The sequence below is a fragment of the Triticum dicoccoides genome, chromosome 7B, assembly GCF_002162155.2.
Source record: "Triticum dicoccoides isolate Atlit2015 ecotype Zavitan chromosome 7B, WEW_v2.0, whole genome shotgun sequence".
NCBI classification, from domain to species: Eukaryota; Viridiplantae; Streptophyta; class Magnoliopsida; order Poales; family Poaceae; genus Triticum; species Triticum dicoccoides.
The window spans coordinates 366432310-366504398 of record NC_041393.1 but is presented as its reverse complement, the minus strand read 5'-3'; positions in this window follow the sequence as shown (position 1 = coordinate 366504398).

The window sequence follows — 72089 nt, the reverse complement described above, 5'->3', positions numbered from 1 at the left end:
ATCAACGAAGGATATACCTTCTCCCAGGAAGACCCGATCAAACTCGGAATCCCGGTTTACAAGACATTTCGACAATGGTAAAACAAGTCCAGCAAGACCGCCCGATGCGCCGACAATCTCGATAGGAGCTGCACATATCTCGTTCTCAGGGCAACACCGGATGAGACAGGCTACGAGTAAAACCAGACCTCGAGTTGCCCCGAGGGGGCCCCGCAGGCGGCTCGATTCGGACCAACACTTAGACAAGCACTGGCCCGGGGGGACTAAAATAAAGATGACCCTCGGGTTGGCCGACCCAAGGGAAGGGTATAGGTGGTGGTGAGGCAAATGGTAAAACCAAGGTTGGGCCTTGCTGGAGGAGTTTTATTCAAAGCGAACTGTCAAGGGGGTCCCATAAATCACCCGACCGCGTAAGAAACGCAAAATCCAGGAACATAACACCGGTATGACGGAAACTAGGGCGGCAAGAGTGGAACAAAACACCAGGCAAAAGGCCAAGTCTTCCACCCTTTACCAAGTATATAGATGCATTAATAATATAGGAGATATTGTGATATCCCAACAAAAATCCTGTCCACCATGGAGAAATCTTCAACTTCACCTGCAACTAGCAACGCTATAAGAGGGCTGAGCAAAGCGGTAACATAGCCAAGTAACGGTTTGCATAGGAAAGGTGTCAAAGGTTAGAGGTTCATGGCAATATGGGAGGCTTGATAAATAGGTGATAGGTAGCGCAGCATAGCGAAAGAGCAAAGCAACTAGCATAGCAATGATAGTAGTGAGATCCAGGGTAGCGGTCATCTTGCCTGAAATCCCGCAAGGAAGGAGAACGAGTCCATGAAGAAGACGAATAAATGAAGCCACGAAGATGAACCAAGCGTAGACTAATGAATCCTCACGATCGCAACGAAACAGGAACTAACAAGAGGAAGCACACAACATGGTAAACACACCACACATGAACAAGACATGATGCACAACAAGCATGATGCATGACAAAGCTACATGAAGCTACTCATGGCAAGAGATGATGCAAACAAGAGCAACACATCAAAGCAAGTTTAAATGAGGCCGGAAACAACATATAACAATTCCGGTAAGTCCTCATATGCAAGTTTCGAAATTGGTCCAGATCTGGATAAACCTTATGTTCAAGTTGTTAAACAGCAAGTTAAGATGCAACAAGATGATCTACACGAAATTCTGGTCAAGTTACATATAAAGTTCATTTAGTTCGGAGCTACGGCCTAGAAGATATGAGTAACACAAGTTAAACATGGCATTGATGCAAAATGCACCCAAACATCAAGCAAACACCTCAAAACATGGATGCAACTTGATAATATGAAACTACATGCAATTCAAAGCAAGTTTCATATAGAGCACACTCAAAACAGAGCAACGGTTCAACACACACACATGAAACAAGTTATAGCAACAATCTGTCCAAAACAGCAACTAGGCATATTGCAAGCATCAAAACAACATGCTATAGCATCTCAACATGAAAACAAAAGACATGGGCATGATGTACAGGTAAAGCATAACAAAATATGAACACTGAGCTATCTCCAGAAATCACTAGAACATGCTCAAACACACATGACAAGATTGCAAATAATAACAATTCAGACTTTGCAGAAAATAACATCAGGTTGCAATGTTTAGAGCTATCAAACAACATGTTACAGGAACTTATCATGGCAAAGAAGGGCATTCCATGATACTACTAAATGCATAGAACAAGAGTCCCTTACTGACCATGAGCCAAAAAGGATCAGAAGATATGATGGCACCCACGTTAACATGGCAAGTTATATTACAGATTCATACATGGCAGGAACAGAATTATGAAGGCATGTTGGTGAGCTTGTACCACTTACCACAGAGCAATAAATGGCATGGCAAGGCAACCAACAGTAACAAGGCATGTTTGTGAAGCTAAGCATGGCAAGAGCAAGTCCATACGGTGCATGGATCACTAGCAAAACACACGGCAACAACTGAACTTAATGTTAACAGGCTGACAACAACATTATGAAGCAACTTTGGAGCAAGATATGAACAAGCTACAGCAAGCTATAATTGCAACCAGGGGCATGAATGGATAGAGAATAACATGTAGAACAAAACACTCTTAGTGAACATCTCTAGATTATGCATAGAATGATTTGTAGAAGCAGGTTTACATAGCATCACGAAATAACAGATTCAGCCTAGCAAAACAGCAACAACAAGTACACTACTTAACAAGCTTGATTCACTCCCCACAAGTCATTGCATGACAAGATAAGCATAACATCAGCAAGAAGACATGTTTGTGAAACAAACCAAGGCAAGAACAAGTTCATAGCATGCAAGGATCAACTACAACAACCTTGGCAAAACTGAATAACATGTAAACAATCTGCCAGGAAACATTTTGAAGCAAAAGTAGAGGACGAAAATGACATGCTAGACTACTCCATAATTGCAACCAAGGGCAGGGATGGATATATCATAACCATATGTGCAAAACACCCTTACTGAAGTATCTCAAAATATGCATGGATCTCTCTGTAGCATCAAGTTTACATGGCACCAAAATAACAGCAGAACAGGGACTAAAATCAGCAACATCACGAAGCCTAGTTCACATGCTTGTGCTAGTCACCACATTGATCACAAAAATACATGGCAAACACCACTGTAAAGATGGCATGGCATAGTTCAAAACACATGTAGACATCAACCTCATAGGATGCACACATCAATCATGGCAAAAAAGACAAATGAGCATGTTCTGTTAACAGACAGCAGAAAACATTATGAAGCACTCTTGCAACGTTGATTCAGGCATCAAGATGACCTCAAATAAACATGATGCAATGGAATGAAATGATGTACTCGTTGAGACGAACAATTTGACATATTACACGCACGAAACAGAGCTACGGATGCAGATATACAATGCGATGAACATGCTAACATAATGCAAAATATTCAGGACTTGGGCGTTTTCGGGGAAGGGGAAAAAGTCAACCTCGTCGGAATATTCGCCGGAGAACGGCCGGAGAGGAGGGAGACGGCGGCCGGAGCTGCGGGAGAGGTCGGGGAGGACGGGCCCCCGCCGGATCTGGCTGGATCCGGCAAGGGACGGCGAGGGGCGCGGGGAGGAGGAACCGAGGCGCACGGTGGCGCTTGGCCACGGCGGCGCAAAGGCGAGGGACGGCGGCAACTCGGGGCGGCGCGCTCCCCGGCGAACGGTGGCGGAGGGCGCGGCTGGCGGCGGAGCGGATCAGGCCCGCGCGGGCCCCGGATGGGCTCCGCGGGCCGACGGCGGGGATCGCCACATGGCGATGCAGGATTCGCTGCGGCGGGCGGCACAGTGGAGTGGACATGTCCGGCCGTCGGCGGACATGTCCGGCGGCACGGAGGGGAATTTTTAGGGTTAGGGTGGAAATGATCCGCGAATTTCGGGGGAGGGGCATATATATAGATTCTGGGAGCTAGGAGAGTCCAAATGAGGAGCGGTTTTCGGCCACGCGATCGTGATCGAACGACCGAGAGCATGGAGGGGAGTTTGCTGGGTTTTGGGCCACTTTGGAAGGGGTGTTGGGCTGCAAAGAGGAAGGGGGGTTTCGGGCTACGCGGTAACCGTTGGAGTACCAAATGACCTCCAAATGGCACGAAACTTGACAGGCGGTCTACCGGTGCTATACCAAGGCCGCTTGGCAAGACTCGGTCCATTCCGAGAACATTTAACACCCGCTCACAATGAGAGACAAAAGGGGAACACCAGAGGGCATAGGAGTGCCGGATTGCAAAACGGACAACGGGGAAAATGCTCGGATGCATGAGACGAACACGTATGCAATGCAATGCAATGCACGTGATGACACAAAGCGAATGATGACATGGCAAAATGCAACACGCAAGAAAATGACATGGCAACGACGGCGAATAACCGGTAGACACCTGGCGCATCAAATCCGGGGCGTTATATCTATAGTCACCTATTATGTGTTATGATCCGACAACCCCGAAGTGACCATAATCGGGATACTTCTCGGTGATGACCGTAGTTTGAGGAGTTCATGTATTCACTATGTGTTAATGCTTTGGTCCGGTTCTCTATCAAAAGGAGGCCTTAATATCCCTTAGTTTCCGCTAGGATCCCGCTGCCACGGGAGGGTTGGAGAAAAGATGTCATGCAAGTTCTTTTCCATAAGCACGTATGACTATTTACGGGATACATGCCTACATTACATTGATGAATTGGAGCTAGTTCTGTGTCACCCTATGTTATAGCTATTACATGAGGAATCACATCCGACATAATTATCCATCACTGATCCATTGCCTACGAGCTTTTCATATATTGTTCTTTGCTTATTTACTTTTCCGTTGCTACTGTTACAACTGCTACAAAAACCCAAAAACATTTACCTTTACTTTTTCTACTGTTAACTTTATTATCATACCACCTTTGCTACTAAATACCTTGCTGCCTCTACCAAGTTATCCAGGTGTGGTTGAATTGACAACTCAACTGCTAATACTCAAGAATATTCTTTGGCTCCCCTTGTGTCGAATCAATAAATTTGGGTTGTACTTCACCCTCGAAAGCAGTTGCGGTCCCCTACACTTGTGGGTTATCAAGTACCGGCTAGTGAAGCGGTAGGACCATGCTATGCAGTAGTACCGCTCCTCAGGAGGGGTAGTACCATGGCCTCTAGCCCAGAACACTAATGTGCGCGGAAGTAGGCGCGGAAGTAATTTTTTACATCCGTGCCCTACGCGGTAGTACCGCTCCCAGCGTGCGGTAGTACCGTGCCAGATTTTTGCACATACCGAAACTCAACGGAAGTAGCCACGGTTGTAATTTTATTAGTCTGTGCCTTCCCAACCTAGTCAGACTTCGCCTTGCGGTAGTACCACAAGGATATGTGGTAGTACCGCTCTGGCGGTTCTACCGCTCGTTGCTTTAACACAACAAGGCCTCGTCTGGTCTCTGCCGCGGGAGCGGTAGTACCACACCGTCGAGTGGTAGTACCGCAAGACATTGCGGTAGTACCGCGAGTCTATGCGGTAGTACCGCAGGTCGCGGGCTGATGAAGTGGGAAACGGTTGGATCGTTTCCCCCCACTATATAAAGGTGGCCTTCTTCCCCAAGTTGACCACCTCTTCCCTCCCCAAGCTCCATTGTTGCTCAAAGCTCCATTTTCGCCCAATCTCTCTCCCGAGCCAATCAAACTTGTTGATTTTCTAGGGATTGGATGAGAAGGCCCCGATCTACACTTCCACCAAGAGAAATTTGATTCCCCACTAATCCCTTGCAGATCTTGTTACTCCTGGGTGTTTGAGCACCCTAGACGGTTGAGGTCACCTCAGAGCCATATTCCATCGCGGTGAAGCTTCGTGGTGTCGTTGGGAGCCTCTAATTAAGTTGTGGAGATAGCTCCAACCTTGTTTGTAAAGGTTCGACCGTCGCCTTCAAGGGCACCAATAGTGGAATCATGGCATCTCGCATTGTGTGAGGGCGTGAGGAGAATACGGTGGCCCTAGTGGCTTCTTGGGGAGCATTGTGCCTCCACACCGCTCGAACGGAGACGTACTTCCTCTCAAAGGGAAGGAACTTCGGTAACACATCCTCGTCTCCACCGACTCCACTCTTGGTTATCTCTCACCTTTACTTGTGCAAGATTATATTGTGTTGTATCCTTTGCTTGCTTGTGTGCTTGTTGTTGTTGCATCATATAGGTTGTTCACCTAGTTGCACATCTAGACAACCTACTTTGATGCTAAGTTTAATTTGGTCAAGAAAAGCTAAAAATTGTTAGTTGCCTATTCACCCCCCTCTAGTCAACCATATCAATCCTTTCAATCGGTATCAAAGCCTCGTCTCTTTATTAAGGACTTTTCCGTCTGAAGAGATGGTTGACACCACGGACGAAGTGGAGGGTCACCCCGGTGCGAATCCCACTTTGTCGGCGGCCGATGCGGGATCCTCGGTCTCTCGTGAGGAGTTCAATGCGGCTATGGACACATTGAAAACCTCCATGACGGCCGAGGTTAAAGGCATGTTTAAGGAGTTTCTTGATGGACTTCAGTTATCCACCGAACCTTTGGAAGTGGGTGATCCCGCTAACGGGGTGACGGATGTTAACTCCAAAACGGGGGAAGCTAGTAACGAGCATGCTCCTATGCCTAGTGGTAGAAGTGGGAGTGGCATCTTTGCCCATGTAGAACCTCCACTTGCTTATGGAGGACCGGTTCCCTCCACTCATATGAATCATGTTGGTCCTCCTCCTAAGCTTGTGAAAAATGAGGATTTTGCTTCTTGGGTGTATCGCTTTAAACATCATTTAAATCATAGCTCTACTAATCTTTGGAGAATTATTGAGCAAGGTTTCTACCCGCACGACCCAAGAAACTTCACTCCTAGAGAAGCCGCGGATCATCAGTTCAGCGAGTCCGCTCTTTTCATTCTCCAAGAAGCAATCCCTCCCGAAGATATTGCACACTTCCGACCTTTCACCGTGGCCAAGGAAGCATGTCAACATGCTGTTTCCATTTACAAGGGAAGTGCTAGCATTCAACGCTCCAACTTTGAAGTGGTACAAGATGAAGCTAATGAGTTTGCTATGAATGAAGATGAAGAACCTCGTGAGCTTTACCAGAGATTAACCACCCTCGTGATCTCACTCCGAGATCATGGGAGCAAGGATACAGATGACAATTGGATCAAGCACAAGTTTCTCAAGGCCATGATGTCTTACCACAAGGCCATGTCATCCGTCATCCGTCAAAGGCCAGACTTTCACGCCTTGTCCTCAAGTGAAGTGTTGGATGAGTTTGTTCCTATGAGGATATTGGACAAGATCGCCGACAATGCGGTGTTGTGTTCTCAACGATCAAAGAAGCCCAACCTTGCTTTGAAGTCCAAGGCTAGTATGGAAGAAGAGAGTGAAGAGGAAGAAGAGGAATGTTGCCCCGAAGATACCAAGTATGCTTATCATGAGCACATGGCTCTTGCGTCGCGACAATTTTGGAGCAAGAAGAACACAAGGCCCAACTTCAACAAGAACAACTCAAGTGGCACAAAGGGCAAAACAACATGTGAGGACATGCTATAATTGTGGCAATGTGAGCCACTTTGTTTTAGAGTGCCCGTACGAGAAGAGGGAAGACAATGGAGGCAAGCTTATCCGAAAAGACGAGGCCAAGTCCTTCCCCAACAAGAACAACTTCACCAAGAAGACTCCTCCCAAGGGGTTAGTGGCACAAGAAGAGTACGATGAGGATGATGAAGAAGGTGATAAAGTTGCCATGGCCTCCGTTTCCGTTGCAACAACTGCATGGGTGTCCCTCTTCAACTCACCCAATGAGAACATCACCGCCAAGTGCCTCATGGCTAAAGCCACCAACAAGGTAACCCCCAACATCAAAACCACCATCACTACTAATCCTTCCTTGACGGATTGCATTGATGAAAGTAAGGGGTCGAAGGAGGAAGAAAATGAATTTGAGTCTTTTACGAGTAAGCTCAAGAGTAAATCCAAGAAGGACTTCGTTGCTCTCTTGGAAAAACTTGGTGAAGCCAATGACATGATTGAGGCTCTCGAAGAAACCATCTCTAAGATGGAAGAGCATAGTCATGATTATGCTGATGAGATATCGGATCTCTCTAATGTGCTTGAGGAAGAGCATGGTCATCGTTTGGCTCTTGAGGATTCACACAACGATGTTCATGCTAAGTTAAAGAAAGATCTTGATCATGATCTTATTGTATCTCGTGTGCTCAATTTCAAGAAGGATAAACTTAGGGTTGACCATGCTAGACTCAAGGAGGAGTTTCACATACTTGACAAGGCTCACAAGGCCTTGAAGGGTGCTCATGCAAGCCTCAAAGAGTCTCATGATCAACTCCAAGTGAAGCTAACCAAGGAGAAAACCACGTTTCCTCATATGGTTTTAATTGAAAATGCAAATGCTACTAACCCGTGTTGTAAGCATGTGCATCTTGTGGAGGAGAATGCCATGTTGAAGGAGCAACTTGAGAAAGGCCTTGTGTCGTGTATACACGGAGAGAAGAACCACAACGACCTTTTGAGCAATCAAAAGGAAGTTGTGACCAAGGTGGGGATTGGGTTTGCATCCAAGTCCAAGAAGAAGAAGAAGAATGTCAAGACCATGCAACCTCCTCCTCTTAAGCAAACCTTTGTGAAGGAAGGAGAGGGTACTCCTAAGGAGAAGAATAACAACACGGAGGGTGGCAGTGTCAAAAAGGTAAACGCTACTCCTTCCAATAAAAGCGGTGATTTTAACCCTTCTTATGTGTTATGCCATGCTAGTGATGCGCATGTTTATGCCAAATTTTTTGGTTCTTCTTATGAGTACATTGAATGGTCTATTTGGGTTCCTAAGACCCTTGTTGCTAACTGATACGTCTCCAACGTATCTATATTTTTTCATTGTTCCATGCTATTATATTATCTGTTTTGGATGTTTAATGGGCATATTATACACTTTTATACTATTTTTGGGACTAACCTATTAACCGGAGGCCCAGTCCAAATTGCAGTTTTTTTTCCTATTTCAGTGTTTCACAAAAAAGGAATATCAAATGGAGACCAAATGGAATGAAACCGTCAGGAGAGCTATTTTTGGAACAAACGCAATCCAGCAGACTTGGAGTGGATGTCAAGAAAGAAACGAGGAGGCCACGAGGCAGGGAGGCGCACCCTCACCCTCGTGGTCCCCTCGTGGCTCCCCTGACCGACTTGTTTCGCCTCTATATACTCATATACCCTGAAAACATCTGGGAGCACCATGAAACCCTATTTCCACCACCGCAACCTTCTGTACATGTGAGATCCCGTCTTGGGGCCTTTTACAGTGCTCCGCCGGAGGGGGAATCGATCATGGAGAGCTTCTACATCAACACCATAGCCTCTCCGATGAAGTGTGAGTAGTTTACCACAGACCTTCGGGTCCATAGTTATTAGCTAGATGACTTCTTCTCTCTCTTTGGATCTCAATACAAAGTTCTCCTCGATCTTCTTGGAGATCTATTCGATGTAATTCTTTTTGCAGTGTGTTTGTCGAGATCCGATGAATTGTGGGTTTATGACAAAGATTATCTATGAACAATATTTGAATATACTATGAATTCTTTTATGTATGATTTGTTATCTTTGCAACTCTCTTCGAATTATCAGTTTGGTTTGGCCTACTAGATTGATCTTTCTTGCAATGGGAGAAGTGCTTAGCTTTGGGTTCAATCTTGCGGTGTCCTTTCCCAGTGACAGCAGGGGCAGCAAGGCACATATTGTATTGTTTCCATCAAGGATAAAAATATGGGGTTTATATCATATTGCTTGAGTTTATCCCTCTACATCATGTCATCCTACCTAATGTGTTACTCTATTCTTATGAACTTAATACTCTAGATGCATGCTAGATAGCGGTCGATGTGTTGAGTAATAGTAGTAGATGCAGAATCATTTCGATCTACTTGTCGCGGACGTGATGCCTATACACATGATCATGCCTAGATATTCTCATAACTATGCACTTTTCTATCAATTTCTCGACAGTAATCTGTTCACCCACTGTAATACTTATGCTATCTTGAGAGAAGCCACTAGTGAAAACTATGGCCCCCGGGTCTATTTTCGATCATAGAAGTTTCCAATCTATTATATTTTGCAATCTTTACTTTCCAATCTATATCATAAAAGTACCAAAAATATTTATCTTATTATCTCTATCAAATCTCACTTTTGCATGTGGCCATGAAGGGATTGACAACCCCTTTATCGTGTTGGTTGCAAGGTTCTTATTTGTTTATGCAGGTACGAGGGATTTGAGTGTAGCCTCCTACTGGATTGATACCTTCGTTCTCAAAAACTGAGGGAAATACTTACGCTACTTTGCTGCATCACCCTTTCCTCTTCAAGGGAAAACAAACGCATGCTTAAGAGGTAGCAAGATGGATTTCTGCCGCCGTTGCCGGGGAGTCTACGCACAAGTCAAGACATACCAAGTACCCATCACAAACTCTTATCCCTCGCATTACATTATTTGTCATTTGCCTCTCGTTTTCCTCTCCCCCATGTCACCTTTGCCGTTTTATTCGCCCTCTCTTTCCTGTTCGCCTCTTTTTTGCTTGCCTCTTGTGTGCTTGTGTGTTGTATTGTTTCTCAAGATGGCTCAAGATAATACTAAATTGTGTGATTTTTCCAATACCAACAACAATGATTTTCTTAGCACTCCAATTGCTCCTCTTACCGATGCTGAATCTTGTGAAATCAATTCTGCTTTGTTGAATCTTGTCATGAAAGATCAATTCTCTGGCCTTCCTAGTGAACATGCCGCTACTCATCTAAACAACTTTGTTGATTTGTGCGATATGCAAAAAAAGAAAGATGTGGATAATGATATTGTTAAATTGAAGCTATTTCCGTTTTCGCTTAGAGATCGTGCTAAAACTTGGTTTTCGTCTTTGCCTAAAATAGTATTTATTCATGGAATAAGTGCAAAGATGCTTTTTTCTCTAAGTATTTTCCTCCCACTAAGATCATCTCTCTTAGAAACGATATTATGAATTTTAAGCAACTTGATCATGAACATGTTGCACAATCTTGGGAGAGGATGAAACTAATGATACGTAATTGCCCTACACATGGATTAAATTTATGGATGATCATACATTTTTTTATGCCGAATTGAATTTTGCTTCTAGAAATCTTTTAGATTCGCCCGCGGGAGGCACTTTTATGGAAATCACTTTAGGAGAAGCTACTAAACTCCTAGATAATATTATGGTTAATTATTCTCAATGGCACACCGAAAGATCTACTAGTAAAAAGCTTCATGCGATAAAAGAGATTAATATTTTGAGTGGAAAGATGGATGAACTTATGAAATTGTTTGCTAATAAGAGTGCTCCAATTGATCCTAATGATATGCGTTTGTCTACTTTGATTGAGAATAATAATGAATCTATGGATGTGAATTTTGTTGGTAGGAATAATTTTGGTAACAACGCATATAGAGGAAACTTTAATCCTAGGCCGTTTCCTAGTAATTCCTCTAATAATTATGGTAATTCCTGCAACAATTCTTATGGAAATTTTAATAAGTTGCCCTCTGATTTTGAGATTAGTGTTAAAGAGTTTATGATCTCTCAAAATAATTTCAACGCTTTGCTTGAAGAAAAATTGCCTAAGATTGATTAGTTGGCTACGAACGTGGATAGAATTTCTCTTGATGTTGATTGTTTGAAACTTAGATCTATTCCACCTAAGCATGATATCAATGAGTCTCTCAAATCTATGAGAATTTCCATTGATGAGTGCAAGGAAAGAACCGCTAGGATGCGTGCTAAGAAAGATTGCTTTGTAAAATCGTGTTCTTCTAGTTTTCATGATAATAGGGATGAAGATCTAAAAGTGATTGTGTAACATCCCAAATTTTCAATTTGGAATGTTATACATAGGTCATCATTGTATATCATATTTTATTGCATTTTTGGTTGATCCTAGAAATTCTAAGCAACTCAAGGACCCACGGAGAGAGTTGGGGATTTCAATTATTTTTCATATTTGAATTTTCTCAAATATTGAAAAGAGGATCATTTTGGTTTTAATCATTTTTGTCTCTGAATATTTCCAATATTAAAATAAAAGAGAGGGGCTAAAATGACTTCTCCAAAATAAAATAAATATTGGAGGGAAAATGTTAAAATCAAATAAGAATTTTATTTGGACTTTTATTGCTATTTTATTTGAATTAGAAAAAAAATGCGTTTTTCAAAATTGCATTAGTAGCCCAAATAAATGTTCACTTTGTCTGCAACATTATTAGAGGACCGTGAAAATTTATTTAAGGATTTTTGGAATCTGTTTAGTATTTCTTTTATTTGTTTTTCTGCATCAGTTTTTTATTTAAAAAAATGCACCGACCTAACGGGCCGTGTCCGACCCGGACACCGCCCGGCCGACCTTTATAGGGCAAGGCCCGACCCCGTCGCCAGCCCAAGCCGCCACCCCGCCAAACACTAGTGCCATCGCCTCGAAAGTCGCGCCGCCACCGCCTCACGACGCCGCTGCCTTCCCATCGGGCCGCCACGCCGCCCGCCCCGCCCGCCGCCGCTGACCGCCCGCCCGCCGAAGTCACCGCCACCACCACCCGATCCCGCCGCCGCCGACCGCCGCCACTCGCCGGAGGTAGAAACCGCCGCCGCCGCCGTTTGAGTTTTTCTCAGAAAACCGATCGGTTTTTTAGAAACCTAGATCTAGTTTTTTTATTAGATCGGTTCGGTTTTTTTCGTTTAGTTATTTAGCGGACGTTCGTCCATACGTTTGTTTTAAGGAACGTTGTTCGTCAGTTAGCCGTAGACAGTGAACGTTCGTTCATTAGCCTGTTCGTCTCGTTTTATTTTCTAGGGTTTTTCTGCGATTATTTTCGATCGCGATTTCTGCCCTGATCTTCGATCTAGTTTATCTTTCGCTCGTTTATCCAAATCAGATGAAACAAACGCCTAGATCTTCGTCTCGAAGCCCTCTTTCTGTTTAACGAACTTGAACAAGATTTGGGTATTGTAAAATTTTACTTTTGTCCAGATTAGTAAACGAATCTTGTTTCTTTCGTAGTTTGAGTTTCGTTGCTCCATTTGATTTGATCCTTTTTGCAAACCAGAGTTCTTCAGTTGAACTTTCTGGTTAGATCTTCTTATTTGAGTTTTACCCGTGCTTCTAGTTGAGTGCTTATGTATGTTATTGTTTGTTTTTGATAGAATTCCAGGAGTGCGAAGCGTGCTACTATGAGTCTCTAGGTTTTGCGGATCATCAGCAAGGCAAGTAACACTTTGATCATATCGCTTATTTACCCAGTTTTATGCATTAGTCTCAATCCTCAAACATTGCATGGTTAGGATCTGAATAACATGTGGGTTTGGGAAGTAGATGAAGAGGTAGAACCTATTGCCCTTTTATTATCAAACCTTTGGGAGTTACTTCCACGTTATGCTCAGGATTGCTATGCTATGCTCGTAGACGTGGTTTGGTGAGTGTATCCATGACAGATGTGAGTATTGCTAATTAATGGTTAACTTAAGGTGGCTACTTAAATACACATCTGGGTGGATTGTTTGAGGCACTCTGGAGTACCAAGTGGCTGTCAGGGCACCTGGAGAATCCAGTGTTGTCCTAGGATATCCCGGAGTACCCGTGTGATTATCCTACGGTTCGCCACCCAGGCTCAAAGGGATCATAAGATTATTCATGCTAGAAACTTCCGTGTGCAACCACAAGCTATTATGGGCTCTAGCATAGTTGAGTAGGTTGCATGACCTCTTTCAGTGGTGGGCTAGCAGATGTAGGGGAAAGTAGGTGTAACTGTCCACCCAGAGTAAAGAGTTAATGTTTCTGGAAGACTGTGTCTCGGTCATCCGTTTCTCAAACACCATGTAGTGCGAGAAACCAATGGAGGAGATCAAGTCTTGTGGTGAAAAGTGTGCAAACCTCTGCAGTGTGTACAAACTAATCATGGTTAGCCGTGTCCCCGGTTATGGACATCTTGAGTATCTGGTTCTTGGATTATCATGTTGATCTCATCACTCTAAATTAATTTGTTGGGTTAATTGATATTGCTTAATTGGGATTGTGTTGGAGGAACCTTCTCAATGTTTAACAACCACCATGATAGTTAAATTAAAATTATTCCTTTGAAGTAGGGGAAAATTGGCTTTATGCAAAACTTTAACCATAGAGCTTTCCACCAGCCATATATTCATGTAGTGATAGAATTTATTCTGTTCATTACTCTATGTGTTACATTTCCAACATATTCCATGTGCTGACCCGTTTTGGGCTGCAACATATCATGTTGCAGACTTTTCAAACGACGAGTAAGGTGCCATAGGTCGTTGTCGTTCACTCATCTATGACGTTGGAGTTGATGGACTCACTTTATCTTCCAAGCCTTCCGATGTTATCTTATTTAGATGACCTTAAGCCATATTATTGTAATTAGTTCTCTTTTGAGACATTCGATGTAATAAGTGTGTGATTGAAACTCTATTATAAATCCTCAAGTATTGTCTGTGTCAGCATTACCGATCCAGGGATGACACTGATGCACAGAGACTAGACTGTTTGAGGTCTGGTCGCTACAAATTGATGTGTCCCCTATTAAATCTTTGTTTTGCAATATGAATCTTGATAATGATGGGACTAGAGATGAGTCAACTTTAGTTAAAAGGCGTCCCAATGATTCAGAGTTTTTAGATCTTGATGCAAAATTTGGTAAAAGTGGGATTGAAGAGGTCAAAACTTTACATAGCAATGAACCCACTATTTTGGATTTCAAGGAATTTAATTATGATAATTGTTCTTTAATAGATTGTATTTCCTTGTTGCAATCCGTGTTAAATTCTTCTCATGCTTATAGTCAAAATAAAGCTTTTACTAAACATATCATTGATGCTTTAATGCAATCTTCTGAAGAAAAACTTGAATTAGAAGTTTCTATCCCTAGAAAACTTTGTGATGAGTGGGAACCTACAATTAAAATTAAAATTAAAGATCATGAATGCTATGCTTTGTGTGATTTGGGTGCTAGTGTTTCCACGATTCCAAAAACTTTGTGTGATGTGTTAGGTTTCCGTGAACTTGATGATTGCTCTTTAAACTTGCACCTTGCGGACTCCACCATTAACAAACCCATGGGAAGGATTAATAATGTTCTTATTGTTGCAAATAGGAATTATGTGCCCGTAGATTTTATTGTTCTTGATATAGGTTGCAATCCTTCATGTCCTATTATTCTTGGTAGACCTTTCCTTAGACCGACTGGTGCAATTATTGATATGAAAGAAGGAAATATTAGATTTCAATTTCCATTAAGGAAAGGCATGGAACACTTTCCTAGGAAGAAAATAAAACTACCTTATGAATCTATTATGAGAGCCACATATGAATTAAATACCAAAGATGGCAATACTTAGATCCATTCTCGCTTTTATGCCTAGCTAGAGGCGTTAAACGATAGCGCTTGTTGGGAGGCAACCCAATTTTTTTGTTCCTTGCTTTTTGTTCCTATTTAGTAATAAATAATTCATCTAGCCACTGGTTAGATGTGGTTTTATGTTTTAGTTAGTGTTTATGCCAAGTAGAACCTTTGGGAATACTTGGGTGAAGTCTTTATGATCTTGCTGTAAAAAATAGAAACTTTAGCGCTCACGATATTAGCTTCCATTTTGTACTGGAGAGTGCTTTTAGGTTTATTCTTTTTGCAGATGATTAATAGACAAATTACTCACGTCCACCAATTTATTTCAGAATTTTTGGGGTTTCATAAGTATTCGTTTGATACAGATTACTACAGACTGTTCTGTTTTTGACAAATTCTGTTTTTCGTGTGTTGTTTGCTTATTTTGATGAATCTATGGCTAGTATCGGGGGGTATGAACCATATAGAAGTTGGAATACAGTAGGTTTAACACCAATATAAATGAATAATGAGTTAATTACAGTATCTTAAGGTGGTGGTTTGTTTTATTTTTCTACCGGAGCTCATGAGATTTTCTGTTGAGTTTTGTGTTGTGAAGTTTTCAAGTTTTTGGGCAAAGATTTGATGGATTATGGAATAAGGAGTGGAAAGAGCCTTAGCTTGGGTATGCCGAAAGCACCCCAAGGTAAAACTCAAGGAAAACCAAAAGCCTAAGCTTGGGGATGCCCCGGAAGGCATCCCCTCTTTCGTCTTCATCCATTGGTAACTTTACTTGATGCTATATTTTTATTCACCACATCATATGTGTTTTGCTTGGAGCGTCTTGTATGATACGAGTCTTCGATTTTTAGTTTACCACAATCATCCTTTCTATACACACCTTTTTGGAGAGACACACATGAATCGAAATTTATTAGAATACTCTACGTGCTTCACTTATATCTTTTGAGCTAGATAATTTTGCTCTAGTACTTCACTTATATCATTCTAGAGCACAGTGGTGGTTTTATTTTGTAGAAATTATTGATCTCTTATGCTTCACTTATATTATTTTGAGAGTCCTTTAGAACAGCATGGTAATTTGCTTTGGTTAAAATTTTAGTCCTCAAATGTTGAGCATCCAAGATAGGTATAATAAAAACTATCATATGATGTGCATTGAATACTATGAGAAGTTTGATACTTGATGATTGTTTTGAGATATGAGGATGGTAATATTAGGGTCATGCTAGTTGAGTAGTTGTGAATTTGAGGAATACTTGTGTTAAAAGTTTGTGATTCCTGTAGCATGCACGTATGGTGAATCGTTATGTGATGAAGTTGGAGCATGATTTATTTATTGACTATCTTCCTTATGTGTGGAGGTCGGGATCGCGCGATGGTTAACTCCTACCAACCCTTCCCCTAGGAGCATGCATGTTGCACTTTGTTTTGATAACTTGTAGATTTTTGCAATAAGTATGTGAGTTCTTCATGACTAATGTTGAGTCCATGGATTATACGCACTCTCACCCTTCCACCATATACCTTCCTCAAAATAGCCACCATACCTACCTATTATGGCATTTCCATAGCCATTCCAAGATATATTGCCATGCAACTTTCCACTGTTACATTTATTATGACACGCTCCACCATTGTCATATTGCTTTGCATGATCATGTAGTTGACATCGTATTTGTGGCAAAGCCACCATTCATAATTCTTCATACATGTCACTCTTGATTCATTATCCTGGTACACCACCGGAGGCATCCACATAGAGTCATATTTTGTTCTAAGATTCTTGAGTTGTAAGTAGATAAAAGTGTGATGATCTTCATTATTAGAGCGTTGTCCCATGTGAGGAAAGGATGATGGAAGCAATGATTCCCTCACGAGTTGGGATGAGTCTCCGGACTTAACGAAAAATAAAAGAGGCCAAAGAAGCCCAAAAAAGAGAGGCCAAAGAAGCCCACAAAAAAATGAGAGAAAAAGAGAGAAGGGACAATGTTACTATCCTTTTACCACACTTGTGCTTCAAAGTAGCACCATGATCTTCATGATAGAGAGTCTCCTATGATGTCACCTTCATATGCTAGTGGGAATTTTTCATTATAGAACTTGGCTTGTATATTTCAATGATGGGCTTCCTCAAATTGCCCTAGGTCTTCATGAACAAGCAAGTTGGATGCGCACCCACTTAGTTTCTTTTTGATGAGCTTTCATACACTTATAGCTCTAGTGCATCCGTTGCATGTCAATCCCTACTCACTCACATTGATATCTATTAGTGGGCATCTCCATAGCCCGTTGATATGCCTAGTTGATGTCAGACTATCTTGTCCTTTTTGTCTTCTCCACAACCACCATCCTATTCCACCTATAGTGCCATGTCCATGGCTCACGCTCATGCATTGCGTGAAGATTGAAAAAGTTTGAAAATACTAAAGTATGAAACATTTGCTTGGCTAAAACCGGGGTTGTCCATGATTTAAATATTTTGTGTGATGAAGATAGAGCATAGCCAAACTATATGATTTTGTAGGGATAACTTTCATTGGCATGTTATTTTGAGAAGACATGATTACTTTTATAGTATGCTTGAAGTATTATTACTCTTATGTCAATATTAAAATTTTGTCTCTTGAATCTTTTGGATCTGAACATTCATGCCACAATAAAGAAAATTACATTGAGAATTATGCTAGGTAGCATTCCACATCAAAAAAAAAATCTGTTTTTATCATTTACCTACTCGAGGACGAGCATGAATTAAGCTTGGGGATGCTTGATACGTCTCCAACGTATCTATAATTTTTGATTGTTCCATGCTATTGTATTATCTGTTTTGGATGTTTAATGGGCTTTATTATACACTTTTATACTATTTTTGGGACTAACCTATTAACTGGAGGCCCAGTCCAAATTGCTGTTTTTTTGCCTATTTCAGTGTCTCACAGAAAAGGAATATCAAATGGAGTCCAAACGGAATGAAACCTTCGGGAGAGTTATTTTTGGAACAAACGCAATCCAGGAGACTTGGAGTGGACGTCAAGAAAGAAACGAGGAGGCCACGAGGCAGGGAGGCGCGCACCCACACTCGTGGGCCCCTCGTGGCTCCCCTGACCGACTTCTTTCGCCTATATATACTCATATACCCTGAAACCATCCAGGAGCACCATGAAACCCTATTTTCACCGCCGCAACCTTCTGTACTCGTGAGATCCCATCTTGGGGCCTTTTCCGGCGCTCCGCCGGAGGGGGAATTGATCACGGAGGGCTTCTACATGAACACCATAGCCTCTCTGATGAAGTGTGAGTAGTTTAGCACAGACCTTCGGGTCCATAGTTATTAGCTAGATGGCTTCTTCTCTCTCTTAGGATCTCAATACAAAGTTATCCTCGATCTTCTTGCGGTGTATTTGTCGAGATCCGATGAATTGGAGGTTTATGATAAAGATTATCTATGACCAATATCTGAATCTCCTCTGAATTCTTTTATGTATGATTTGTTATCTTTGCAAGTCTCTTCAAATTATCAGTTTGGTTTGGCCTACTAGATTAATCTTTCTTGCAATGGGAGAAGTGCTTAGCTTTGGGTTCAATCTTGCGGTGCCCTTTCCCAGTGACAGCAGGGGCAGCAAGGCACGTATTGTATTGTTGCCATCGAGGATAAAAATATGGGGTTTATATCATATTGCTTGAGTTTATCCCTCTACATCATGTCATCTTCCCTAATGCGCTACTCTGTTCTGATGAACTTAATACTCTAGATGCATGCTGGACAGCAGTCGATGTGTGGAGTAATAGTTGTAGATGCAGAATCGTTTCGATCTACTTGTCGCGGACATGATGCCTATATACATGATCATGCCTAGATATTCTCATAACTATGCGCTTTTCTATCAATTGCTTGACAGTAATTTGTTCACCTGCCGTAATACTTATGCTATCTTGAGAGAAGCCACTAGTGAAACCTATGGCCCCCGGGTCTATTTTCCATCACATAAGTTTCCAATCTATTTTACTTTGCAATCTTTACTCTCCAATCTATATCATAAAAATACCAAAAATATTTATCTTATTATCTGTATCAGATCTCACGTTTGCAAGTGGCCGTGAAGGGATTGACAACCCCTTTATCGCGTTGTTTGCAAGGTTCTTATTTGTTTTTTCAGGTACGAGGGATTTGAGTGTAGCCTCCTACTCGATTGATACCTTGGTTCTCCAAAACTGAGGGAAATACTTAGCTACTTTGCTACATCACCCTTTCCTCTTCAAGGGAAAACCAACGCATGCTCAAGAGGTAGCACTAACATAAAAGGACCCATTACAAAATGGGTACCTAAAACCAAGCATTGCTCTCTTGTAGGTGTTTGCTTCCGTGGGGGATCATGGTTGCTCGATAGTGGAGCCACAAATCATATGACCGGAAGCAAGGACTTTGTGGTGGACGTGCATAAAGTTTCATCTATGCCCACCAATGTGATGCTTCATCCTCTAAGGTATTGGGGCTTGGCAAGGTTGTCATTTCTCATGACCTCACAATCGAGAAAGTCATGCTTGTTGAGTCCATTGCATACAACTTACTTTCCATTCGTCAACTTGCACTCATGGGCTTTGCCACTTTCTTTGATATTGATACCGTAGTTCTCTTGTGGAGCAAGAATCTTAAAGTAGCCTTTGTTGCGCATGTCGAGAACGGTCTTTATGTGATTAACTTTTCGAAGCAACCCACTAAGACCGCGACATGCATAATGGCTAAAGTTGACGTGGGACGGCTTTGGCATCGCCGTTTAGCCCACGTCAATATGAGATCTTTGCAAACTCTTCTCAAGGGGGGCCATGCCCGTGGACTAACAAATGTTAGTTTTGCCAAAGATCGTGCTTGCAGTGCTTGTATCGAAGGAAAGCTACATGAGAAGGCTCACCCTCCCACGACTATCATCTACTCGAAGAGGCCCTATGAGCTCCTTCACTTGGATCTCTTTGGGCCTCCATCCTTTGATAGTCTTGGGGGTAGAAAGTATTGCTTGGTGATTGTGGATGATTATTCAAGATACACTTGGGTATATTTCTTCAAGAGGAAGAGTGAGACTCAACAAACCATCATCGACTTTGCAACTGAAGCTTAACGTCAAAACAATGCAAAGATCTTGACAATAAGAAGTGACAATGGCACCGAGTTCAAGAACTACACCTTGGATGAGTTTCTTAGTGATGAGGGGATCAAGCATCAATATTCCTCACCTTACACCCCTCAACAAAATGGTGTAGCAGAGAGGAAGAACTAGACGTTGATGGACGCGGCAAGGACCATGATGGCAGAGTTCAAGTCTCCCTACAACGTTTGGGACGAAGCCGTCAACACTGCTTGTCATGCATCCAATCAGCTCTATCTCCGCAAAGGCTTGAACAAGACTCCATGTGAGATACTTACCGGTAACAAGCCCAACCTCAATTACTTCCGGTTGTTTGGTTGTAAGTGTTTCATTATCAAGAAAGCTATTTGTTTGTCTAAATTTGAGGCTAGAGCTCATGAGGGCATATTTGTTGGTTATGCTACAAACTCTCATGCTTACCGTGTCATCAACAAGTCCACGGGACTCATTGAGGAGATATGTAACGTGGAGTTTGACAAGAATAACGACTCCCAGGTGGAGAAAAGTGGTACTTGTGATGTAGGTGATGAAATTCCTCCCCAAGCCATAAGAAGAATGGGTGTTGGTCATATCCTACCCATTGAGGAACCCCTTGTGGCCGAAGGAGAAGGACAAATTTCCACTCAAGTGGAGCCATCACCAACCTAAGACCGACATGCTTCTGAAGAACAAAGTGAAGGCCATCAACCAAGTGAACAAGATGAAGGGCAATATCAATCTCAAGATGGTGGTGAACCACCAAGTGATGCCCAAGGTCAAGTTCTCCCTCCCGAGCAAGTTCAAGATAAAGAGCAAGCTATATATCAAGAACAAGCTCAAGACAACACTCAAGATGATCAAGTTACTACCCCTCAACTATCACTTGAGGAGGAATTGGAGAGTCGTGCCGCCAAGATTGCTTCCAAGCTCACTACTAAAGATCATCTTATGAAGAATGTGCTTGGAAGTTTGAGGAAGGGGGTAAGCACTCATAGACAATTAGCAAACTATTGTGAACATCACGCGTTTGTTTCTTGTGTTGAACCCCAAAAGGTCTATGAGGCACTCAAGGATCCAGATTGGCTCAATGCCATGCATAAAGAACTCAACAACTTCGAGCACAACAAGGTGTGGAGATTGGTGCCAAGGCCAACGGGGAACCATAATGTCATTGGAACCAAGTGGATATTCAAGAACAAGCAAGATGCTCATGGGATTATCATTCACAAGAAGGCTCGTTTGGTAGCACAAGGCTACTCCCAAGTCGAGCGTATCGATTACTGTGAACCTTTGCACCCGTTGCTCGCCTTGAATATATTTGTTTATTGATTGCTTATGCTTCTCATCATAACTTCAAGTTGCAACAAATGGATGTGAAGAGTGCTTTTTTAATGGTCCTATTAATGAGTTGGTGTATGTCAAACAACCCCCGGGGTTTGAGGATCCTAAGTTCCCCAGTGATGTGTACCCCATGGGCTCGATAAGGCACTCTATGGCCTTAAACAAGCGCCATGTGCTTGGTTTGAGCACCTTACCGAGTTGTTGCAAGATCGTGGGTTTGAAATTGGGAAAATCGACCCCACTCTTATTAGTAAGAAGGTCAAAGGGGAGTTGTTTGTATGCCAACTATATGTTGATGATATTATCTTTGGTTCTCCTAACAAAGATTTCAATGAGTTTGCCGCTCTCATGACCTCGAAGTTCAAGATGTCCATGATGGGAGAGATGAAGTTCTTTCTCAGGTTCAAAATCAAACAAAGAAGAGAAGGAACCTTCATCAACCAAGCCAAATACACTTAAGACATGCTCAAGAGATTCAAGCTAAGTGATGTCAAGCCGGCTTCCACTCCAATGCCCGTCAAATGCCCACTTGACATTGATCCCAATGGTAAAGCGATGGATCAAAAGGTATATCATTCTATGATTGGCTCCTTGCTTTACCTTTGTGCATATAGACCGGATATCATGTTGAGTATCGGAATTTGTGCACGGTTTCAAGCTACACGTAAAGAAAGCCACTATGTGGCGGTCAAGTGAATCTTTTGATATTTGGCTCATACACCAAACTTTGGCTTATGGTACCCAAGAGGAGCTAACTTCAACCTTTTGGGCTATTCGGACTCGGATTGGGTGGGAAACAAAGTGGATAGGAAGTCAACCTCCGGAGGGTGCCAATTTCTTGGTTGCTCTTTGGTGAGTTGGTCTTCTAAGAAGCAAAGTTGTGTGTCTCTCTCGTCCACCGAAGAGGCGTATGTGGCCACCGGTAGTTGTTGTGCTCAACTTCGATGGATGAGGCAAACTTTAAAGGATTACAGTGTCATTTGTGACAAAGTGCCTCTTTGGTGTGACAATGAAAGTGCCATCAAGATCTCTCTCAACCCGGTGAAACACTTCAAGACGAAGCATATTGAGATTTGGTATCACTTCATCCGGGCTCACATTGGGCGAGGGGAGATCGAGCTCAAATATGTCAACATTCATGATAACCTTGCAGATATTTTAATGAAGCCCTTGGATGAAGCAAGATTTCGCGAGTTAAGGCATGAGCTAAATATCATTGATTCGAGCAATGTGGCTTGAACCTTTGCACACCCCACCATACTCATATTTATATCTTGTTTAGGTGTAGGCATGGACAAAGGGGGAGTATTGTTCTCTCAATGAACTCTCCCTCCCCCCATTATGCATAAATTGATCAACTCTTTCACATTAGCCATTTTTATGGTACTTGTGCTTCAAAGACGAGTTTTGGTCATGGGCCCAAGGATAATTCTTCGTGGTGCCATACCAATTGACTCAAACATAGGTGGCTCCAGCCACCGCCCTCTCCTTTTGAGAGGTTTTGTTTCATGTTTGGTCCTTGTTGTCTTTTGCCTTCTTTTGAACTGTGTTTGTGTTTGAGTTGCCTCGTGTGTGTGTGCTCGTTTGCGTGTCTAGTTGCTTGTAGTTTGCATTGCAAAGGTCGTGTTTTTTGTTGTGTTGAAACATGCACTATCTTGGGATTACGGTACTACCGTGGCAAGCCATGGTACTACCGTTGGAGATGGGTTGCTCCTGTGCTTGCACAACTGCGTCCCAGGCACGACACTACCGCTTCCATTGCGGCAGTAATTTTTGTACTGCCGCTAGAAGAGCGGTACTACCGCCCTGTGTGCGGTACTTCTGCCCGGGCAGTACTACCGCAATGACCCGCGGTACTACCACGCCGTCGCGAGCGAGTGGGGTTAAGAGCGGGCAGGGGGAGTTCCAACTCCCCCATACCCATTCATCTCTTTCCCCACTTCATCTCTCTCTCTCCTGCCCAAGAACAGTGCTGGAGGACCTCGTCGGATCTCCTCTCTCCGGCCGCTCTCCTCACATTTCGACCGGTGGGATCGATCCCCACCTTGCCCTCTTGCCATGGAACCCGGTATCTCCCTTAGTCTTTCTCTCTTTGCCTTGTTGTTTTGCTTATAAGTTTTGGGAGATGCATGTGTAGTTCTTGAGATTTTTGGCTAAATCGTTGCAAGAGGAGAGTGTAGGAGAGTGCTCGTGTTGTAGAGATGTTATTTGGTATGTTGCAACTCTGTAATTTTGATCAACGGTAGTACCGATCTATATTTCCGGATGTTCCTAGATCCGCTCTTGCTAGATTCAAACCTGTGCATTACTACCGCTCCTCCCAAGCGGTACTACCACCCGCTCTGGCGAGATCCGCCCCGAGCGGTACTACGGCTCCATTGGAGCGGTACTACCGCCCGGCGCGCGGAAGTAAAAAATTACTTCCGCTCCAGGCGCGGTACTACCGTGCCATCCTGGCGCAGTACTACCGCGGCTAGAGCAGCTGCAACTTTTTACGTCCGCCTGATGGTGCGGTACTACCGTTGACATATGAACTACCTTGTTGTGACTACCCAATCACATTTCTATATGTTTCATTTGATTTGGCCTTGGTCTTTGCAATGACCCTTATCGTTCTTCTTGTGTGTTTGTGTTGTGTGTCATAGGTGGTGGCTCCAATGTCCGTCGCTCGAATCCCAGCCGCGACACGAGCTCCAAGCGGCTTCGCAATCAAGAAGCACCTGAGGGCTCCAATGCCCCACAACACAATGTCAAGACCACCGCTAGCAAGTTCAAGGATCCAAATATTGGCATGGACGAGATGCCTCTAGCCGAGTTAATCACTCGAAGGAGGATCAACTCCTATGTGAAGCCTCGTAAGAATGTCAGAGGGAATGATTTATTCTGGACCAAGCAGCAAAATCTTATCTTCCTCGACGTGATCAAGTCCAAGCAGAACATCTATATTCGAATTCAATGGATTGATATGAATCATCTGAAGAAGGACCGGACATACTTTGGTGAGTTGTTGGATTTGGTGGAGCAGTTTGGCATTGAAGAGTTTATCACATTCCACATGGACTTTGACCCAGAGATCGTGGCTAAATTCTTTGCTTCCGTCCACTTTCACATAGATGACGAGGGGACTATGACTTGGATGACCAATGGGAAGAGGATGTCTGCTAAGTGGAAGGAATTCATGGAGATGTTGCATGTTCGTGATGAGGGGCTCAATGTGCCCGTTGATGTCTGCCCTCACGGCAACACAGAGTCCTCCAACAAGAACAAGCTTCAACCATTCCTTGTGGAGAAGAAGTTAGCCAATGACAAGAAGTCTTGGGTGCTCAACCCTTTCCTTGACGTCATGCAACGGATCTTCCGCAACACTCTCTTTCTGCCCATTGGTGACAAGGACAAGGTGCATGCTTATCTCATGGATATGATGATTCTTCATGAGGAGGCGCGTAGTCAAGTTCCCCAACCACTTGACATCTCTCATATCATGTGGGTTGAGCTCTGATTTGCGGTCTTCAATCGCAAAGTTCCCATCTATGGACCATACCTGCACCTCTTGATCTCGAAGACTTGGGAGAAGCTCTTTCCAGGTGAAGAGTTTCTTGCTCCAAACTAGGTTCGCCATGATCTTATCAAGATGCGTGAGAAGAACAAGTGGGCCAATACCACTACCCCGGGCTGAGGCTAAGGCTACTAGGATGAATGTTGATGAGGACGAGTGTCGGTGTCAAAACCGGCGGATCTCGGGTAGGGGGTCCCGAACTATGCGTCTAGGCGGATGGTATCAGGAGACAAGGGACACGATGTTTTTACCCAGGTTTGGGCCCTCTCGATGGAGGTAAAACCCTACTCCTGCTTGATTAATATTGATGATATGGGTAGTACAAGAGTAGATCTACCACGAGATCGGAGTGGCTAAACCCTAGAAGCTAGCCTATGGTATGATTGTTGTTCATCCTATGGACTAAAACTCTCAGGTTTATATAGACACCGGAGAGGGCTAGGATTACACAGAGTCGGTTACAACGGGCGGAGATCTTCATATCGTATCGCCAAACTTGCCTTCCACGCCAAGGAAAGTCCCATCCAGACACGGGACGGAGTCTTCAATCTTGTATCTTCATAGTCCAGGAGTCCGACCAAAGGTCTTAGTCTGGCCATCCGAACACCCCCTAATCCAGGACTCCCTCAGTAGCCCCCGAACCAGGCTTCAATGACGACAAGTCCGGCGCGCAAGTTGGCTTCGGCATTGCAAGGCGGGTTCTCCTTCAAATTCCCTGTATCCGTCGAATAGTGTCCGGCTTCTAGTGCGTGCTGTCATCCTCGGCTTTTGTGCCCCATAATGACCATCTTCCACGCGTCAAACGAATGCGAAAGGCCAGGGGATTTTCTTTTTACTTACCCCCTCGGTTGCGTTAATGAGCCGCCCATAAAAGAGATGGGGATTTAGATCCAATTCGCACCATCTTCCCTCCGCGAGTCTTCATCAGAGCGCCTCTGACAGAGATCCATTCCATCATGGCTAGTCGGTGCCGCTCCTCCTCTCGCCCCTCCAGCCCTCGGCCCGGAGATTGGGGGCGGTGTTCCGTCCCGCCTAGCGAGTTAGTAGTGCTTCAGTCCAAGGGGCTTCTCCCCCCAGCATATACGGTCCCAGTTCGAGCCGGGATTGCCGCCTATAGCGGCGGAGAGCAGGCAGAGGGCGTCCCCAATCCCTCTCAAGGAGAGCGGGTATGATTGGTCCCTTATTTGATGAGAGGACTAGGATTTCCGATTCATCCGTTTCTCCGAGGGTTGCTGGATTTCTACGGCCTCCAGCTACATAACCTCACGCCCGCCTCCATTTTGCACATCGCGGGCTTCATGGCCCTCTGGGAGCTGTTCTTGGGCGTCGAGGCCCATTTCACGTTGTGGAAGAGGTTGTTTTGCCTTGTGCCCCGTTCTCAGGAGGGGTCTATTTATCAGGTGGGCGGAGCCAAACTATGGCGCATCGCCGGGACCGGATATCTATCCGGTACCCCAAAGAGGGCGTCCGAAGACTGGCCCTCGGAGTGGTTTTATATAGATGACGTCCCCCTGCTGGACCCTATACGGATCGGCCTCCCCGAGTTCAATAATGCCCCGTTGAAGAAGCGCCCGAGTTGGCGCCCGCAGAACCCTCAGAGGGAAGCTGACAGGGACGTCCTGTACCTGATGAGCCGGATAAGGTTGTTGGCTTATTCCGGACTGACCATGATCAAGGTCATGGTCATATGCATTACGCGATGGGTGCAGCCGCTTCAATACATAGGCCACCCCATGTGGGATTTCAACGGGGAGGATGACGCTACCCGGTGCGATCGCAAGGGGCCAGATTCGGCCGGCACTTTAACGAGAATCTTATCCGCTTTGTACAAGGGGGAAGAGGAAGAATTCCTCCGTGTCAACCCGGAAGGCGGATTCTCCATGTACAATCCACCTAGTTGGGTAAGCGGACACTTTCACTTGCCTATCCGCTTTTGAAATTCCCGTAGTTGAGTACTTAGTCTAGTAATGTTTAAACACAGGAGCTGCGCCAGGCTGTGAAGGAAATAAACATCCCTGCTCCACAACCCGAGGACCCGGAATGGTCCCTCGATCCGGACTGCCAAGAAGATCCTAACTTATGCGTGGAGTTGATTGATGGAGTATTTCATCAATTGAGCAAGGATAACTCCTTAGTGGCCATCACGGCCGACTATCTCGGACTACTTCCAGCCTCCAAGGTAACTAAGACCGAAGTCCCAGTATTCTCATGCTTTATCTTGCATGTCGTAAACTAATAGCGTTTCGCCGGGTTAATCCTTGAGGTGGAAGGCCGAGCCCACGGTGGGCAGCCAACAAGGGCCGCTGAAGCTAGGCGGGCCAAAAAGAAGTGCGGACCAGATCGAGATTCCGGCGCAACGGTATGGCGTGCGAATTTAACGCCTAGGGTTTATGCCCTTGAGTCTTACTAATGCTCATGATTTTCTTAGAAAGAAGAAAGCCCGTCGGACTATGTCCGCCGGCCAAGGTTTGAGGCTGGGTCCGGAAGAGGAGGCGGACACGGGGTGCGCCTCGGGCGCTCCTCCAACAGAGGACGCCGACGGGCTATCTGCCACCAATTCAGAGGTGGAGAGTGCCCTGAACCACAGGCGTTGCCGGACTGTTCTTCGTGACGCATGTTTTTCCCCAGAGGTGTTGGACGCCTTTAATACAGGAGATGCGTATCTCCGTGCTGCTCAAAATGGTCTAGCCAGAGCCACAGAGCAGTATGTGAAAGACATACAGGTGAGTAGAATTGAAGGTTATATATGTCAGTAGCCCCCGAGACTTGAAACAGTGAAGATAACTGTTTGAAGGATCATGTGCTATGCAGTGTCTTACAAAGAAGAATACGCAATTGTCCCAGGAGCTCTAAGAGTGCAAGGCCCAGCTCGAGGCCACATTAGCCGCTTGAGAAAATGTCGAGGGGATGCCCGCAGGTAATATATGCTTCGAAAGGTAATTCCGTTTTGAAATGCGGCAGGCGTGCAACCCTGACGATAATAATGCAGATGAGGCCGGAGTAAATCCGGACAAGCAACAACTCCTACGCCAATGAAAGGCTGGCGAGAGCGTGCTGACGAGGGTGAGGCAAGAGAAGGACAAACTTCAAGACGCCAATACCCAGCTGGGCGAGGAACTGAAAGATGTTTGTATTCAGCTGTCTTCTGCCGTGAAGGAGAATCAGCGACTTCGACGCGGCATTTTTAGTAAGTGCTTGAACGAATCTTCGAAAAAAGAATTCGGCGAGGAAGTCGATTGACAGAGCTATGTCTGTAGGTCTGCTGACAGGTCGTCCTGCGGAGGAAATGCCCGGTTCAACGGGAGACCTTCTTCTCGAGCTGTTGCAACTAAACGAACGAGTTCGGCAGGCAATGCAAAGCGTCATCCAGGCTATGTGGCCATCCCTCTCCGTGCCCGAAGGCCTTGAGGAGCTTACAAAGAAGCTGGAGGGAGTGCGGCAGCACTTCCGGTTGTGGAAGATATCGGCTTGCCGTCAAGGTGCCAGGGAGGCCTGGGCCATGGTGAAGACTCGGTACACGAAGGCTGACCCAAGCCACATGGCCGAGGTCGGCCCTATAGGTCCGGACGGAAAGGAGATCCCAGTCAGCTTAGCATATGGCCAGGTGGAGCTGGCTGCAAAGTATTCCCAATAGGACTGTAAATTAGACCGCCTGTTGGATGGTATTGAAGAAGAATATGCCAAGTCGGATTGACTCTGTAATTTAAAATGACATAAAAATTGCCTTCTAGCCAGATTGTAGATCGTTTGTCATTGCGGACCTTTTCGCTTCGACCTCTGGACCCTATAGTCCGGAGTGTGTCCGAATACCCTCTCGATTATGTAAGAACCGGGGCATGCATGGAGACAAGGCATAGGGGTCATAAGTGCTTTAGCAGACAAGTGCCCAACTAGTTATGTTATATTACATGGTTAGTAAGAAACATCTTCTAGGGAGAATAGTTCCGTTAGGGGTTCCTTTCCCTGGGAGGCATGCCCTAAAGTGCATGTCTGAACTGCCAGAAAGAGCAGAAAAGCATCTGGGGGTAAATGAATAAATATGAAAGATCATCTTTTAGTTCACCGACTGAATATTCCCTTAAGACCGCTAGCTTTCGGCTTCACCCAGTCTAAGGTACACATCCGGCTGACCCGACAGTAACAATCGCAGAGGTGCTCCCTTTACCACCTAGCCGAACGAACGGGAACGTAGGGGTAAGCACAGGAGCCAGGCAACCCAGCTTGGCCAAAACTTAAGTCATATCGATGCATATAATGGTGTATAAAAGGTTCATGCTGAAGCATCACACATGTTTTGGGCATGAGGCCCGTTTTATATAAACTTCTTGGTAAAGAAGCCCCCAGGTATTATGAGCGCGGGTAGCGCGTCGGGTATGTGCGAACAATGCACAGGCAAGCCCCTAAGGGCTTGGGTGAAGAAAAAGGGTAGGGAGAAGGAACAAAATCCCGGACTACCAATAAAAAATAAAAATAAAAAATAAAACAAAGGGACAGAGGAAGGAAACGAACACGGAGTCCGGCGCTAGGCGTAGAATCTTCGTAGGCGTGCTGTGTTCCATGGGTTCAGCTCGAGTCGGTTATCCGATGGGTTTCGCAGATGGTACGCTCCGCCGGTCAGTACTTGGTTGATTATGAAGGGGCCCTCCCATTTGGGCTTTAATTTACCCTTTTTCTTGTTCGGCAGGCGTAGAACTAGTTCGCCAACGTTATAGGTTTTGGTCCGTACTTCTATGCTTTGGTATCTTCGAGCCTGCTGTTGATAGAATGCGGAACGAGCTTTTGCCACGCCGCGCTCCTCTTCCAATGCGTCCAAGCTGTCCTGCCGATCGAGCTCAGCTTCTCTTTCTTCGTACATGCGCACTCGAGGTGAGTCATGGATTATGTCGCATGGCAGTACTGCCTCTGCGCCGCATACCATAAAAAATGGTGTGAATCCGATAGTGCGATTCGGCGTGGTCCGCAACCCCTAGAGTACGGAGTCAAGCTCCTCTACCCAGTGCGTGTTAGATTCCTTGAGGGATCACACTAGTCTGGGTTTGATGCCGCTCATAATGAGACCGTTGGCCCGTTCGACTTGACCGTTAGTTTGAGGGTGATAGACTGAAGCATAGTCGAGCTTGATGCCCATGTTTTGGCACCAAAGTTTGACTTCATCGGCCGTGAAGTTTGTGCCATTGTCGGTTATGATGCTGTGGGGGACGCCGTAAGGGTGTACGACCCCAGATATGAAGTCTATCATTGGTCCGGATTCGGCCGTCTTTACAGGCTTGGCTTCTATCCATTTGGTGAATTTGTCCACCATGACCAGTAGATATTTTTTCTTGTGGGTTCCTCCTTTAAGGGGTCCGACCATGTCAAGCCCCCAGACCGCGAAAGGCCAGGTAATGGGTATAGTTTGTAGGGCGGTAGGCGGCATGTGGCTTTGGTTGGCGAATAACTGGCAACCAACACATTGTTGCACTAAGTCCTGAGTGTCTGCCCGGGCCGTTGGCCAATAAAATCCGGTACGGAAGGCCTTGCTTACAAGGGCCCGGGCTGCGGTGTGGTGCTCGCCGAGTCCGGCATGAATTTCAGCCAAAAGGTCTCACCCTTGCTCTTCGGAGATACACCTTTGAAGGACTCCGGTTGTGATTTTCTTGTAAAGCTCTCCCTCGTGGACTTTGTAGGCTTTAGATCACCGCACTATGCAGCGGGCCTCGTTTTGGTCCTCGGGAAGTTCCTGCCTAGTTAGGTAGGCTAGGAATGGTTCTGTCCAAGGGGCAATGACTGCCATTATTGCATGGGCTGACGGCGTTGTTTCGTTGGCGGAGCCCCCAACTGTGTCAGAATGTTCGGTGAGGGGCAGTGTAGTTGTGTCCGGGCTATTGTTTCCGGATTCTCCTTCCCATGATACGGATGGCTTGAACAGCCTTTCTAGGAAGATGTTGGGAGGGACGGCCTCGCGCTTGGCGCTAATGCGTGCCAACATGTCTGCTGCTTGATTATTTTCCCGGGCTATGTGATGAAATTCAAGCCCCTCAAACCGAGCTGACATCCTTAAGATGGCGTTGCGGTAAGCTGCCATTTTCGGATCCTTGGCGTCGAAGTCTCCATTTATTTGGGATATTGCGAGGTTTGAATCCCCGCGGACCTCTAGGCGCTGAATGCCCATGGAGACTGCCATCCGGAGGCCATGCATAAGGGCCTCGTATTCGACTGCGTTGTTGGAATCCGTGTACATTATCTGAAGTACGTATTGGACTGTGTTGCCGGTTGGGGACGTCAGAACGACGCCAGCCCCCAGGCCAGCCAACATTTTGGAGCCGTCGAAGTGCATGATCCAATTGGAGTATGCGCCGTACTCTTTAGGGAGTTCGGCTTCAGTCCATTCAGCGATGAAGTCGGCCAAAACCTGCGACTTAATAGCTCGCCTTGGCTTGTAGGTTATGTCGAACGGGAGGAGCTCGATGGCCCATTTGGCAATCCGGCCCGTTGTGTCGCAGTTGTTTATAATATCATTAAGGGGTACTTCGGATGCCACTGTTATGGAGCACTCTTGAAAGTAGTGTCGCAGCTTCCGGGATGCCATGAACACCGCGTACGCTATCTTTTGATAATGCGGGTACCGTGACTTGCATGGAGTTAGTATAGTGGATACGTAGTACACTGGTTTTTGGAGGGGGAACTTGTGTCCGTCCGCTTCTCGTTCGACGACGAGCACCGCGCTTACAACTTGATGGGTTGCCGCGATGTATAATAGCATTGGTTCGCCCATGTTGGGCGTGGCCAGGGCCGGATTTGTTGCCAGTATGGCTTTTATTTCTTCGAGTCTGGCCGTGGAGGCATCCGTCCACTCGAAGTGGTCGGTGCGCCGCAGGAGGCGATAGAGGGGTAATGCCTTTGCTCCTAAGCGGGAGATAAAGCAGCTTAGAGCCGCCACGCATCCTGTCAATTTTTGTATTTGTTTGAGGTCCTTTGGGGTATCCAATTGTGACAGAGCTCGGATCTTGGCTGGGTTTGCTTCAATTCCTCTACCGGATACGATGAAGCCCAAGAGCTTTCTGGCTGGTACGCCGAAAACGCATTTTTCCGGGTTGAGCTTAATGTCATATGTTCGAAGATTGTCGAATGTGAGCCTCAAGTCGTCTACTAGAGTATCGACGTGTTTTGTTTTGATGACCACGTCATCTACGTATGCTTCAAGTGTTTTGCCGATCTGGTTGGCCAGACATGTCTGAATCATGCGTTGATATGTTGCGCCGGCGTTTTTGAGCCCGAAGGGCATCGTGTTGAAGCAGAATGGGCCTATGGGGTGATGAATGCCGTTGCGGCTTGGTCTGACTCTTCCATCTTGATTTGGTGGTAGCCAGAGTATGCATCGAGGAAACACAATGAGTCGTGTCTTGCGGTGGCGTCGATGATTTGATCAATTCGAGGGAGTGGGAAAGGGTCCTTTGGACAGGCCTTATTTAGGTCTTTGAAATCGACACATAGGCGCCAAGATATGTCCTTCTTTGGTACCATCACCAGGTTTGCTAGCCAGTCCGGATGTTTTATGTCTCTGATGAATCCGACTTCCAGCAGTTTTGCTAGCTCCTCTCCCATGGCTTGTCTCTTGGGTTCGGAAAAACACCGTAGAGTCTGCTTGATGGGTTTAAACTCTTTTAAGATGTTCAGGCTGTGCTCAGCCAGCCTGCATGGGATTCCTGGCGTATCTGATGGGTGCCAGGCGAAAATGTCCCAATTTTCTCGCAGGAAGTCTCTGAGTGCGGCGTCTACATCAGGTTTTAGTTGTGCCCCGATGGAGGCCGTTTTTGTAGGGTCCGTTGGATGGACTTGGAATTTGACTATTTCGTCCGCTGGTTTAAAAGAGGTGGACTTGGATCTCTTGTCTAGTATCACATCGTCCCTGTCCACCGTAGAGCGCAACGCAGTTAGTTCCTCGACCGCTAGGGCCTCGGATAATGCCTCCAGGGCCAGTGCGGCTGTCTTGTTTTCAGCACGGAGCACTATGTCCGAATCACTTGCGAGAGTGATGATTCCATTGGGTCCGGGCATTTTGAGCTTCATGTACCCGTAATGGGGTATGGCTTGGAAAATTGTAAATGCTTCTCGCCCTAGCAGAGCGTGGTATCCGCTGCTGAACGGGGCCACTTGAAACGTGACCTCCTCGAATCTGTAATTATCCGGCGTGCCGAACACCACATCCAGTGTGATTTTTCCTAAACAACACGCTTCCCGGCTTGGAATTATTCCTCTAAAAGTTGTGTTGCTTCGCTCAATGCGGCTTCAGTCAATTTCCATTTTTCGCAGGGTTTCCTCGTAGATGAGGTTGAGTCCGCTACCGCCGTCCATGAGTACCTTTGTAAGTCAGAAGCCGTCCACTATCAGACTGAGGACCAATGCGGCTGGTGCTCGGGCTGTCCGGAATTTAGGTTTGTCACTAGCATTAAAGGTGATAGCCATGTCACTCCATGGGTTTATTGTTGCTACTTGGTAGACTTCGGCAAGGTTGCGGAGCGTTCGTTTCCTTGCATTATTTGATGTGAAGGTCTCAAAGATTGTCGACACCATACTGGGGAGGTATTCTTTGGGTGCTGGAGTTAAAAGCTCCTCGCCACTTCGGGCCACCTGTCGTAGTATCCAACATGCTCTAAGGCTGTGCGTTGGTGTGACTTCCCCTGAATTATGAATTTTACAGGGTCCATTGAGCCATCCTTCCAGTACGGTCCCGTACCCTGTAGAGGGTTTTTGTTTTTTGATGTTTGGCTCAGATGGCTGGCGATAATGCGCCCTTTTGTTTCGGACTCGTGTTGTATTCGGGGCCGGATTGTCCCAGAATTTATCTTCGGTTTTCCGAACGCCAGTCGCACAGTACTTTCGTACTATGGATGTCAAGTCGGCGAATCATGTAATTTCGCGGCGACTTATGGCGTCGAGGATTCCGATGTCCGTGCAGTTGTTATAGAAGAGTGAAATTGCTTCTTTCTCGCGACAGTCCTTTATCCTGTTCATAACCAGGAGGAATCTGGCCCAGTAGTGGTGTACTGTTTCTCCGGGCTCTTGCCGTATTAGGGATAAATCCCGCATAGTTTGGTGGCAGGGTGGAATTAAAGACGGAACCCTGCCCGATGTAAAATTCAGGGGCCAAGCGGTTTCCGAATTCGGAAGCTTGCTTTCTTGGACATTATTAAATGAATCGAGCCTGCTGCCTGACTTTAGGTTCAGGGTTTGGGCGACATCCTCCCCTCCGCGGGTGTCCGGTTTGGAGGGATCAGGAATCCGGACACATCTGGTCCTTAGGGCGGGCGAAGACTCCCCGCATTGTTCTTCCACCACTTCGACGTGATGGGTGACCTGGGGAGAGTCAATCTGTCTCTGATCGGGTTTAAGCCCAATCTAGCCGTAATCTATAGCGACTCCCAGGGCCGCGATGCGATCCAAGAGCTTGTTCAGGGAGAGGAGCTCCGTCGGATCTAACTGCTCGGCAAGCTCCAAGCTGATGTGAAAATTGCCATCGATGGCCCGAGAGGTCATCGTCGGCGCGGCGGCCGGACAGGAGGTCATCAAAAACCTGCCTAGCTGGAGAGTTTGGCCGACAGCCAAAGCTCCTTTAGCAACGACGCCGTCTTTCAAGACGGGATGCAGCATCCTTCCTGATGGTGACGACACGGCGGAACTCTCAATGAAAGCACCAATGTCGGTGTCAAAACTGTCGGATCTCGGGTAGGGGGTCCCGAACTGTGCGTCTAGGCGGATGGTAACAGGAGACAAGGGACACGATGTTTTTACCCTGGTTCGGGCCCTCTCGATGGAGGTAATACCCTACTCCTGCTTGATTAATATTGATGATATGGGTAGTACAAGAGTAGATCTACCACGAGATCGGAGTGGCTAAACCCTAGAAGCTAGCCTATGGTATGATTGTTGTTCGTCCTATGGACTAACTCTCCGGTTTATATAGACACCGGAGAGGGCTAGGGTTACACCGAGTCGGTTACAATGGGAGGAGATCTTCATATCGTATCGCCAAGCTTGCCTTCCACGCCAAGGAAAGTCCCATCCGGACACGGGACGGAGTCTTCAATCTTGTATCTTCATAGTCCAGGAGTCCGGCCAAAGGTCTTAGTCCGGCCATCCGGACACCCCCTAATCCAGGACTCCCTCAACGAGTTTGAGGAGGAGGAGGCTGAGGACAGTTCTGTGGCGTAAGCTCCTCCCTCTACTGAGCCCTCTTGGGCTAAGAGGCTGAAGGCAAAGATGAAGGCTCTATTCTGCATGCAGGCCAAGGGCCAGTACAAGACCCATGTTGCTCAGAAGGAGAGTCACCAGCGTGACAAGAGGATCTTGAGGACGTTCGGCGAGCACATGTCGAGCGGGTCAGAGAAGAACATCACTCCTAAGGCTGACTGGATGGTGAAGCAGGGCTATCAGTGGACTGAGTTAGAGGAGGAGTCCATTCCCGCTGCCAAGACCGATGATGAGATTGTTGGGTGATCACTGCAGAGGGAGCTACCACCTGTGGTATAGGTGTCATCTCTGCTTTTTTGGTGTCTCTATGCCAAAGGGGGAGAGCGTGTAGGATTTGCGAGTCGTGTCTCTTTGTTTTCGTTTCGTTGGACCTTCGTTCGTCGCTTTGGTTTGTTGGTTTGCGGTTGTGTTTGTGTCAGGTCAGGAGACTGTCATATGGTGTGAGACATATGCCCTCTAGTCTATCTCTTTCTCTTATCTTATTGTCTAGTATGTTTAGTAGATTGTGAGCTTATGTTATTTTGTGCCCTTTGCTTTATGCTCATATACTTTACCTTGTCTCCATGCTTAGTGTCATTTACATTGTTGCAAGGATTGCCTTGTCTATAAGATATAGGGGGAGTGTTGATCCTATAGTATGTGTGTCCTGCTGTCCAAAGCATATCTATAGAGTGCACACATCTAGGGGGAGCCTGTCTCTATTTTATAGACGTTGGGTTTGCTTATGTTCCATTTTATATCCTTATGTGCAAATCCCGTATTGTCATCAATCCACCAAAAAGGGGGAGATTGTAAGGGCATATTTCTTCCTATGTGGTTTTGGTGATTGATGACAATGCATTTGCGGACTAATCGTGTGCATTGAGCATTTAAGACATCTCATGTCTAGGCACAAGATAATTCGGTGCCCCTCGGAGCCTAGTGAAGATGGCATTTCTCTACGTTTCTTTTTGGTGGATTTGAGTCGTAGGAAAGCCGTACTATTAAGAGGGGGTCCGCTTTGGAAAGGTTAGGGTGGAATCAACACGTACACATCTGTTCCTTTGCACCACCTTTCCTTTGCTTCTTTGGAGCACCGTCCATTTATCTGTGTATCTACAAAATGAAGGCCTCCAAGTGCTATAGTTTTGTGGCATGCAGTAGTACTGCTCAAGGGAGCAGTAGTAACGCAGTGGCCGGCGGTAGTACCGACCAGTGAAGCGGTATTACCACGCTATGCGGTAGTACCGCTCCTCAGGAGCGGCAGTACCGTGGGCGGAAGTAGGCGCGGAAGTAATTTTTTACATCCATGCCCTATGCGATAGTACTGCTCCCAGTGTGCGGTAGTACCGTCTCGGATTTTTGCACAGATCGAAACTCAGCGGAAGTAGCCGTGGATGTAATTTTATTAGTCCGTGCCTTCCGAGCCTACTCGAACCCTACCTTGCGGTAGTACTGCAAGGACGCGCGGTAGTACCGCTCAGGCGGTTCTACCGCTCGTTGCTTTAATGCAATAGGGCCTCGTCTAGTCTCTGCCGCGGGAGCGGTAGTATAGTGCCGTAGAGCTTCGGTAGTACTGCAAGACCTTGTGGTAGTACCGCGAGTCTGTGCGGTAGTACCACAGGTCGCGGGCTGATGAAGTGGGTAACGGTTGGATCTTTTCCACCCACTATATAAAGGTGGTCTTCTTCCCCAAGTTGACCACCTCTTCCCTCCCCAAGCTCCATTGTTGCTCAAAGCTCCATTTTCGCCCGATCTCTCCCTAGCCAATCAAACTTGTTGATTTTCTAGGGATTGGATGAGAAGGCCCCGATCTACACTTCCACCAAGAGAAATTTGATTCCCCCCACTAATCCCTTGCGGATCTTTTTACTCTTTGGTGTTTGAGCACCTTAGACGGTTGAGGTCACCTCGGAGCCATATTCCATCATGGTGAAGCTTTGTGGTGTCGTTGGGAGCCTCCAATTAAGTTGTGGAGATAGCCCCAACCTTGTATGTAAAGGTTCGGTTGCCGCCTTCAAGGGCACCAATAGTGGAATCACGGCATCTCGCATTGTGTGAGGGCGTGAGAGATACGGTGGCCCTGGTTGCTTCTTGGGGAGCATTGTGCCTCCACACCGCTACAACAGAGATGTACTTCCTCTCAAAGGGAAGGAACTTCGGTAACGCATCCTTGAGGGAGTCCTAGATTAAGGGGTCATCGGACAGCCGGACTATATACTTTGGCCGGACTGTTGGACTATGAAGATACAAGATTGAAGACATCGTCCCATGTCCGGATGGGACTCTCCTTTGCGTGGAAGGCAAGCTTGGATATTCAGATATGTAGATTTCCTTCTCTGTAACCGACTCTGTGTAACCCTAGCCTCCTCTGGTGTCTATATAAACCGAAGGGTTTAGTCCATAGGACAACAACAATCATAATCATAGGCTAGCTTCTAGGGTTTAGACTCTACGATCTTGTGGTAGATCAACTCTTGTAATACTCATATCATCAAGATCAATCAAGCAGGAAGTAGGGCATTACCTCCATCGAGAGGGCCCGAACCTGGGTAAAACATCGTGTCCCCTGCCTCCTGTTACCATTAGCCTTAGACGCACAGTTCGGGACCCCCTACCCAAGATCCGCCGGTTTGACACCGACATTGGTGCTTTCATTGAGAGTTCCACTATGTCTACGCGATAAGGCTTGATGGCTCCCTCGATCATCTTCAACGATGCGGTCCAGGGGGAGGTTTTCCTTCCCGGACAGATCTTCGTATTCGGCGGCTTCGTACTACGGGCCAACTCGCTTGGCCATCTGGAGCAGATCGATAGCTACGCCCCTGGCCATCAGGTCAGTTTTGGAAGCTTAAACTATATTGCCGACACCCGCGGAGACTTGATCTTCGACGGATTTGAGCCCATGACAGGTGCGCCGAACAGTCACGACGGGCATGACTTTGATCTGCCGTCGGGCAGTATTCGGGAGATCGCACCTGCGTTGGCACCGGGAATCAATCCGGAGCAGATTGTGCCTTCCGAGGACGGGTGGATGGACCCCGCCACGAAGGCCGCACACTCATCGGCGTCAGAGCCAAACACTGATCCCACCTCCTATTAGAGTGGTGTCATCGGACCCTCGGACTCGTCTCTGGCTATAGGATCTGAACCGCGTGCGTCTGTGCCTGTCGAATCTGATTGGGCACCAGTCATGGAGTTCACTGCCGCGGATATTTTTTAGCACTCGCCCTTAGGTGATGTGCTGAACTCATTAAGGTCTCTTTCCTTGTCAAGAGATTCCTAGCCGAACTATGTTCGGCTCGAGTGGGAAGCAGACGATGAAGAAATTCGTTCCCCACCCACCACCCACTTCATAGCCACTGTCAATGACTTAACCAACACGCTCGATTTCGACTCCGAAGACGTCGATGATATTTACGACGACGAGGGAGAAGAACAGGAACCACCGCCCACTGGGCGCTGGACTGCCACCTCATCATACGATATATACATTGTGGACACACCAAAAGAAGGCGATGGTGACGATACAACGAAGGATAATCCCCTCGATAAGCCACCAAAGGGCCGCCATAGACGCCTCTCTAAATCCCACGACAGTAAAAACAGTGACAACAGCGCAAGAAATAATAATACCCCGGTCGACTCCAAAGGAAACAACGACCCCATGGACCCAGCGATGGAGCAGAATGAGCCAGGGGACGACAAGCATAGTCCGGAACCAACGTCAGATGACGCTGATCCCGAGGGTAAAATTCACCAACATGTCTCCGGAGAAGAGAACAGTCCGGACGATGATGCACTCCTCATCCCAGAAAAACTCTTGGAACAAGAGAACCTCCACAGAAGGCTTATCGCCACCGCGAGGAGCCTAAAGAGCAGAAGCAAAGGTTTAAGGCCGCGCAGGATACGCTCAATCGCAGGTGGAACAAAGTGCTCGACACAGAAGAAAAATACGGCGACGATCGTCACACAAAGAGCTATCCAAAGCGCAAGCAGCTGCCCAAATTCGACGACGAGGCCCTAGAGCCCATTCAGCCGAAAACGGTTGATCAGCCGGACCAACCGCCCCGTGGCCGTGAAAAGACGGCGAATGATGCCGCACACAAGTCAGCACACGATTTACATGAGCTCCTGGACAAAATTCTGGTATGGCCAGATCCATCTACGGATCTAGGAAGCACGCTCCGGCACAGGATCAGAGCTACCGAAACGATCACATTGATCGAACACCAGCTAGGAATCAGAATTGAACACAACAACCGTCGACATCATGCCACGACACAACCAAATACCAGGGTGCTGCACACCCCCTGTGCTTTACTGATGAGGTACTGGATCAGGAATTTCCGGAAGGATTTAAACCTGTGAATATACAGGCATACAACAAAACTACAGACCCTGGGGTCTGGATCAAGGACTTGATCCTTCATATCCACATGGCTCGCGGAGACGATCTCCACGCCATTAATACCTACCCCTCAAATTAAAGGGACCAGCTCGGCACTGGTTGAAAAGCCTCCCCAAAACTCAATCGGAAGTTGGGAAGAGCTCGAGGATGCTTTCAGGGCCAATTTTCAAGGGACCTATGTCCGACCTCCGGACGCAGACGACCAAAGTCACATAATTCAGCAGCCCGGAGAGTCAGCACGAAAGCTCTGGAAAAGATTTCTTACTAAGAAGAATCAAATAGTCGATTTCCCTGACGCCGAAGCCTTAGCGGCTTTCAAACGCAGTATCCTTGACGAATGGCTTGCCAGACACCTCGGCCAAGAAAAGCCCAGGACGATGGCAGCCTTAACAAGCCTTATGACCCGCATTTGCGCGGGCGAGGACAACTGGCTGGCCCGTAGCGGCACCAGCGACCCAAGCACACCCGAAGTCAGGGATGGCAACGAGAAGCCGCGACGCAACAAAAACAAGCGTCGACACAATAATGACAACCCAGAGAACACGACGGTCAATGCCAGATTTAGGGGCTCTCGACCTGGTCAATGGAAGAAGCCATTTAAAGGCAGCAGAGATGGACCGTCCAGCCTAAACAAGATTCTAGACAAATTATGCCAGATTCATGGCACCCCCGAAAAACCTGCAAACCACACCCACAGAGACTGTTGGGTTTTCAAACAGGCCGGCAAGCTGAATGCCGAACAAAAGGGGAGGGAGACGCCAAGTGAAGATGAGGATGATCCTCGTCAGTTGAACACTGGAGGACATAAAAAAATACCACTAGAAGTCAAAACAGTGGATATGATTTACGCAACTCACATTCCAAAGAGAATGCGCAAGCGCGCACTCCGAGACGTATACGCTGTTGAGCCCGTCGCCCCCAAATTTAATCCCTAGTCGGCCTGCCCGATCACTTTTGACCGAAGGGACCATCCGACTAGTATCCTGCATGGAGGGACCCAATAATTGACGGATACCATCTCACCCGAGTCCTTATGGACGGCGGCAGTAGTCTAAACCTGATATATCAGGACACTGTCCGCAAAATGGGGATAGACCCTTCAAGGATCAGCCTAAGTAACACTACCTTTAAAGGAGTGATACCAGGCGTCGCGGCCCACTGTACGGGCTCTCTAGTACTAGAGGTTGTATTCGGTTCTCCCGACAACTTCAGAAGCGAGGAATTAACCTTCGACATTGCTCCATTCCGAAGTGGCTATCACGCACTACTCGGACGAATGGCCTTTGCTCATTTTAATGCAGTACCGCATTACGCCTACCTCAAACTTAAGATGCCCGGTCCACGCGGTGTCATCCCAATTAGTGGAAATACAGAGCGTTCCTTATGCGCGGAAGAATACGTGGCGGCTCTAGCAGCCTAACACTGAGTAGTCCCTCCAACTAGGACTAATGGTCGGTCATCAAGACCACGGACACGGTTAGACGAGTCCGGCGCTCCACCCAATGTAACAACCCAGTTGGGATTTCCCCATAAAAGATGCTAGGGGCTGCTCGCAAAAAGAGCCCATAGTTTGGCTCGACCCTATCAATACAATAGCATATTGCATTTTCATGGTTCATTCAGATTAACACCTCGCACGAAGTCTTTCACCTAGGTTTTTTATTTTCTTCTACAGATGATCATCGTGCTACACCCTTCCAGGATACGGAACAATGGAGATAAAGGCGTAGACGTGCAACAGGGCCCCGCTCAAAGGTTTCTTTTTAGATTAAGACCCTACGTAAACCTTTTTAATGTCTCTTGTTGCTTCTTCCCCTCCGGAAACTTTATACAACCGGGAGGGATACTGGCGTTTTTGGCATTTTTGTCACACCAGACTACTGCTCATACCTGGAAACTCAGGGCTTATTGTCAAGGGTGTTATTCAGCCCAGTACACATTATAAAGTCCGAATACCTTTTGGAGTGTTCGGCGTCGCGAGTTTGGCCTTATATGCATCAGCTTCGAATCATGTCTTTGGTCAAATGTTGGGTTTGCCCCGCTCCCGTGTTTTGCTACCTTATGTTCCATTCTATCGGCTAAAGTGGCACCGGGAGAACTACTACGATTGTGCCCCGGTTCATCTGGACGAGCACCTCTGTACAGAAAGCCAAGACTGTCATGATACAGTGGGAGACTGGTCAACCACTTGATGACCCAGCGGAATCTTCGCGATTCCTCCGCATGAACGAAGGACCGGTTTCCCGGTCACGTACATACGCGCACCATGTCTGGATGAAGGCGAACGTACCAGGGGCCATATAGTAGCCCCACCATCAAACTCCTATGGCTAAGTGAAAGTGTTAAAGCTATATAGTCCGATTGCCTGGTTCGCCGCGATATCACCTCCTTAACGGACCAAGACGTTGGATCAAGTGTGACTACGTGTTTTCTCGAACACCCCCGCATTATATGTGTGGGGGCTAAAACCGATGACTTCAAACTTTCAGGTTATATATATACATAAACGGCCGCACAGGAGGCATTATAATACTTCCGGGCAAAAGTATAAACATAGCCTTTGTAATCAAAATAGCATTGTCTTTACAATCGCGATACATGTCATTCGAACATGGCACTCTTTGAACATGAGCCTCTATTAAACGGGCACCTTCTAAGACTTCTTCGAAATAGTGCTTGGTCGGGTCCTGGCCGTCCGCCGCACTCCGAGTTGCAATAGCGGTGGTTTCCATCCTAGCCCAGTATGTTTTAATACGGGCAAGAGCCATCCGCGCACCCTCTATGCACGCCGGCCTCTTCACAACATCGATATGCGACACAGCACCACGGAATTGTTGCACCAATCCAAAATAGCTGTCCGGCCTTGGTCCTTGTGGCCAAAGTTGATCCACGACAGACCTCATAGCAAGCTCGGACAACTTATGGAGTTCGGCCCATGCGGCCATCTTTTCATTCAATGGCAGCACGCGTCGGGGCACTGAACTGTGACCAGAATAACCTCTCAGCCTTATGGTCTTTCTGATCTTTGAAAAACTCGGTCGCATCAGCAGCACTCTTTGCCAGGTCCGCATATGAGTCCGCCGCACTCCACAACTGATCCAGAGAGGCATATTTCGGATCTCCGAATTTCATCCACAACAGACAGGGCTTCCCAGCCACGATATCTCCGGCATCACGAAGCTCCTCCCTCATCCCCCTCATTTTAGAGTGGGTTTCCTTGGCTGCCTCCAGGGCCTTCTTCAGGTCAGCCGCTTTTTCTTGATTTCCCTTTTCAAGGAGCTCACAGCGGCTGGCGACATCTTCCAGCTCGGTAGCCATCTGGGCTATCTTTTCTTCACTCCGGCGATGAGCAGCCTGTTCGGCTCTTAACTCCTCGACCGCCTTTAGAGCGGCTGCATCACTTATCCGGGCTTGCTCCTTGGGTCGGGCAAGCTCCGCCCGAAGGGTCTCCACGCCAGCAGCTCCATCTACAATCACAGCATATTATAGACACTAGCATTATTCTCCTCTTAAGAATTTGCTGACAAGCCGAATATACATACCCTGGGCCTCGTCAAGCCGCTTGTTAACAAGCACGATGTCGGCATCAACCACGTCCAGCTGCCACTTTAGTTCACCAAAATTAGCAGATCGGTCGGCCGCCGGACCCTCAGCCACCTGCACATAAAGCAGTGAGCTTATTACCAGAGATTACGATCCTCTGTTCGCCACGTTGACGGCAACCAGAGTCTCAGGGGCTAATATCTATACAGAGCACACTTAGCATGTGCGGAACCATCAAAAATACATTTTTTGCGTACCTCAAAGCCTCTTAGTAGACTCGTAAAAGCTTCATTCAAACCGCTTTTCGTGGACGAAATCCTCTCAACCACCATACTCATTAAGGCACGATGTATCTCTGAGATGGCCGCTCACTCCAGAAGGCCCATTAGTGTGTCCGGCTGTGTGCCGGACAATCCCAAACTCCTCCTGAAGCTCTCTTTGGGAGCCGGATATTCCGCACTCCGGGAAACCGAAGAGTCAACTTCTGTCCTTGGTGGGTCAGGAGAAATCCTCCGTGACGACACCTCGGGGTCGTCCGCCCCATGTGACGGGGAGGCAGGGGGAGGCGTCTCACTGTACATCATCTCTGGAGGAAGATCCCCTAAGGACGAACTCTGTGGAGAAGGGCTACGAGCCGGACTGCAACAAATATGTTTCGGTCATTATCCTCAGAGACAAAACGGGATATGTTCACAAAAAGTACTCTTTTACTTATGGCTCGGTGGAGGGCTATCCCCCTTGCAGGCGTTGCGCGGTAAGGACGCCCCCCGGGGCAGGGCCCTCTGGTGAGGGTTTCTTCCCTCATTTGGAAGCCTCCGTTTCCAAGTCTTCAGAGGCGGCCCTTTTCTTACCTTGAGGAGAAGGGATTTTAGATTCCCCTCCCCGATTATCCTCCTTCACGGAGGCACCTACTCCTCCAATCTGGACTTGTAAAAAATGAGGCCCATCTGTGGCTTCTCTATTCCTCCCCTCGTCTTCTCCTGATGGCACCTGATACGGCGCACGATCAAGCATCCTGGTCAACAAAGGATTCGGCGAGCCTTCGGGAAGAGGGGCCGGACACCTAATCCTCTACGCCTTCCTCAGCCAGTCCTGGCAGAGAACAATTTTTTAGAATGATGTTACAATAAACATAAAGGATGCTGTGTTCGGTAGCGGAATTACTTACTTGGGTATCTGCGGTTGCAATTGAGGCCCGCGTCCTCGGTGGTGTTCGAGCACTTTATTCGGGATCCAAAGAATGATTCATACATCTCTTTGAGCGTCAGGACGAAGAATTGTTGAACGGTTCACGGTCCTTCCGGGTTGAACTCCCACATACAGAGTGGACGACATTGGCAGGGCGGGACTCAATGAACCAGCATCACTTGCATTATCTTGACAAGACTGACATCCCTCTTGAGAAGGTTGCGGATGCGCTTTGCAATGTCAGCACGTCGTTAACCGGCCTCCAGTCCAGCCCCTTGTTGACCCATGACATTAGTTGCAGTGGAGGGCACGGGCGGAACGCTGGAGCAGCCACCCGCTTTATACCTCGGGGGGCGGTGATGTAAAACCACTCCCGCTGCCATCAATCAGAAGTCTCCATGAAAGAACCCTTTGGCCATGGCGCGTCGGTGCCTTTGCTTATTATAGCGCCTCTGCACTCCGCGTGATGCCCGTCGATCACCCTTGGCCTCACATTGAAGGTCTTGAGCCATAGGCCGAAGTGGGTGGTGATGCGGAGGAAGGCTTCACACATGACGATAAACGATGAGATGTGAAGGACGGAATCCGGAGCTAGATCATGGAAATCTAGTCCGTAGTAGAACATGAGCCCTCTTACGAAGGGATCGACGCTAAAACCTAGCCCTCGGAGAAAGTGGGAGATAAAAACAACGCTCTCGTTGGGTTCGGGAGTGGGGACGACCTGCCCTTGGGCAGGTAGCCTGTGCGGAATCTCGGCGGTGAGATACCTGGCCTCCCTAAGCTTCCGGATGTCCTCCTCTATGACGGAGGAGGCCATCCACCGGCCTTGAAGATTGGATCCGGACATGGTTGAATGACTAAAGTGCTTTAGCTTGAGCCTTGGGTGTTGGAACTCGAGGTGCGGGAGGGGAAGGATCGAGCGTGGAAAGAAAAGGACAGGCCTTGGCCCCCCTTTATAAAGAGGACGAATATCAAGCGTCCCCCGCGTGATCGTTTGGGACTTGCCTAAAATCGAGGAGTCGTATTAAACAAACATGGTTGGGTTACCCACGCCCGTATTGATGAGAATTCCGGGATAAGGGGGACACGATCTCTGCTTCGACAAGACGTGCCAATAGAACCGCCTTGCAGCGCGCGTAGTGGCTGGTTATGAAAACGGTTCGAGTAAACACCGGACCATGGCGTGATGTCGTCAAAAGCTGTCAGCAGTTTAGATTTGTAGAAAATTATACTCTCTACGGTGGTATGTGGAATTTGTTTTGCAGAGCCGGACACGATCCTTGTGTTCTAATTCTTCTGAGTATTCGGAGAAGGAACCCACCTTGCAATGCCGAAGACAATTTGCACGCGGGACTCATCGTCATTGAAGCCTGGTTCAGGGGCTACTGAGGGAGTCCTGGATTAAGGGGTCCTCGGACAGCCCGACTATATACTTTGGCCGGACTATTGGATTAGGAAGATACAAGATTGAAGACTTCATCCCGTGTCCGGATGGGACTCTCCTTTGCGTGGAAGGCTAGCTTGGATATTCGGATATGTAGATTTCCTTCTCTGTAACCGACTCTGTGTAACCCTAGCCTCCTCCGGTGTCTATATAAACCGAGGGTTTAGTCCGTAGGACAAAAACAATCATAATCATAGGCTAGCTTCTAGGGTTTAGCCTCTACGATCTCGTGGTAGATCAACTCTTGTAATACTCATATCATCAAGATCAAGCAAGCATGAAGTAGGGTATTACCTCCATCGAGAGGGCCCGAACCTGGGTAAAACATCGTGTCCCCTGCCTGCTGTTACCATTAACCTTAGAGGCACAGTTCGGGACTCCCTACTCGAGATCCACCGGTTTTGACACCGACAATCCTCGTCTCCACCGACTCCACTCTTGGTTATCTCACCTTTACTTGTGCAAGATTATATTGTGTTGTATCCTTTGCATGCTTGTGTGCTTGTTGTTGTTGCATCATATAGGTTGTTCACCTAGTTGCATATCTAGACAACCTACTTTGATGTTAAGTTTAATATTGTCAAGCAAAGCTAAAAAAATTAGTTGCCTATTCACCCCCTCTAGTCAACCATATCAATCCTTTCAATTGGTATCATAGCCTCATCTCTTTATTGAGGACCTTGCCACTCGAAGAGTATGGTTGACACCATGGACGAAGTGGAGGGTCACCCCGGTGCGAATCCCACTTTGTCCGCGGCCGATGCGGGATCCTCGGTCTCTCGTGAGGAGTTCGATGTGGCTATGGACACATTGAAAACCTCCATGACAGCCAAGGTTAAAAGGCTTGTTTAAGGAGTTTCTTGATGGACTTAAATTATCCACCGAACCTTTGGAAGTGGGTGATCCCGCTAACAAGGTGACGGATGCTAACTCCAAAAAGGGGGAATCTAGTAACGAGCATGCTCCTATGCCTAGTGGTAGAAGTGGGAGTGGCATCTTTGCCCATGTTGAACCTCCACTTACTTATGGAGGACCGGTTCCCTCCACTCATATGAATCATGTTGGTCCTCCTCCTAAGCTTGTGAAAAAATTGAGGATTTTGCTTCTTGGGTGTATCGCTTTAAACGTCATTTAAATCATAGTTCTACTAATCTTTGGAGAATTATTGAGCAAGATTTCTACCCGCACGACCCAAGCAACTTCACTCCTAGAGAAGTCGCGGATCATCAATTCAATGAGTCCGCTCTTTTCGTTCTCCAAGAACCAATCCCTCCCGAAGATATGGCACACCTCCGACCTTTCACCGTTGCTAAGGAAGGATGGCAACATGTTGTTTTCATTTACAAGGGAAGTTCTAGCATTCAACGCTCCAAATTTGAAGTGGTACAAGATGAAGCCGATGAGTTTGCTATGAATGGAGATGAAGAACCTCATGATCTTTATCAGAGATTAACCACTCTCACGGTCTCACTCCGAGATCATGGGAGCAAGGATACGGATGACAATTCGATCAAGCGCAAGTTTCTCAAGGCCATGATGTCTTACCACAAGTCCATGTCATCCGTCATCCTTCAAAGGCCGGACTTTCACGCCTTGTCCTCAAGTGAAGTGTTGGATGGGTTTGTTGCTATGTGGATCTTTGACAAGACCGCTGACAATGCGGTGTTGCTTTCTCAATGATCAAAGAAGCCCAACCTTGCTTTGAAGGACAAGGCTAGTGTGGAAGAAGAGAGTGAAGAGGAAGAAGAGGAATGTTGCCCCAAAGATACAAAGTATGCTTATCATGAGCACATGGCTCTTGCGTCACGGCCATTTTCAAGCAAGAAAAACACAGGGTCCAACTTCAACAAGAACAACTCAAGTGGCACCAAGGGAAAACAACGTGTGAGGACATGCTATGATTGTGGTAATGTGAGCCACTTTGTTGCGGAATGCCCGTACAAGAAGAGGGAAGACAATGGAGGCAAGCTTATCCGAAAAGACAAGGCCAAGTGCATCCTTTGCATGGCAATCCCTACTCCTTGCATTGGCATCAATTTTTGGGAATCTCCATAGCCCGTTGATTAGCCTCGTTGATGTGAGACTTTCTCCTTTTTGTCTTCTCCTTATTATCTCTATCACCATACTCTATTTCACCCATAGTGCTATATCCATGGCTTGCACTCATGTATTGCGTGAGAGTTGAAAAAGTTGAAGCGCGTTAAAAAGTATGAACCAAATGCTCGACTTGTCATCAGGGTTGTGCATGATAAATACTTTGTGTTAAGAAGATGGAGCCTGACAAGGCTATATGATTTTGTAGGGATAATGTTCTTTAGCATTGATATAGTGAAAGGCATGATTATTTGTTGGTATGCCTTATTATTATTGTTTTTATGTCAAACTATAGACTATTGCTTTGAATCATTCGGATCTTATTATCCATGCCACAATAGAGAGATTACATGATGAACATGTTAGGTAGCATTCCACATCAATAATTCTGTTTTTATCATTTACCTACTCGAGGACGAGCAGGAATAAAGCTTGTGATGCTTAATACTTCTCCAACGTACCCATAATCTTTGATTGTTCCATGCAATTATAGTATCAATCTTGGATGTTATATATGCAATTATATGCCATTATATATAGCTTTTTGGGCTAACCTATTAACCTAGTGCCCAGTGCGAGTTGCTGGTTTGATTGTTTTTGGCTTTTCAGGAAATCAATATCAAATAGAGTCCAAACGGAGAAAAAACTTTGGATTAATTTTTTCTGGACTAGAAGAGACCCTAGAAGGTTCGAGAGAAGACCTGACGAGCCATGAGGGAGTGACAAGCTTGGGAGGCGCGCCTCGGGGGAGGGGGGCGCCCCTAGGCTTGTGGGGCCCTCGTGGCACCTCTTGACCTAATTCTGCCTCATAAGTTCTCAAATATTCCCCTGCCATCAAAGAGCCGCCTAAAATACTTTTTCCGCCGCAACAAGTTACTGTTCTAGCGAGATCCCATCTGAAGGCCTTCTCTGGTACTCTACCGGAAGGGGAATCGACCACTTAGGGGCTCTACATGAACCTTGCTGCCCTTCCGATGATGTGTGATTAGTTTACCACAGACCTATGGGTCCTTAGCAAGTAGCTAGATGGATTATTCTCGCTCTCTATGATCTTCAATACTATGTTCTTCTCGATGTTCTTGGAGATCTATTCGATGCAATACTTTTTTGTGGTGTGTTTGCTGGGATCCGATGAATTGTGAGTTTATGATCAGATTATATATGAATAATATTTGAGTCCTCTTTAAACTCTTTTATGAATGCTTATTGTAGCTTTGTATTTCGCTTCGATCTATTGATTTGGTTTGTCCAACTAGATTGATTTTTCTTGCAATGGGAGAGGTGCTTTGTGATGGGTTCAATCTTGCTGTAATCTATATCCCAGTGACAGAAGGGGACCAAGACACGTATTTGTATTGTTGCCATTAAGGATAAAATGATGGGGTTTATTCATATGATTGAGTTTACTTTGTCTACATTGAAAGATTGAAAAGACGGGTCTAGAGGGTGGGTGATTAGACCCTTAACAAATAAAAGTGACAATTTTTAGAATTCTTCAAATTAAGGTTGAGTTTAGCACATGTTAATAGGTACACAATATATTTTACACAAGCATAGCACGAGTATGGGCAGCGGAAAGAGTAAAGCATGCAAGTGCAAGAATGTAAAAGGATGGGAATTGGAAAGCATGCAAGTGTAAGAATATAAAGCATGCCATGCCACTGTTGAAGTTGTCTGAAATATACTAGATAGAACTATTAGCCCAAGAAAAGATATGTTAACATTAGATACCAAAACCAGCAAAGGAGCACTTGTGCTTTCAATCTCCCTTTTTTTGGTAATTGATGAAAACATACATCAAAGCTTCAAGTAATAATATGAAGTCTAGTATATTAAAGCTTTGGAGACACATGTAACTCGCATAATCCCCCCCTACATGTGTGCAATCATGTATATGATAGAATTCGAAAACATGTGAATTCACAATATGACAGAATGAGTAATGAGTTACATGTATCTTGGCTATATGCATCAGAGCAAAAGGACGAAAGATGTACCTTCATGTTTATGACTCCCTCTTGCAAATAATATGTGCAAAAAGCAAGAAATCATCATGCACATGAGTGAGATGCATATACTTACCTTGTGGTCCTTGAGCTGGTTCTTGAAGAAATAAGCCTGAGAAAACAAGGTTAGATAACACAAGAGAACTTCAATCAAGAAAGAGACTTCAAGATCCACAAGAATACCAAGACTGGGATGACATGTAATTGGTGAGTATCACAGAGTGAGTACTTCATTTAAATATAGACATGTCCCCAAAGAATTAAAGTTTTGCAATAAATTTCCAATGATTTTTCTCCCCTAAATATAAACTTCCTCTCGCCCTAAATCTATGATTGGATATATAATGGGAGTAGGTAGGTCGAGATAAAATCAGAGCAAAATAATATTAGAACAACATAGACTCAAATAAAATAATTAGAGACATATTCTCCCCTCTTAGAGACATGTGAATTCTCTCCTCTTATGATAGTGCATCTATCTATGAAGATAAGCTTTGATGTGCATCTCTCTCTCCCCTTTGACATCAATTTCCAAGAAGGGTAGGCTTCAATGGTATGAGTCAAATGAGTGTGGTCCTGGAGAGGCACAACTAGGTAGAAGGTAGCTTTAGATGCAGATAGAGGGAAAGAATCATTGAGTGGAGCTGGAAAGAATAAATAGTAAATGTGGCAAAATGCTATCTCAACAGTGAAATCGATGGCCCCGATTTGTGTCGATCGGTGACCTCGAGATAGTGAAGTCACTGATAGAGCATATCAGTGAGACCGAATTAGTCCAGTTGAGTGGAACCGATGAACTGTGTGCAAGGTTTACTTGTGCTTCAGTTTGACCGATAGGCTTTTGATCAGAGTGACCGAGTTCAATGCAGAGGGCAAACTTTTTCAACTCAGCTCACTTGCATTAGAATTCTCACAAAGATTTTCAAGGAATTTGGATAGCAATGAATTCGATTTAAAGAAAGTGAAAAGAAACACATACATTAGAAAAGGATCTAGACAAAGTTTTTTTATAAAAGAAAAGCACTCTAGCAAAAGAAATGCAGCTAAGGAAAGGGAACACTAGAGAACGTCATCTAGAGGGGGTCGGTGACAAAGTCACCTATGTTAGAGTATATTGACCTAGGAGTCAAGTGAGATCACTTAATCATAAGTCATACTCATTGTTAAGCTCAAAATGGTTCCATTTTTTAGTTAAGTGTCTTAGTGTATTCACATCTTGTTTAGTTGCTTTGACTCATGTCTTGGAGCAAAGCTTCTCTAAGATGTGATATCCCTTGGGTTTGTTGTTGAACTTGTAGTGGATGCTCATATGTATTGACTAGGGAGCATCTCTATTGTATTTGAAGCTCATCTTCCTACATGGGTTAGTCTTGCAAGGAATAACACTTATGTATCCAAATCGACAAGAGTAAATTACATCATATGTATTTTGTCAAAGCATATGTAGAGTGTAGATTTGTTCCTTGATCACAACAACGAAAGCATATATACTTGGTCATGACAAGATTCCTCAAGATATTAGTGATTTGAAATCTTATGAAATGAGGCTCATCCAAGCACATACAATGGTTAGATAGCATACAAGGGTACAAATGTATCCAAGACAAATGATCATCATCATAAGAGAAATATCTCACTATCCTTTTCACGGCCTTAAGACGACATTCTTTTGGAGCAGCTTGATACCGTGCACACATGCACACACTTAGCATAATGTCGGGACGGCAGGCACAAAGATATAATAGAGAACCAATCATTGGTCGGTAAAACTTTTGATCAATCGGATTTCCATCCTTAGTCAAGTCAAGATGTCCAATAGTAGGCATGAGCGTTTTCATATATTTGCTTCCTTGCATGTTGAACTTCTTGAATAGATACTTGGTATAATTTGTTTGTGAGACAAATGTACCTTCCTTAGTTTGCTTGATTTTCAAGCTGAGGAAAAATTTGAGTTCACACATCATAGACATCTCAAACTTCTCCGACATCAACCTTCCAAACTTCTCACTAAAATGAGGGTTAGTAGAACCAAATATGATATCATCAACATAGATTTGGCACACAAATAGTTCTCCATCATCCCTTTTAGTGAAGAGAGTTTCATCAATTTTCCCATTTTCAAAACCTTTATCAATAAGAAACTTTGTCAAACATTTATACCAAGCTCTAGGGGCTTGTTTAAGACCATAAAGAGCTTTGTGAATTTTGTAAACATGATCGGATTTTTTGGGATTAACAAAGCTGGGAGGTTGTTTAATGTAAACTTCCTCCTCAATTTCACTATTTAGAAAAGTACTTTTGATATCCATTTGGTATAAGGTGATACCATGGCAATTGGCATAAGCAAGTAAAATGCGAATGGACTCAAGTCTAGCAATGGCGGCATATGTCTCACCATAGTTCATACCTTTGACTTGTGTGTAGTCTTGAGGCATGATACGATCCTTGTTGCTTACCACTTGTCCATCCTCATCTTGCTTATTCTGGAACCCATTTTGTTCCAATGATGTTTTGATCATCCTTGGGCTTCTCAACCAATGTACACACTTGGTTTCTCTCAAAGTTGTGTAGCTCTTTATGCATAGCATTGATCCAATCCAGGTCTTCAAGGTCTTCCTCTACCTTCATAGGTTCAATGCTAGAGTTGAATGAGTAATGTTCACAAAAATTAGCCAAACGAGTTTTAGGGAGAGTGATTCTCCTGGGGTTAATGTCGTCGAGGATTTGTTCAACAAAATGATTCTTTGAGACTCTTGCTCTAACTCGTGAGAGCTTTTTCTTGGGTTGTGGTGGAATATCCTCCTCCTCATATTCTTCTTCATTGTTGGTGGCGTCATTGTTCGCTTGTGGAGGTGGAGAAGGAGGTCAAAGTGGATCATCTTGTTGTACTTCCTCATTTCCTTCGTATTTACGTGTTCCACTTGTGGAGGTCTCCATGTCAACTTATGCTTCACCTTGATGTGAAGTAGAGGCTTCCACTTGAATGGACGAAGTGCTCTCCTTCACCTCCATTGGACGGATCTTGCCGACAGATGATATGTCTCAAGGTATCTATAATTTTTGATTGTTCCATGCTGTTATATTATCAATCCTGATGTTTTACATTCATTTACTAGCAACTTTATATCATTTTTTGGAACTAACCTATTGACATAGTGCCCAGTACCAGTTGCTAGGAACAATATTGCCTCTCTTCAACTAGATAATGGTGCAACAGTTGAAGATCATATTGGGAAAGAAGCTTTAATTTACCAAAGTTTCAAACAGAGATTGGGAACCTCAGGAGAATACCAAATGAAGTTTAACCTTGCAAACATTATAAAAAACAGGAATGATCTAGATCAATTAACAGCTCCTTTCTCCAGAGAGGAAATTGACAATGTCATTAAAGAAATGCCAGCAGACAGAGCACCAGGCCCAGATGGCTTCACAGAAATATTTCTTAAGTCATGTTGGCAGATCATTAAGGAAGACTTCTACAATTTATGTGATCAATTCCATGCTGGAACCTTAAACCTCGAAAGCATTAATGAAGGCTACATCACCTTGATCCCTAAAATTGCCTCCCCAGCTACAGTGAATGACTTTAGACCTATCACTCTACTTAACTGTTGTCTCAAAGTAATCACAAAGCTACTAGCTAATCGATTGCAGAAGCTCATTCTGAAAATTATACATAAGAATCAATATGGATTCATCAAAGGAAGAGCAATCCAGGACTGTCTTGCTTGGGCATTTGAGTACATACACCAGTGCCAAAACTCAAAAAAGAAGATTGTGCTCCTTAAACTGGATTTCGCTAAAGCATTTGACACCATTGAGCATGATGCAATGCTGGAAATAATGAAACACATGGGATTCAATGACAAATGGCTTTCTTGGATCAAATCTTTGTTCTCTTCTGGCAAATCTTCTGTCCTATTGAATGGAATTCCGGGCAGACAATTTATCTGCAAAAGTGGGGTTCGACAGGGTGATCCACTTTCTCCCCTAATTTTTGTTCTTGCGGCTGATCTACTGCAAGCAGCCATTAATGATGCCTTCAAACATGGTCTACTCCATCTACCTTTCCCTCGGCAAAACCAAAACGATTACCCTGTCATCCAATACGCGGATGACACTATTATCATCATGCCGGCCTGCCATGATCAAGCTCATACAATGAAAAACATTCTCACTGATTATGCAACCTCCATTGGCCTCAAAATTAACTTTCATAAATCCACTTCGATTCCAATCAACTGCGATGATGCCCTAAGTACAGATCTTGCCGCTATCTTTGGATGCACAATTGGCAAGATGCCATTCACATACCTTGGATTACCACTTGGTACTTCAAAACCTTCGGTCCAGGACCTAATGCCCATTGTCTGCAATATGGAAAGAAGACTCACTTCTACATTGTCTCTGATATCATATGGATCCAAACTCTCCCTTTTAAACACGGTCATCACCTCACTCATTATTTTTGCACTCTGCACACTACGATTCCCTCCAAAAATCCTTGAGCTCCTAGACAAACTAAGAAGGAGATGTCTATGGACAAAGAAGACAGAATAGGGGAAAAAATGCAACTCTTTGGCGGCCTGGGACAGAGTTTGTAGACCCAAGCAGAGTGGAGGGCTTGGAATCATTAACCTCAAAATGCAAAGTGATGCTCTGCTTCTAAAGTATTTACATAAGTTTTACAACCGTTTAGACCTACCTTGGGTAGAACTGATCTGGTCCACATACTATACCAACAAAATACCACACGCCTCAGATCCATGTGGTTCATTCTGGTGGAGGGACATTCTCAAGCTTACTCCTATTTTTAGAGGCATCTCCAAACTTACAGTGAACTATGGAAACAATGTTCTCATGTGGAAAGATCTGTGGTTGGAGGAAGTTCTTTCTAATACACATCCTAGAGCATTTTCTTATGTCAGAAATGAAGATTGTTCAGTCCAAGAATTCTTATCGATAACATCTTTGGAACATGCATTCTTTCTACCACTATCCTCACAAGCATTACAGGAAGTACAAGACATGCAAGGGTTGGTAGCTCACATTACTTTGGATAACAACCAAAATGCAAAGGATATTTGGTCTTACCCTTGGAAAGGACCTGACTTCTCTGCAAGCAAATACTACAAATTCTGCTTCAGGGATATGAAGGCCCATAACACTTACCACTGGCTATGGAAATCAAGAGTCTCTGCTAAACTAAAGGTCTTTGGATGGCTTATGTTGTCAGACAGATTAAACACCAGAAACATGTTGAAGAGAAGACACTATAACATTGGCACAAACCTGAACTGCTTACTATGTGGCCAAAAAGAAGAAGACATTGATCACTTGATCCTAACATGCCCTTTTAGCAGAAGCTGCTGGTCAACCTTTGGGATAGACCCTGGAGATCAGGCCACTAGATTGTCCTGGCTAGAACAAGCTAAAATCATTTGGGGCAGGCCTTTGTTCATGGAAATCATCCTTCAAGCATCCTGGAGCATTTGGAAGGAAAGGAACAACAAACTTTTTAGAAATATCATCCCCTCCTACCACTCCTGGCTAGCCAGATTCAGAGAAGGGTTTAGCCTCCTCCAATATAGGGTTAAAGACAACAAGAAGGAATTCATCTTCTTACTTTTAAACTCCCTGTCCTCTGATTAATTGTACTCCTTAGAACTTTTCTATCCCCTCTCCAAAGTGAGATGGGGGGAGACATGTACATGATGTAACTACTCCTTGTAATTTGTTATAATTATTAATATATATGACAGTGGGAGCCTCTCCCACTGTCCTGGTTCCTCAAAAAAAAAGTACCAGTTGCTGTTTTTTTGCTTGTTTTTTACTTTGTAGAATATCAATACCAAACGGAGTCCAAATGCAGCGAACTTTTTTTTCTGCCCAGAAGACAAGTTGGGAGCCAAGTGTAGGAGGGGAGTCGTATGGGGCCCACAAGGCACCGGGGCGCGCCAGAGGGCCCTAGCACCCTGGTGGGTAGTGGGGCCCATGAGTGTCTTCTCCACCGCCTCTCAGCTCTACAAACACCCAGATATTCCAGAAACCCTAGAAGAGTCAACGAAAAACAATTCCCGCCACCGCAAGTTCCAGAACCATGAGATACAATGTAGAGCCCTTCTTCGGCACCTTGCCGGAGGGGGAAACAATCACGGAGGGGTTCATCATCATCATTGGTGCTCCTCTGATGATGCGTGAGTAGTTTATCACAGACCTACGGGTCCATAAGCAGTAGCTAGATGGCTTGTTCTCTGTCTTTGATATTCAATACAATGTTCTCCTCAATGTTCTTGGAGATCTATTTGATGTAATGACTTTTTGTGGTGTGTTTGTTGGGATCCGAAGAATTGCGATTTTATGATCATTTCTATCCATGAATATTATTTGAGTCTTCTCTGAACTCTTTTATGCATGATCATTATAGCCTCGTCGAAGCTTTGGTTTGGTTTGGCCAACTAGATTGATTTTTCTTGCAATGGGAAAAGAGTGCTTTGTGATGGGTTTGATCTTGCGGTACTCAATATCAGTGATAAAAGGAGAAGTGAGATCCATGTATCATTGCTATTAAGGATAAAAAGATGGGGTCTATTCCTACATGAATAGATCTTGTCTACATCATATTATTTTTAGATCTATTATTCCAAAAACCCAACTGCACTTTTCCATTATTTATTTATTTTATTTTGTGTTTTTGTTAGATCTATTTATCAAATCTCATACAGTTTTATCTATCTCAATACCGAGGAGGGATTGAAAACCCCTCTTACGTGTTGGGTTGCAAGTATTTGTTATTTGTGTGCAGGTGTTGTTTACATAGTGTTGTTTGGTTCTCCTACTAGATTGATAACCTTGGTTTCATAATTGAGGAAAATACTTACCGTTGTTGTGCTACATCATCCTCTCCCCTGTGAGGAAATACCAACGCAGATACAAGCAATGAATAGACAAATCTTGAATTACTTCTAATGGATCTTTATCTCCTACATCATTTGTGTCGGAGTAAATGACCACGGATAGCCCTATCTGCTCCCCATGGCGTTTCAAGACATCGGGGCCGGCTGCGCCCCTCAAGCATCAGAGATAAAGGCCCGCCTTCTCATGGCCGGCTGGTCCAAGCGGCCGGCTGTGGGAAGGCGGCAAGGCCCAAAAAGCGGCCCCAGAGCGGGCCGATTCCTAGCAGGCGGCCACCAGAGCGGCCAACTCCTAGCAGGCGTCCCACCCTTGCACCCTCAAAGTTTGCACCCACATAACAGCAATGAGACGGGGCGTGGCTACAGTATAGCCTGCCACCCCCTAATCCTGGAACGGGCGTGGCTACAGTGCAACATACCGGGCGGCCATCCTTAGCCCGTCACGGCATTGTTGCCACGCTGACCATGACATCATCCATGGCAGTGCAACCATGCTCCCACGATGGGCTGTCAATACGGCCCACAGGCGGTGGGCCCTACCTGTCTGTGAGATGCCAGAAGGCGGCAAGCCCAACAGCCGGCCCTCCTCCTCCCTTGAAGTTTGTGCTCCATTAACCAGATAAGATGGGGTGTGGCTATAGTGAACGCCCACCAGGCGGCGGTACTATAGCCACGCTCTCCCCGACCAAGTCATCGTCATCAGAGGCAGGGCTACAGTGATGAGCGGTCGACAGGGCCCACAGGTGGTGGGCCCAACCTGTCGGCCGAGAGCCCGGTAGTCGGCGGGACCCACCAGGCGGCGGGCCCCAGCGGCCGGCGGAGAAGCCGGCAACCATAGACACTAACGGCCTGGGCCTTGATACTTCTCCAACGTATCTATAATTTTTGATTGTTTCATGCTATTATATTACCCCTTTTGGATGTTTATGGGCTTTATTTTACACATTTATATCATTTTTGGGACTAACCTACTAACCGGAGGCCCAGCCCGTATTGCTGTTTTTTTGCCTATTTCAGTATTTCAAAGAAAAGGAATATCAAACGGAGTCCAAACGGATTGAAACCTTCGGGAGCGTGATTTTTGGAACGAATGTGATCCAAAGGACTTGGAGTCCATGTCAAGAAGCAATCGAGGCGGCCAGGAGATAGGAGGGTGCGCCCACCCCTACAGGGCGCGCCCCCTGTCTCCTGGGCCCCTCAGGCGGCCACCAACGTACTTCTTCCTCCTATATGTACCTACATACCCCGAAAACATCCAGGGAGCCAACGAAAAACATTTTCCACCGCCGTAAGCTTCTGTATCTGCAAGATCCCATCTTGGAGCCTTCATCGGCGCTACACCGGAGGGGGAATCGACCACGGAGGGCTTCTACATCAACACCATAGCCCCTCCAATGAGTTGTGAGTAGTTTACCACAGACTTTCGGGTCCATAGTTATTAGCTAGATGGCTTCTTCTCTCTTTTTGGATCTCAATAACTTGTTCTCCCCCTCTCTTATGGAGATCTATTCGATGTAAATCTTTTGGCGGTGTGTTTGTCGAGATCCGATGAATTGTGGGTTTATGATCAAGTTTATCTATGAGAAATATTTGAATCTTCTATGAATTCTTTTATGTATGATTGAGTTATCTTTGCAAGTCTCTTCGAATTATCAGTTTGGTTTGGCCTACTAGATTGATCTTTCTTGCCATGGGAGAAGTGCTTAGCTTTGGGTTCAATCTTGCGGTGTCCTTACCCAGTGACAGTAGGGGTTGCAAGGCACGTATTGTATTGTTGCCATCGAGGATAAAAAGATGGGTTTTATATCATATTGCTTGAGTTTATCCCTCTACATCATGTCATCTTTCTTAATGCGTTACTCTGTTCTTATGAACTTAATACTCTAGATGCATGCTGGATAGCGGTCGATGTGTGGAGTAACAGTAGTAGATGTAGGCAGGAGTCAGTCTACTTGTCGCGGACGTGATGCCTATATACATGATCATGCCTAGATAATCTCATAATTATTCGCTTTTCTATCAATTGCTCGACAGTAATTTGTTCACCCACCGTAATACTTATGCTATCTTGAGAGAAGCCACTAGTGAAACCTATGGCCCCCGGGTCTATCTTTTATCATATAAGCTTTGAATCTACTTTTATTTGCATCTTTACTTTTCACATCTATATTATAAAATACCAAAAATATATTTATCTTATCATACTATCTCTATCAGATCTCACTTTCGCAAGTGGCCGTGAAGGGATTGACAACCCCTTTATTGCATTGGTTGCGAGTTCTTTGTTTGTTTGTGTAGGTGCGTGGGACTTTTGAGGAGCCTCCTACTGGATTGATACCTTGGTTCTCAAAAACTGAGGGAAATACTTACACTACTATTGCTGCATCACCCTTTCCTCTTCAAGGAAAACCAACGCAAGCTCAAGACGTAGCAAGAAGGATTTCTGGCACCGTTGCCGGGGAGGTCTTCGCTCAAGTCAAGACATACCAAGTACCCATCACAAACTCATCTCCCTCGCATTTACATTATTACCATTTGCCTCTCGTTTTCCTCACCCCCACTTCACCCTTGCCATTTTATTTGCCCTCTCTTTCCCAATCTCCTCTCTTTTTCGCTTGGTTTTTCTGTTTGCTTGTGTGTTGGATTACTTGTTGCCATGGCACAAGATAATACCAAATTGTGTGATTTCTCCAATACCAATAATAATGATTTCCTTAGTACTCCGATTGCTCCTCTTAATGATGTTGAGTCTTGTGAAATCAATCTGCTTTGCTGAATCTTGTTATGAAAGATCAATTCGCCGACCTTCCTAGTGAAGATGCCGCTACCCATCTAAACAACTTTGTTGGTTTGTGTGATATGCAAAAGAAGAAAGATACGGATAATGATATTGTTAACTTGAAGTTATTTCCGTTTTCACTTAGAGATCGTGCTAAGGATTGGTTTTCGTCTTTGCCTAAAAATAGTATTGATTCTTGGAACAAGTGCAAAGATGCTTTTATCTCCAAATATTTTCCTCCCGCTAAGAGCATCACTCTTAGGAATGATATTATGAATTTTAAACAACTTGATCATGAGCATGTTGCCCAATCTTGGGAAAGAATGAAATTGATGATTCGCAATTGCCCTACTCATGGTTTGAATTTATGGATGATCATACAAAAAATTTATGCCGTTTGGAACTTTGCTTCTAGAAATCTTTTAGATTCGGCCGCGGGAGGCACGTTTGTGGAAATCACGTTAGGAGATGCTACAAAACTTCTTGATAATATTATTGCTAATTATTCTCAATGGCACACCGAAAGATCTTCTAGTAAAAAAGTGCATGCCATAGAAGAAATTAATGTTTTGAGTGGAAAGATGGATGAACTTATGAAGTTGTTTGCTACTAAAAATACTCCTCTTGATCCCAATGATATGCCTTTGTCTACTTTGATTGAGAATAATAATGAATCTATGGATGTGAATTTTGTTGGTAGGAATAGTTTTGGAAACAATGCTTATAGAGGAAACTTTAATTCTAGACCGTTCCCTAGTAATTCCTCTAATAATTATGGAAATTCCTACAATAATTGTTATGGTAATTTTAATAAGATGCCCTCTGATTTTGAGAATAGTGTGAAAGAATTTATGATTTCTCCAAAGAATTTTAATGCCTTGCTTGAAGAAAAATTGCTCAAAGTTGATGATTTGGCTAGGAACATTGATAGACTTTCGCCTTATATTGATTCTCTTAAACTTAGATCTACTCCTCCTAAGCATGATATCAATGAGTCTCTCAAAGCCATGAGAATTTCCATTGATGAGTGCAAGGAAAGAACCACTAGATTGCGTGCTAAGAAAGATTGCTTTGTAAAGGCGTGTTCTTCTAGTTTCCGTGAAAATAATGATGAAGATCTTAAAGTTATTGATGTGTCTCCTATTAGATCTTTGTTTTGCAATACTAGTTGACCCGTTGCGCCAAATGGCGCAGAGACCTGCTTAAGACATGTTGTCGATGAAAATAGTTTCATGCTGCAAGAACCTTCAACTAAAGCCATGTTCGCGATGAAAATAGTTTCCTTTACTAAGGACAGGCCATGTATATACAGTCGGTGTAGTTGTGGTCTGCTAAATCCATATGCGCCTTAAAAAACATGGTTTAATTTGCAGAGCCTCACGTGTTTCAAGTATGATAAGAACTACGAAGTCTTTTTGTGCGATTCAAACACATTTCTAGAGTTTTTATTTCTTAGTACATGTTGTCTAAAGTAACATTTGCCCAGAGAGAGAAGCATACCCCTCTCTCATTATGATTATTATTAAAAGGTATTAAATTCGAAATAGACAATTTCATTTACTTGAAGCACTTGAAGAAAGAGAACTTAGACATACTTTTACGCAATGCTCATTTAACCTGTGAAGGACTACGCAATGCTCATTTAACCTGTGGAGGACAAAAATATTCCACCGTCTCTGAATGATGAACTAAACTAAATAAGAAATATATGCAGTAAATTCATTCAAAGTAGAAAAGGGATCTTACATCAAATAAGGCATTACAACAAACTTGGTGTTATCTTAGTAAAAGAAATTACATCATTAGAAGAGAAAAGGGAAGAAAACCAAACATGAGATTGAGATTAATACATCTAGGAGGAGGTCGCAGACATCACTGTGATCATTTTGCGGCCTGGGAGCAAAGGATCCATGGTTTTTATATGCCTTGTCCGGCTGCTGGAGTAGATGACATGGAAACGTCGTCTCTACCATATCGATGGCTTAGACCCAGGGAGTCGGATGTTCATCTCGGCCCTCCCCAGCTTCCGTCAATGGATTTTTATAGTCAGGGTTAAAGACTGAGAGGCCCTATGCATGTTCAAAGATGCGAGTAGCATATCCAATACAAATCAAGAAAAAAATGGAACACCACAAACATCACAAAAACCTACAACCCCATGGATCTCTCATTATACAAAGGCATCTCAATATACACTTAGAGCTTGATAATAGACATGAGGTATAGTTATTTTAGTCTGCCAATCATTTTGTGCCTGCCACAATCATGAAGTATACTGTGTAACCAACCTAATCATTTTCTCATTGTGACCAAGAAGGAAGAACTACCTGAATAGCTGAGAGGAGGGCAATGAGGAGGATGACTTGGGTACTGATTCCAACTAACAACCGATAGATCGGGTTTCACATTAACATAAACCAACATCACATTTATCATCGAGTGCTAAGCTATCATCAGTCAAATGCATGTAATTTATGGTTTGACGTGGACATAATGAATGAAGCAACAGGAAAACATAGAGACCATGTAGCAGACAAAGTCAAAATAGCAACAATTCCGGTTGCTTGTAGGACTATTAGCAGTGGGCCATGCACTTGCATGTCCTGTTGACATTAAAATAGACTTAGGTTACCCCATGGTAGCACATTTAAAAGGTGCCGAAATCTAAACATAAATCTGAACATATCTTAACTGAATCAAAATGACTATCCTATACATGTAAATGCACATAGAATAGCTAGGAAACAGATCAAGTTACTCAATGGCAGCACATACACACACACACACCAAAAGGTACTGAAACCTAAACAAAAACATAAACATATATTAACCAAATCGATCAAACCTAGCTATCCGATCCAGGCCAAACAATGGTATCACATATATATCGACCGAAATGCATTGTGCCATAGTAAAGCAAACGCAAAAAATTCACACAGGCCTGAATGAGCTAATACGAAATCTAAATAGAGGATCAATAAACAAGTTTATGATTGTGGATAGGTTCGCGTTGTTTAGAGATGCGGGTTGCAGGCTATATCCATGCCAGGACAATACCTTGTATGTATAGGACCGAAGGACAATATTTTTAAGAATCTGAAACTAACTTCCATTTAACAAAAATTATAGCATCTATACCGTGTAGAGGGTTCATATATATATATTTGTTCACCAAGCTTCTTTATTATGTCCATCTGTTTTTTAGTTGCAATACAACACAGCGAGCCATTGTAGTCCGAAACCAGACCGTACGCGAATTTGGGCGCATTAATTTCACATGCCAGGGAAATAATGTACTTCGCCAAGATGTACCATACCTTATTCCTCTTATTTCTTTCTCAGACATGCACACAACAAAATTAGAGGAATTTTAGGGAAATAAACGAAAGCTTGATGCGAGACAGGAGTGGGCAAGCATATGGGAAACAAGCACTTGCAAGCATATTCTTACTTTATGATGCTAACAAGCCCTTGAGGCTCGGGGTGACATGAGGCGCAACATCTGGTCGATCAAAATGACCATCTGAATTTCGAACACCATGTCAGCTTCCTCTGCTCTAACCCCGTGGCCTGCCAGTATCGGATGCCACCAAAGCTGATCCCTGCCTACTAGGACACGAAAATTATAATATGAGAAGATAGTATAGGAAACAAAAAAAATTGGTTAATCATCCCATAATGCTACTAAATTCCATGTCACGACCGGTTTTTCAATAAAATAATTATTGAGAAAATCGATATTTAGAATCCAGTATAGGAAAAGTCATCCTCACTGGTAGACAAATACTTGATGAACAGAGGACCAGTAGCATTAAATATATTACAGGGTTGAGCTGAGGCTGCTCAACAAATTATTACAAACTCGCCAATATCTTACATAAGGGCGGTTATGACACAGGGGTGTGGTGGCATGCTACTAGCTCGAGGTAAAAAGTGGTGGTGGATAACTTGACTCCTAACTGGCAGCTCATCGAGCGTCGAGGTGAGGCTCGATGAATTTATTTCTGGGGTTGCAGAAGTGGATAATACAATGACCAAAATAGGATCGCACGAGACTGACTGGGACTCCTCTAGGTGTCGGACTCGCTATCAAACTCTTCATCCATGAGATCGCCTTCATCAACATCTGGCCAAATCAACAAGCCAGGTGAGTACTTTGAAAGTACTCGCAAGACAGTTCGGACAAAAGATATAATCAATGAATACATGAATGCGTCATGAATAAGAATAATGATGCTCATACAATAATAATAATATTTATGCACGATTTGATAAGTAAACAAATAAAGGAAAACCGATCGGGTGTCTGGAGCGACGCCTCGAAAGGTAAACAAATAAAATTCATGCCGCGGTCGGGCGTCTAAGCGACACCACATAAAGGGCTTAAAAGAAATGCTGCAGTCGGGCATCTAAGCGACACCACATAAAGGGCTTAAAAGAAATACCGCAGTCGGGCGTCTTAGGGACACCACATAAAGGGCTTTAAAGAGAAATACCACAGTCGGGCGTCTTAGCGACACCACATAAAGGGCTTAAAAAGAAATACCACAGTCGGGCATCTTAGCGACACCACATAAAGGGCTTAAAAAGAAATACCACTGTCGGACATCTGAGCGACGTCACAGACATGGCTTATAAAAGAAATGCCACAGTCGGACATCTGAGCGACGTCACAGACAGGGCTGGGTAACAAAAGTAAATAACAAGTATGCCATAGTCGGACGTCGGAGCGACATCACAGAAAGGGCTTCATAACAAAAATAAATAACAAATATACCACAGTCGGACGTCTGAGCGACGTCACAGAAAGGGCTTGATAACAAAAGTAATAACAGGTTAGTCCATTCATAGGAATAAACTTTTAACCGGATTACACACATGTAGTCCACTGGAGATTTGTCACTGAGGCTGATATCTAACAAGATAAGATGAATACCGTACTTGGACAAGTACAAGATGATTTAAAGAATTTGAGACTCTGCAGAGTTTGTATGAACTGACCACAGCCAACGGATTTCCGTAGTCACGAATGGACTAGTTCCATTTATGGTATTTCGGTAGAAACACATTTAACTAGTACACACCCATTTCACGTCACGATGCCAGGAATCACCCTGGACAACGTCCAAGAAAAACTTTGAGACGGGGAGGTCACAACCTCGAATAGCATGGGATCAAATTTCTATACGCGCGCTCTAAGGGGTGCCCCCCTCTCGGTCCCAACCGGAAACACCCATGCCCCCTGACCGGATGACGGGCTTTAATCCAGGGCCATGGAACCCTCATCCCGGCCTCTCTATTTGGTGTGTACCAGGAAAACGGTTTGCAACTTACTAGGCCATATTCCTTTCGGAAAACATGTGACAGTACAGGAAGGAATGAATGGAAAAGTGATTTGTTTCACGATGACACGGAAGTCAAATAATCTGGCATAAGACTGGCATGTCACAACACTGCCATCTTGCCCATCCTCATGCCATCACATGGCCATGCCAATATGTATCCAACAACATAATGCTTTCTGAAACTTACTTTCCACTTATGTGCATGAAATATAACATTCAAGAAATGTTCATAAACATGCCATGACTATACAAAAATGCAAACATGCAACAACCACTCATCATATCAAGAGTTCAAACATGCTTGCCTGGTTCGGAGTAGTCAGAGTTTAACTGTGTGAAGTTTGCAGCTCCGTCACCTCCTCCGGTATCTACGGTATAAGAAAAATACGTACGTAACATAAATACCTTGAGTGTACAGAAAAGTGTTCCAAATATTTTCCAAATAAATATGACAGAAAACTAGACAGAAAAATAAAGATGACAGAAAAAGAATCAATCAAAAACCATTTTCTGTTTAAAAGTTATAAGAGTTTTGGTCCAAGGACCCATCTGTAATGAAACAGAAAACTTCCAGGGGGTTCTGTGGAAAAGTCCAGAAAATGGTTCGTTTAAAAGAAACGGCTAAGAGACTGATAGGCGGGCTCCACCCGTCATGTTTGAATTTTTAAACGAAGGAAACAGGGCACGACGGCGCCCGAGGGGTGCGGTGGTCGCCGGCGGTGATCCACGGCGAGGCAAGGTGATCAGGGTTACCTTCATGATCAGTGCACCTCTCCGCGTCTGTGGGTGGTGGTAGAGGTCGCCGGTGAGCACCACGTCAACAGCGGCCCTTGCTCCGGCGGACGGTGGCTCGGGTGGTCGTGGGTCTTGCCGAAGAGAGCTGCGGGGGTCAAATTGAAGTGGGGGTTAGCCTCCTGATGGTGGTACGAGGCTACGGGCAAGAGCAGGGCGGCGGAGGAGTTCTCACCGAAGAGAATGTTGTCGGAGCCCGAGGCGGACGGAGGTGGCCGGAGTCAAGGAAGAAAGGCCCCTCGAGGCTCTTCCAGTGGCTAGGCGGGGTCTAGTGAGGTGGTGGAGTTGTGCGAGGGCGAGAGCAAGCTCGGGGGGGGGGGTGCTATTTATAGCCGGCCCGAGGCGGTTGCCGTGAACGGATAAGTCCGGCGAGTGATTACGGCGGCGCTGTGGCTGGACGGTCGGCTTAGGAGCTTCAGCATCGTCTAGGTGGAGCATTGGTGTCATTTCAATGTCCCACTCAGCACGGGAGGGTTGGTTATGACCTGTTCTCGACAGAACGACCGCACGGCACGTCGGCGGCAGAGAACATGCTCTGCGCGTGCCAGGCCACGGCGACGGTGCTGCATGCGTGCGCTGGCAAGGAGGTGGCCACGCGGAGCTCTCAGGAGGTTTGGGCGGCGCCGAACGGCATTATGCCGCAGTGTTGCCCCCTGTCGGCCGTTACGGTGGTTCTGCCGCCGCAAAGCACGCCGGCGCAGGCGGGCCAGGGCGCCACCAACGCCAGGAACACGCCAAGCGCTCGTGTGTTGCTCCGGACAAGAGTGAGGGGCTGTGAGCAACGAGCCAAATGCACAATGGACATGTGACTGAAATTACTCACGGAGAAACGACACTGAAACTCTGAATTTACTGAATATGAACAGAAACAGTGCATGCCAAGTGTTCGACAGAATGATTCTGGCATGTAGGGATTTTTCCTTGAGCTGGTTTTTGGTGGAGTGGTCTCTCATTGCAGCTAGGGGTTGCCTGAATTTTGGTAAATTTTTTGGAGAAGTGTAGATATGAATTTCACCAAATTTGGCAAATCTGGTCCAAACTTGGAGAGAGTGAAATTTGAAATATTTGAAAAGAAGAAGAGTGGATCAAGATGGTTCTAGGTTGTGGGTACTAAGGACTATCCAGGGGAGTTGGTTTGGGATCAAGAATAAGAGGTATTAGGGTACTTCCTTTGCAAATCACCTAGGCTCAAAAGAAAGGACAAAATTATTTTGGGAAAAGAAATAATTGGAATAAAATCCAAAAATGGATTTTATTAGTTTGGACAGAATTTTTGGGTTGAACCAAAGTGGAAGGAGGGGTTTTGGGGAAGTTTTACCATAAGAGGCATGGTAAACAAGAATGGATCAAAAATCAAATAAAAGCCCAAAACCAAAAGGGTTTCTTTTTAGAAGAAACTAAATCCAAGAAAAGATTTTTGAGAGGGCAAACTTAGAAGAGGGTTTTTAAGAAGGGTTTAAATGACCTTCTTCGAACCAAGCAAGGCTCTTTCTGAAAACAAAAACCACAAAAATTTTGGAGTGTCACAGCACCTACCCCCTTAGGAAAAATATCGTCCCCGAGATTTCAGCTGACCCTTAAATAGGTGTGGGTGCTCTGTCCGAAGAAAATCTTCGCTCTCCCAAGTTGCTTCATTCTCGGTGTGATTGCTCCACTGAACTTTGAAAAACTTGATGGTTTTCTATCGGGTCCTCCTCTCAGACTCTTCTAATATTTTTATTGGGTGCTCCCGGTAGGTGAGGTCTGGTTGCACGTCAATATTTTCATGTGATACTTGCTTCTCTGGGTTGCTCATGTACTTTCTCAACTGCGAGATGTGGAACACATTGTGGATACCGGATAAATCTCCGGGTAGGTCTAGCTGGTAGGCTATCGTGCCTCTTCGGGCCACTATGTGAAATGGTCCGATGAATCTTGGTGCTAGCTTTCCCTTAATCCTGAATCGGTGCAGACCCTTCATAGGAGAAACTCTTAGGTATACCAATTCTCCGGGTTCAAAACTGATTTCCCGATGCTTTCGGTCGTAATAACTCTTTTGCCGACTTTGAGCTGTTTTGAGTCGATCTCTAATTGTTTTAACTTTCTCCTCGGCCTCCTTGAGCATATCTGGGCCGAAGATATGGCTGTCTCCGGTCTCTGACCAATTTAGCAGGGTACGACATCTTCTCCCATATAGAGCTTCAAAGGGTGCCATTTGCAAGCTGGCTTGATAGCTGTTGTTGTATGTGAACTCTGCATATGGCAAACTTTCTTCCCAACTGGTTCCGTAGGTGAGGACACAGGCTCTCAGCATGTCTTCTAGGATTTGGTTTATGCGTTCAGTCTGCCCATCAGTCTGGGGATGGTATGCGGTACTGAATGCTAGTTGGGTTCCCAGTGCCTGTTGTAGGTGATCCCGAAATCTAGAGACAAACTGTGTGCCTCTGTCAGATATGATAGTCTTTGGGATTCCATGCAGGCAGACGATACGGGCAAGATAAAGTCTGGCCAGCCTCTGGGTGGTGTGAATTGTCTTCATCGGAATAAAATGTGCCACTTTGGTTAATCTGTCGGTTATGACCCATATGGCATCGTTTCCGTGTCGTGACCGTGGCAGTCCAACAATGAAATCCATTCCAATCTCGTCCCACTTCCACTCGGGTATCTTGTTTGGTTGTAATAGCCCGGCTGGTTTCTGGTGTTCGGCCTTGATATGTTGACAAGAGTCACAGCATGCAATGAATGTGGCTATATCTCTCTTCATACCGTGCCACCAAAATTTTTCCTGAAGGTCTTTGTACATTTTTGTCCCTCCAGGATGGATTGAATATGGAGCTGTGTGACTTTCAGCCAAAATCTGCTGTTTGAGGTCCTTGATATTTGGTACGCATAGTCTCTCTTCGTACCACAATATTCCTTGCTCATCTATGTTGAATTCTGAGGCTTTGCCCAAACTCACTTTCCTTTTTATGCCCTCAATGCTGGGGTGTCCATGCTGGGCTTCCTTGATCTTTTCCATCAGGGTAGGTTGTATTTCTAGATTCGACACACTGCCTTCGGTAACCATTATTAAATTGAGTCTGGAAAATTCCTACTGGCCTCAACTTTGGTATACTGTCGTCGTCCGTGCTGGGATTCCGACTGAGGACATCTGCCACAACATTTGCTTTTCTGGGATGATAGTGGATCCCAACGTCATAATCCTTCACCAACTCCAACCAGCGTTGTTGCCGTAAATTAAGTTCCGCCTGTGTGAAAATATACTTAAGACTCTTATGGTCTGTGTATATCTCACAACGATTTCCAAGTAGGAAGTGTCTCCATTCCTTGAGTGCATGGATGACTGCTGCCAATTCTAAGTCATGGGTGGGATAATTCTCCTCATGTTTGCGAAGTTGTCTAGAGACATACGCAACTACCTTGCCTTCTTGCATCAATACGCATCCGAGGCCTTTCCGGGATGCGTCGCAATATACTTCAAAATTCTTGTGTATGTCTGGCACAATTAATACTGGTGCCGTTGTTAATTTTCTTTTTAGCTCTTGGAAACTTTCTCACATGCTTCCGTCCATTCAAACTTCTTGCCTTTCTTGAGCAATTGTGTCATGGGCTTTGCTATGGTGGAGAATCCTTTAATAAATCTCCGATAATAGCCTGCCATTCCCAAGAAACTCCGTATGTCCATTACGTTAGCTGGTGGTTTCCAGCCAAGTACGGCCTTGATTTTTTCCGGGTCTACTGCAATACCTTCTTGGGTTAGCACGTGGCCTAGAAAACCCACCTGCCTTAGCCAAAATTCACATTTGCTGAATTTGGCGTACAGTTGATGTTTCCTGAGTTCTCCAAGTACAATCCTGAGATGCTCGGCATGCTCTTCTGGAGTTTTGGAGTATATCAGAATATCATCGATGAATACCACAACAAACTTGTCCATATACTTCATAAATACTTTGTTCATGAGGTGAACAAAATATGCGGGGGCGTTGGTTAGCCCGAATGGCATCACTGTGAACTCATACAGCCCATATCTGGAAGTGAAGGCGGTCTTGGGAATATCTTCTGTTCGCACTTTTAATTGGTGGTATCCTGATCTCAAGTCAATTTTTGAGAAGACTTTGGCCTGTGCGAGCTGATCAAATAAATCATTTATTCGGGGCATTGGGTATTTGTTCTTGATTGTGACCATGTTGAGAGCTCGACAATCAATACACAATCTCAGAGTCCCATCCTTTTTCTTGGAAAATAAAATTGGAGAACCCCAAGGTGAGGAACTGGCTCGTATGTATCCTTTCTCCAATAATTCTTTTATTTGCTTCTTTAACTCTACCAATTCAGATGGTGCCATTCTGTATGGTTTCTTGTAAATGGGAGCGGTTCCGGGTGCTAGCTCAATGCTGAATTCTATCTCTCTGTCCGGTGGCATGCCTGGTAGTTCTTCTGGAAATACGTCTGGGAATTCACATACTACTGGAACCTTGTTCAGCTCAGAAACGTCCACCTTGTTTAATCTCGGTTGCCGAGGTATTTGTCTCTCTTTGGCTGAAACTTTTATTTTCTTCCCGTGATGGTGTGTGAGAATCACGGTCCGGTTGAAGCAGTCAATAAAACCTTTGTTGGTGGTTAACCAATCCATCCCTTGGATGACATCCAGTCCTTTGCTTTCCAATACAATAAGGTTGGCGTAAAACTTCAATCCTTCAAATTCAATAACCACACCTTGACAGTAACTCTGGGTCACTTGCTTAATTCCAGGGGACTTGATGATCATTGATTTTTCCAAGGGAGGCATCGAAAAATTATTTTGCAAAGCAAAACTCTTCGAAATGAATGAGTGAGAAGCTCCAGAATCAAACAAAACCATGGCAGGTATTGTGTTGACGGGGTACATACCGAGTACGATATCTGGGGCGTTTTGTGCTTCCTCTCGGGTCACGTGGTTCAGGTGACCTTTCCGGTGGTTGTTATTGGGGTTGAAATTGCTTCGCTTTGGCGCTGAATTATTGCCACCATTATTGGGCTTTGGGGTTGAGTTCCTTGGCTTGGGGCACTGCTTGGCATAGTGCCCTTCTTCTCCACAAGCATAACAGGTAACGCCTGGGCGATAGGTGAACTCCTTGTCTCTTGCATGGAAATTCTTGATTGGGGCGTGAATTATCCGTCGGGGTTTTGTGTATTCCACCCTTCTGAAATTCCGTCTTGCTTCTGGGGTTGCGAGCAAAAGTAGTCTGGTCCCTTTTGCATTTGCGGAAATCTTCCAGGCTACGTCGCTCATTTTCCAGAGTAATGGCCTTATCCACCAGTGTTTTAAAATCCGGGAAGGTATGCACAACCAGCTGGCATTTAAGGGCAGGTGCCAAGCCTTCCAGGAATTTTTCCATCTTCTTGCTCTCAGTCATGCGCTCTTCATTGGCGTAGCGAGACAACAGAGTAAATTGGCTGTTGTATTCTGACACTGTCATGGTCCTTTGCTTGAGGTCATCAAATTCTCTCTTCTTGATTTTCATAACACTCTTAGGAATGTGTGCCCCATGAAAACCTTCTTTGAAATCCTCCCAGGTTATTTCATTTTCGTTGGGGTGCATGTGCAGGAAGTTTTCCCACCACGATGCGGCTGCTCCCGTGAGGTAATGTGGTGCATACAATACTTTTTCACGGTCTGAACACTGTGCAATAATTAATTTTCTCTCCATGTCTCGAAGCCAGTCGTCGGCCTCAAGAGGCTTGTCAGTATGAGAAAATGTTGGAGGACGCGTCTTCTGTAACTCAGATAATTTGGATTGCGGTTGATACTGACCACGGTTACTTCCCATATTGATGAATTGGTTCATCATTTCCTGGTGTTGTTGCTGACTCTGTTCATACAGACGACACACTTGTGTAAAAGCTGTTTCACTGTCTTGTTGACTTGTCTGTCCCTGAGTGAAATTGTGGTTTTGCGGTGGGCCATAATTTTCTTCTGGCTGATTTGGCATGGAGCGCGTCCAAGGACGAGACATCTTTCACTCTGGGGATATATTTTGTGAAACTCGTAAGACAAGAAAGAGAGTCGCAAAAGTCAATAAAATCACACACAAAGAAAATTTTAAAACTCCAGGATTTTTTTTTGAAAATACACGTTTGCGCGCGGAGAAGGACTATTACATATCTTACACGCAAGCATAATTATACATTACATCACTCAGGATATGCGTACAAAATCCTTGCATGTTATTTAAACTAGTGCACTTCTCCAGATCCTACATGATGCGCAAACAGGCTACTTCTCACAACCTATGTACATATAAACATATTACACAAGTCGGTCCATCGCATGGCGTCTACGCGTACTCAGTCGGAGATGGTGAGGATCTCCCTTGGCCCGCCGA